Here is a 72089-nt window from a genome sequence, read left to right as displayed (position 1 = left end):
CCTGTCATGAGACTATACTTCTGGGGAATTCACAATGGATTTGACTTAGTTGCAATCCATAACACTTCCCTATTCTTTTTGATGAAATGGAATATTTGCATTTCCCAATGAAACTTCTATATATCAGAATGTTTGACAAATTTTTGAAATACCACAAATATTAAATTTGAGACTGAATCACTGTCCATAGTTTCTATCACATAGGTTTTACTACTCAGATTTCAGTTCACAAATTTCAATACTTAATAGAACTAAAGGATTAGGATATTTTAAAGATGTCTTTAAATGTTATTGAGAAAAAAATCTGAATTAAAACCTTTTAAAATGCCATTGATTTACTTGTCTTACTATTAATTTAGTGACTGATAAGGAAGAATGTGATATTCATTCTAATTCCATTTCACAAACACACATGGAACATCTGTGTTTTCAAATGTAGCAGTTAAAGGTTATAATTCATCTAAATACTTTTTCATGTTGGTTTCTGTGAATGTCACATAAAAAGATTGCTATTGGAGAGCTGAACATCCAGGAGTGCAGACATCCTGAGACCACAGACAAACTGTTACTTCTACACCCCTCTGCCCATATCCCCTGTCCAAGGGAAAACTGCAAAGTGCTTCTGAACACAGGAATATAGGAATATTCAGCTGCCTGTACCCATGGTTCTGGTCTGTGCCCAGAACCAAACTGAATGGACCAAACAGCTCCCTGCACTCAAATCCCGTTGGGGAGAGAACTGGAGCCTCAGATATGGGGACACTTCAGAGAAGTCAGAGGAGACTACCCTCTGCCCACAGTGCAGACCCAAGAGGAAATCGCCTAGTGCCAACTGTGCCCCCTGGGTGCAAGGACCTAGGAGCAGTCAGGGGCAGGACCCTTTGATTCCTGCCAGCACCTAGAGTTGGAAGACAGTCTCCAGTTGCACCAACACACCTGAAATCAGAGCACCTGTTGTCCTAAAAGACTCAAAGAAAACAGTTCTACAGGAGTACTGACACAGGGCCTACAACAGGGTCAAGTCACTCTCAGAAACAGGAAGACAAGCAAACACCCAATGGCTAGAGGCAACCTAAGCAACCGAGACCAAGACTACTTGTTATCATCAGAGCCCAGTTCTCCCACCAAAGAAAATACTGGATATTCAAACACACCAGAAAAGCAAGATTTAGATTGAAAATCACATTTCTTGATAATGATGGAGGACTTTAAGAAAGACATAAAGAACTCCCTTACAGAAATGCAGGAAAACACAAGTAAACAAGTAGAAGCCCTTAAGGAAGAAACACAAAAATTCCTGAAAAAATTACAGGAAAACACAACCAAACAGGTGAAGGAATTGAAAATGGAAATAGAAACAATAAAGAAATGCAAATCAAAACAACCCTGAGATTCCACCTCATACCAGTCAGAATGGCTAAGATCAAAAACTCAGGTGAGTACAGATGCTGGCGAGGATGTGGAGGAAGAGGTACACTCCTCCATTGTTGGAGGTATTGCAAGCTGGTACAACCGTTCTGGAAATCAGACTGGAGATTCCTTAGAAAATTGAACATTCCTCTACCTGAGGACCCAGCTATACCTCTCCTGGGTATAGCATTATTAAATGTAGTGCAAGTCTGTATTCCATTCTTCAGTGTTTCCTTATTGAAAGCAATCCCATGACAACTAGAATTATTATTATGTGATCCCAGTAATAAACTTTTCTTTTGGGATACCCTATGTTGCTTCATTCCTTAAGTGAAACCAAAGTTTAATTTAGCATAGCCATTCTAAAGAATCTATTTGAGAATAATATGCTAATTGCATTTTTATTGATGGATCATTATTAGCAAACAAGTTATTTTTGTTTATAATGTTTTTAGTAAAATTCTGTTCTGTTATTCCTCATAGAATTTACATACTTGCCAGACAGTAAATTATTTCCATTAATTTTCAACAATATTTTATCTATATATTAGCATTAAAATGAAAAATATAAAGTATTAAAAAATATGGTAATATTAATGAATCATTCTCTGGTGACATTGAGTGTACACAACTATCTGTGAAACAAAGGCTCTTGTTACACTTATATTTTACATTTCTATATGCAGCAAATGCTTTTTATTACCTATAGATATTAATAAATAATCTTCCATAATTTGGCTGTATCTGAGCATTTAATTTTGAAACAAATAAATATATTTTTTCAATTCTACAGTTGACAATTTTGAGTAAGCCTACAAGTTAATATTCAGGGAATAAAACATATGTAAAAGTCTCTCTAAATCTGAAGAAAATAAGAAATTTTTTCCTTAGAATATTTTTGTTTTTACACTTTAAACTCTGAACCCAATATGCTGTTTACTTATTCTCATTATTCTTGACAATTCTTCATCTTCAACATAGATGATCAACATAGGTAAATCAACATAGACTTGAAAAAGTAAGTGTTAACATTCTATTTGCATTGCAACTTTAATGTTCATGATCTTTATTGAGTATTTTTAAGACATTCAGTCTGTTTTCTTCAGGACTCTCTGCCAAATCCAGAGGGAACAGTAAATTGGCATTCAACTTGACCTAAGTTTCTGACAAATTTCCCTTTCTGAATTTACTGTGACATTCTCTTTAGCTTTTTAGCTTAGGTTAAAGTATACACACACACACACACACACACACACACACACACACACACACACACACACACACACACATCACAAACTCCATTCACAAAGATTTGAATCATTGTAGCTGAAGATCATTTGGGATTTTTCACTGCCAGCACAATGATGTATAGAATTTTCTTTCTTCACTGTTGGAAATAGCAAAGTCATAGTTGTGTTTCTCATTGCAAATAATTAATTCTTACAGATATGTTAACAGTCTCAGAAAGCATAATAGAAATCGGTACCATACAATTAATTATATAATACAGAAAAACATCACTTTTTTTCTTTTTTTTCTTGTTGGTTTTTGCTTCTTTTTTTTCTTTAATTGGATTTTTTTTAATTTACATTTTAAATGTTATCCCCTTTCCCGATTTCCCCTCCAGAAACCCACTATCCCATTGCCCCCAACCCCCAGCCCTGCTTCTACGAGGGTGCTCCCTCAACCATATGGCTACTACCTCCCACCTCCCAGTCCTGGCATTCCCCTACACTGGGGCATTGAGGACCTCTCCTCCCATTGATGCCCAATAAGGCCATCCTTTGCTACATATGTGGATGGAGCCATAGGTCCATCCATGTGTTCTCCTGGGATGGTGGTTTAGGCCCTGGGAGCTCTTGGAGGTCTGGTTGGTTGATATTGAACCTGATAGAGCTGTCTCCTGAGAGGCTCTGCCAGAGCTTGACAAATAGAGACAAATACTCTCAGCCAGCTGTTGAACTGAGAACAGGGTCTCCAATGGAGGAGTTGGAGAAAGGACTGAAGTAGCTGAAGGAGTTTGCAACCACATAAGAAGAACTTATCACCTTTTGACTTTGGACTCCACTGCATATTTCCTTATTCTCTCCAGCATAACATTAATTATTCACTAAGTGTAAATTAATATTAAGATATACATGTATAGCTAAGCCTATCAATTTCACTATTAATCCTATTAAATTACACTTTAGCCAGAAGTAAAAGTTCTGTATAACAAGAAACTGAAAAAAAAAAAAACGTATCCTAAGTGAAACGATCTCTCTATTTTAAAGCACATAGGTTAATGACATTCTAAAATTGAATGGAATTAACAAGATATCAAATGTTTGAATTAAGCTGTTTAGCCTTCCTTCTGAGGTCAGTGTCTGATTTAATTTTGCTTCCCTCTGGAAACGAAAAATAAAAGGCCAGTAACATTGTGAGGAATGTAATTTGATACTGATTGGTACTGCCACTTCATCAATACACTTTTCTTGCTCTTTCTTTTCTTATTAAACCATTATTTTTAGTAGTGATTTTTTTATTTCATGATTAATTATAATCACTATTTCAGAGATGCTGCTCTGGTAACTAAAACAAAACAACAAGAAAATAAGATGAAAATGAAAACAAAAAATTAATGTCTATAATGTATCGGTTAACAATTTAGTTACACAAAAGATCATGTTAGCATTTTAAAAAAGATAAAGCAATAAAGTTTCCTCTCCATAAGAGAACTAATTTATCCTTGAGCATATTCAATTCCTGTTTCTCTTTATTCTATATAAAACAAAAATATATTCATATGTTTTATCTGGTCTGAACATACATGCATGCACTTATATAAAATCTTTAAAAGTTATATTCATATAGAAAACTATATCTCCATAGAAGAACATGTATTATATATATGTATAAATAGAACTGTCGTTCTGTATACATAGAATAAAAAACAATAAAAGAAAAAGGGACAGACCAAAGTCTATGACTTTGAGAGTAACCAAGGATATTATACAAAAAAGGATGAAGGGAAGAAAGGATAGGTAAAAAATTGTAATTATATTTCAGTTTCAAAATAAAAATTGAAACAAAAAATTAAATAAAATACCCCAGATGTAATCGATAAAATCCACTATGAGAAAAACGATGTTGTTCCCAGATCACAAACATAAATTTGAATGAATAAGAAAAAAGATAATATTCAAATATAAAAATAGTTCTGTTCTGAATATGCACTTTTTCACTAACACAAACTATCTGAAAAGTTTAAAATATTAAAATTATTAACAAATAGATTAAAATTAAATCACTGATTTAACTAATAAAAAGTGTCAATCAACAAACAGTATTGTGACTACTTGATATGTTTAAATATGAGCTAATTTATACTGCTAAAAACTTTTAATTTAAGAAAGAGCTACTTAGCAACTGAGAACATATGGTATTTGTAAATTGCAATTGGAACAAATATTTTGGAAAATATGTGCCATCAACAAATACATTAAAATGTTTTAAGTCACCAATTTTCCTAAGAAAATAAATTTCTGAATTCACAAAAAATGTACAAAATATTTTTAGAATATTCTCAAATTCAAAAACAATTTATTTCTTCAAAGAATATAAAGCCTACTGAACATATTCATGAACATAACAATAGAAGATGAAATCCCAACTTTACAATCGATTAATCCGTGATTGTGAGGATGAAGGTAGACTCACTCACTCACAAGTGAGTAGGATATGCTCTGATTAGATTTGTGTTTCATTTCAGACCATACAAAATCATTTTTTTCTTTATGGCTTTGGATTTGGTTATTTTGCAAGCCAAGGTCAGAATACTACATATTCTTGAGGAAGAATATTAACTGGGAGTGACCATGAAACCAGTTTCAGAATGACTGCCCCTGTCTTGGATCTTGATTTCAATAGCGTACCTACAGTCTGCATTCCTGCTCTTGGCTGGATATTTATCTGTACACTAAAAATTTGTTCATTTGATTTGTTTTTATTGGAGCATGAGAGATTCTTCTGTATTTAAAAGCACTTACTGCTTTTGTAGAAGACCAAAGCTCAATTGTTAGTTAACTCTTGAACCCACACAATCTAACTGTGACTCCATGTCGTAGGTCTATGACATTCTTCTTTAGCCTCTGAAGGCACAGTCAATAAACAAGGTGCACAGAATAATTGCAGGTAAAGCAACCATACATATAAAATTAAATTAAATAAACCTTTTTTGCATTAAAGTACTTATGGGGTAGGGAATACACTCCATGGCACACATGTAGAGAACAGAAGAAAATTTACAAAAATGAAATTTCTCCTCCTTACCTCTAGGTTCCAGAAAATTGCCTACAGTATACAGGCTTTGCATCAAGTGGCATTATCTGCCAAGATGTCTCAGAATTGCAACAAATGCATGAATCTAAATTTGTAACTAAGACAGTTAAAACTGTGCAGTATCAAAACTAATAAAAATAATAAGGATTTGAAAAAATGATCTGACCTGATCTTTAGAGAATGACTTATTTTGACGCTGACACTGAAGACTAAGCAACTGGGAAGTTTCGGGGTCACATGGGAGTACTGATGAATACTCTCTAGTTTATATGCCTGTGCTTTTGTATATTCACAGGTACATATACATGTTCATGTACACATAGTTCTTTCTGAGATACAGTCACAAATGCAGATTGATTCAGGATAACCCAGTGCAATGAATACTGTGTACAACTTAGATAAGTGTTTACTTGCTAAGTTATTAAACTGTATGAACGTATTCTTAATTAGAAACATTTATTATTTTTAAAGGAATATAATTCAAGGTCTCTTCACCCACAACTCTTGCTTTTATAACTTTAATTCACCTTAAATGCTGCTGTTTACAGGTTAAACGTATGCTTGAAAACGTGAAGATTGTAGAGTACTGCAATGCAAAATCTAGAGTAACGAATTCCTACTAAAAATGTGAAGAAGTAATTTTTAATTGTGATTATGAAAATGGGGCCAGCTGAAAGAAAAGAAGTAGACAATCTCAGGAGGTAGGATGTTGGATAGACCCTCTAGAATGTACCAATGACCTGAAAGGGGAAAAAAATCTCAGGATTCAACGGGGAGGGGAGCTTTAGATAAAATGCCCTACAGTGGAGAGAGGGAACGTGTAGTGCCCACCTCTAGCAGAAAGACAGGGCATCAGGTGCGAGATGGGGTTGCTATCTTGCAGTCAGAATTCTGACCCAGAATTGTTCCTGTCTGAAAGTGCTGCAAGGATGGAAATGGAGAAGAGCCTGAGGAAAAGAAGGTCCAGCAGCCTGCCCAAAGGAGGATCCAGTTCAAAGGGAGGTCCCAAGGACTGATGCCATTACTGAGGCTATGGAGCACTCACAAAGAGATCTTCAGCGACTGCCCCTCAAAAATCCAACCAGCAGCTGAAAGAGTCAGGTGCAGATATTTTCACCCAAACATTGAACAGAAGCTGCTGACAGCTGTTGAATTAGGGAAAGGCTGGAAGCAGCTGAGGAGGAGGGTGACCCTGTAAGAGGACAAGCAGTCTCAATTAACCTGGACCCCTTGATCTCTTAGACACTTGGTCACCAACCAGGCAGCACACACCAGCTATATGAGGCCCTTAACACATAGCAGAAGACTACAGGGTCTGGGTTCAGTCAGAGATGATGTACCTAACCCTCAAGAGACTGGAGGCCCCAGGGAGTTTAAAGGTCTGGTGGGAAGGGTGGGGTGGAAACATCTTCATGGAGACAGGGGGGCAGGGAGGAAGTGTGGGATGTGGAATAGTCCAAGAGTGGATCAGGAGGGGATAAAATCTGGAGTGTAAAATAAATAGATTAATTAATTAACAGTTTTATATAAAACAAATACCCCAGGTTTTCTACATGTTTTCTACTGTGTGGATTTCTATGTTTTCTCACATGTACTAAGAAAGTGTATATTGCCTATGTTCTTTCTGCCAACAAGTCCTCTCCTTTAAGCAAAGAAGCCAGTGGATGGCTAATCCTTTACAATGCCTCTAAAGTAACATTTACTATGCAGAGGGGGTCTCTGAAAGCTATAAGGCTGGCAGCAAAATGATCCTAGGAAAGAGAAGAATAAAACTAGGTTCAATATGACTTTAATCATCACTGCCACAAACTTCTGAAGTCTGACAAAAGAGTTTATTTTAGTCATATTTAAGTAAAGCACAATTTTGGAAAATGTGTCCTGTTGACAATTAACTCAGCACTGAGTGTGTAACAAAGCTTAAGACATGTTTGCATTGAAATTCTTTAGGAAGTACATATGGCTTCTCAATAAAAATAGGACTGTTGACTCAGAAATGGTGATTGAAATATGGGTCAAGGAAGAATGACTGAGGTAAAATATAATGCCTGTGGAATTAAGATTGTCATGACCCTGAAATACAATAGAAGTTACTTAGGGTGTTGTAAAAGTACGTGATATCTCTCATAAGAATGGCTTTTACAAACTGAGAGGGAATGCTCAAGATTTGGGGAAGGAGATCAGTAATAAAGAAACATGATATTCTAGGGGATTTGAGTGAATCCTGGCCCTAGAGATTGAAAAACATTTACCATGCTGTAAACTACATCCTTGGTGAGCATTCAGGGTAGAATACAGGTGCTTATCCCCTTCTTTTGAAGAAAGAAGCTTGTGTATTTAACAACTGCTGTTCCTATTGATTATCTGTATGCACAAAGATCTTATACCCCCTAGAGATGAGCTGCTGTACACTGCCTGCTTGGTTCAGTGTCTGAGAAATCTCAGGAGACCAGGTTTGTTGAGACTCCTGGTCCTCCTACAGGGTTGCCCTCCTCCTCATCTTCTTCCAGCTTTCCCCTAATTCAAACAAGGGGGGTCAGCAGCTTCTGCCCATTGGTTGGGTGTAAATATCTGCATCTGCTTTCAGCTGCTTGTTGGGTCTTCTGGAGGGCAGACATGATAGGCCCCTTTTTGTAAGCACACCATAGCCTCAGTAACAGTGTCAGGCCCTGGGTCCCTCACTTGAGCTGGATCGTACTGTGGACCTGTTGCTGAACCTTCTTTTCCTCGGGCTTTTCTCTATTTTAGTCCCTGCAGTTCTTTCAGACAGACAGGAACACATTTTTGGTCAGAGATTTGGTCTGTGGGATACCAGCACAATCCGTCACTTGATGCTGTGTCTTTCTGCTGGAGGTAAGCTCTACAAGTTCCCTCTCCCCCCTTGTAGGGCATTTCATGCAAGGTCCCTCCCTTTGAGTCCTGAGGGTCTCTTACTTCCCGGGTCTCTGGTACATTCTGGAGGGACCCGCAACTCCTACCTCCCGAGATCACCTGTTTCCATTTGTTCTGTTTCTCCCAGGGCCCTATTCAGCCCACCAATGCCTGATCGTGTACCCCTATACCCTTTTTTCCCCTTTCCCACCAGGTCCCTCCATAACTACCCCCTCCTGTGATTGCTTTTGTTTCCTTCCCAAGTGGGATTGAGGCTTGGGCCCTTCTATTCTTTACCTTTTTGAGTTCTGTGGACTTTACCCTGGGTATTCTGTAATCTTTTAGTTAATATCCACTTAGTGAGTACATACCATTGCATGTCCTTTGGGGTATGAGTAATCTCCCTCAGGATGACAATTACAAGTTCCATTTGCCTACAAAACTCAGGATGTCCTAGTTCTTAATAGATAATAGTATTCCAGTGTGTAAATGAACTACATTCTCTGTATCCATTCTTCTGTTGTGAGACATATGGGGTGTTTCCAGCTTCTGACTATCACAAACAAGGCTACTATGAACATAATGGAACATGTGCCCCTGTGACATGGTGGGGCATCTTTTGGGTATATGCAAAAGAGTGGAATAGCTGGATCTTAAGGTAGATTTGTTTCCAATTTTCTGAGGAACCTCCAAGATTCCAGAGTGGTTGTACCAGTTTGCAATCCCACCAGCAAGGGAGGAGTGTTCCTCTTTTCCACATCCTCAACAACATGTGCTGTGGCCAGAGGTTTTGGTCTTAACCACTCTGATCGGGGTGATTTTTATTTTTACTTCCCTGATCACTAGGGAACTAAAAAACACAAATATCACTAAAGATCACTAAAGAACATTTCTTTAAGTGCTTCTCACTCTTTGAGATTTCTTTGTTGGAATTTCTGTTTTGTCCTATAACCAGTTTTTTCCCAATCTGTAGGTTGCTGGTTTGTCCTAATGACTATGTTCTTTACCTCACAGAAGCTTTTCAGTTTCATGAGGTCTCATCTATTAATTCTTCATCTTAGAGCATAAACTATTGGAGATCTGTTTAGGGAATTTCCCCCTGTACCCATGAGTTTAAGTCTCTTTCCCACTTTCTCTTCTATTAGATTCAGTGTATTTTATTTCAAGTCGAGGTCCTTGAACCAGTGGGACTTGTAATATGTGCAAGGTGACAAATATCGATTTTTAAAAATTTTCTCTATTTTTATTTTTTAACACACTTAAGAATAATGTGTCTCTGCACTAAACACTACCTATTACAATATGAAGTTCATCTGCCCAAGGTAGAGAACAGCACAAATCTATGCATATAAACATAAATATTTAGCAAATGTTTGACAGTATTAATATTTAGCAAAGCATCATCAACCATTCTGCAATGGGCTCTATGTCATAGCCAAGATTTTTGTTTAGTATTGTTGCGTTTACTATAGTAAACTGATTTTTTTGTAGTGAACCAGGCCTGAAGTCTATCAAGAGAATAAATGCTTCACATTTACACAGCTATAAACACTTTTGCTACTATTGAGTTCCAAAGCTCAGTACAACTGCCGGGTCCAACCTAGACACAGGATCAGAGTTCTGAAACTGGAAACAGGGATATCTGGAAGGCACATAAAAATATACACAGACTACTTTTTGGGTAAAAACTGACAGGCAATTTCAAGTGTTAAAGTTACATATTCTCTCTCTCTCTCTCTCTCTCTCTTCCTCCCTCTTTTCTCTTTTCTCTCTTGCACACTCACCTGCAGCTTGAGGCTGCACACACTCTGCATTCTCTTGTGCACACTGATTTTCTCCTTTGCGCTTTTTTCTTGAACTTCCACACTCATGTACACCTCACTGTCTCCCCACTTGTTCTTTATATGCTCACACATGCTCTCTCCTCCTTTCTCTCCATCTCCCTCCCTCCCCCTTCCCCCCCTCTCCACCTCTCCCTTTCTCCTCTCTCTCTCCCTCTCTCTCTCTCTCTCTCTCTCTCTCTCTCTCTCTTTTCCTCCCTTCCTCCCTCCCACCTCCCCTCTCTCTCCCTCATTTGCTCCTTCACTTGCTCTCACTCATTCTCACATTCACCCTCACACTGGCTCTCTAGCCTTTCTCTTGCCCCAGTCCTTTATTGATACTTCAAAAGCAGGTAGAAAAAATAAAATAATCATTGTCAAATTAAATTCAAATGAAAAACTACATCCCACCAAGAATTAAGAATTACAATTGTCTCCCAAAGTTTCAAGCTTCCCCTATTTCCAGACCTGTGGCCAAAATAATCATAATTTCAAATTTATTGTTATTTAAACTTTAACTTTTGACTTATTATACTTCAGAGCACATCTACTTTGAGGTCATCTACTTGCATTTTCCTGTGGAGCTCTAATGATAAATGACATGGGCGAAGCTGTCAGGCAGTGGCCAGAAAAGAATCAAGTTAACCCTTAACTCAGTAGTTCTGCTAGCTTTCTGTTCCTTTACATTGCACACAATGACTTGACTTTTGTTAGAGTCCCAGTATTCTGACTTAGTTTTTTACTAGTGTATAATTTTATGCATTCTATACTTGCTTATCCAGGAACCACTCTCAAATGTTATGCAAAACTTATTTCCTAACTTCAATAACTTTTTCCTTTCTTGAGTTCCCAATGTTGGCTCTAATTCCTTTTCTAATAATTTCTTCAAAGTTTCTTTACAAGTCAAGCATTAATCTGGAACTACCATTGTGCAGTTATTACATTGTTTCCAAAATGAGAACACACAGCATGCACCTGGGCTATTTGGGCTGGGCTGTGCTGTGCTGTGCTGTGCTGTGCTGTGCTGTGCTGTGCTGTGCTGGGCTGGGCTGGGCTGGGCTGGGCTGGGCTGGGCTGGGCTGGGCTGGGCTGGGCTGGGCTGGGCTGGGCTGGGCTGGGCTGGGCCCCTATGCCTCAATTTTTAATTGTTTTAGAATCACCACATCATGGAACATATAGTTAGAATTCACCAGAGCAGGAGGAGAAAGAAGTAGGAAAATCAGATATAGTAGAATAATTATGCACACCAAGGCCAACTGAAAATCAGTCACGCACAAATGAAATCCATACAGTCCTTGTCCAGGGCTAAGGTTAGGACAAATGGGAACAACCTTTTCTTTCTTTCTCTCTTTCTTTCTTCATTCCTTCCTTCCTTTCTTTCTTTTTCTTCCTTCCTTCCTTTCTTCCTTCCTTCCTTCCTTCCTTTCTTTCTTTCTTTCTTTCTTTCCTTCTTTCTTTCTTTCTTTCTCTCTCTCTTTCTTTCTTTCTTTCTTTCTTTCTTTCTTTCTTTCTTTCTTTCTTTCTTTCTTTCTTCCTTTCCTTCTTTTACAAAGAGCTGCTGCAGGTTACTGAAATGTAAGATGTCCCCATCACAGCCTACTGCAGGCAGCCTCTTATTTCAGATGGCAGGTCCCCTGGAGGGGTGTGTTTCCTGCTTCTCAGGGTCCCAGATGACACCCCTTTTCACAAGGAGCTGTCATGAGCTTCTCAGATGTCTCCATCCTGGCCTACTGCTGGCAGTCCCTGTCATTGTATGCTATCCCCAGCATAAGGCCATTAATTTCTTTCCTATTTCCTGCCTGCACAGCACCTAGCATTTTAAAAGCAAGCTAACCATTGTTTGAATGAATCTGCATCTGCCTGCTTGGTGGGTCTCTCAGAGAGCAGCCATGCTAGACTTCTGTCTGTAAGCACACTATAGCATTAGTAATAGTGCCAGACCTTGGAGCCTCCCTTTGAGCTGAATCCCAATCACTGGACTTCATTTAGCCTCACTCTCTTCTCTATTTTTGTCCCTGCAGTTGTTTAGACAGAAACAATACTGGGTCAATTTTTTGATTGTGGGATGATAACTCCATCTGTACAATTGGTGCCTTGTTTTTCTACTGGAGGTGGACTCTATAGAAGTTCCCTCTCCCACTGTTGGGCATTTCATATAAGGTCCTTCCCTCTGAGTCCTTATTGTCTCTTATCACCCAGGTATCTGGTACATTCTAGAGGGCTCCCCCACCTCCTACCTCCTGAAATTGCCTATTTCCATTCTTTCTTCTGTCCCTCAGGACTTCACTCTTGTCTCCCCACCCCTCATAATCCCTGATCATGTTTCCTTTTACCATTCCCTTCGCCCTCTCCCACCCAAATCCCTCTCTCTCTGCTCCCCACCCCATGATTGCTTTCTTCTCCCTCCCAAATGAGAATGAGGCATCCTTAAAATTCAGTCTCTTAATTGTGAACACTAATAAAATATTTTCTTACTTCAAGTAGAATAAAAGAGGGCACAGTCACAATCAAATAAAAGCAAAATGAAACACCAACAATTTAATGTCTAGGATGTACTTACAGTCTTCTGGACTCCTTCAATGAACATGGGTCACTTCTCCAACTCTTTCCACTGTAGCACTGGGATTGTCTCCTAAGCTCCAGCTGGTTCAACTCTATTGCTGCTTTTATTTTTGGGGGGTTATTTTTATTGTTGTTGTTGTTGCTGCTGCTGTTGCTGTTGCTGCTGCTGCTGTTGTTTTGGTTGGGTTTGTTTTGGTTTTGTTTGGTTTTGGTGGACATCCTATTGTACTGACATCTACAAAATGCTAGGTCTTTCCCTACAACTAGGTTGTACATTTACCAATAGCCTTTTATAGGTTGTCTTTATGGTGCCAAAACTTTGACTGCTTTGCATGACTCCTTTAGTCCTGGACCTTCAACTGCCATTGAGATGCCCCTTTTCTTGTTTCTCACAGTGCCAAGTCTCAGCTGTTCTCCATGGCACCTTCATACCTTCAAAACTAGTACGACCTGTGTGACTCTTACACAATACCAAATCCAGCAAGAGATACAACTTTGCCTACTTTTGGAACACAGATTCTTTTGGCTTTCAGAAATCAGTTCCCACAATATATGTCAATGATGCTGGTTTCTTATTAATCACGATCAATTTCTTAGCTCCAGCTAATCAACTGTGCAAGGAACACAAAGTTTAGCTTTAGTAATTCTGGTATCTTGTTAACAACAGCTGAATCTTCAGCCCCAGCTAACTACTACAGAATCTTAAACTAAATTAGCAAACAGCCTTGAAAGTAGAGTTTAATCTTCTCTCTTAAACGTCACAAACCAGGCCTCCATCTTATGCATTGTTTTCAACATTCTTAACTTCCAAGTTCCTTAGAACATCCCACTGAGCTAATACTCAATGACTCTTCTCGCTTAATGTTCCAAAATCCTTCCTCAATCCTCCCCAAAACATGGTCACAATATATCACAGAAATACCCCAATTCTGGTACCAACTTCTGTCTTAGTTTGGTTTTTTTTTTTTGCTATGAAGAGACACCATGACCAAGACAACTCTTTTTTTTTCTTTCTTTCTTTTTTTTTTTTTTTTTTTTTTTATTAACTTGAGTATTTCTTATATACATTTCGAGTGTTATTCCCTATCCCGGTTTCCGGGCAAACATCCCCCTCCCCCCTCCCCTTCCTTATGGGTGTTCCCCTCCCAACCCTCCCCCCATTGCCGCCCTCCCCCCATAGACTAGTTCACTGTGGGTTCAGTCTTAGCAGGACCCAGGGCTTCCCCTTCCACTGGTGCTCTTACTAGGATATTCATTGCTACCTATGGGGTCAGAGTCCAGGGTCAGTCCATGTATAGTCTTTAGGTAGTGGCTTAGTCCCTGGAAGCTCTGGTTGCTTGGCATTGTTGTACTTTTGGGGTCTCGAGCCCCTTCAAGCTCTTCCAGTTCTTTCTCTGATTCCTTCAATAGGGGACCTATTCTCAGTTCAGTGGTTTGCTGCTGGCATTCGCCTCTATATTTGCTGTATTCTGGCTGTGTCTCTCAGGAGCGATCTACATCCGGCTCCTGTCGGTCTGCACTTCTTTGCTTCATCCATCTTGTCTAATTGGGTGGCTGTATATGTATGGGCCACATGTGGGGCAGGCTCTGAATGGGTGTTCCTTCAGTCTCTGTTTTAATCTTTGCCTCTCCCTTCCCTGCCAAGGGTATTCTTTTTCCTCATTTAAAGAAGGAGTGAAGCATTCACATTTTGATCATCCGTCTTGAGTTTCGTTTGTTCTAGGGATCTAGGGTAATTCAAGCATTTGGGCTAATAGCCACTTATCAATGAGTGCATACCATGTATGTCTTTCTGTGATTGGGTTAGCTCACTCAGGATGATATTTTCCAGTTCCAACCATTTGCCTACGAATTTCATAAACTCGTTGTTTTTGATAGCTGAGTAATATTCCATTGTGTAGATGTACCACATTTTCTGTATCCATTCCTCTGTTGAAGGGCATCTGGGTTCTTTCCAGCTTCTGGCTATTATAAATAAGGCTGCGATGAACATAGTGGAGCACGTGTCTCTTTTATATGTTGAGGCATCTTTTGGGTATATGCCCAAGAGAGGTATAGCTGGATCATCAGGCAGTTCAATGTCCAATTTTCTGAGGAACCTCCAGACTGATTTCCAGAATGGTTTTACCAGTCTGCAATCCCACCAACAATGGAGGAGTGTTCCTCTTTCTCCACATCCTCGCCAGCATCTGCTGTCACCTGAGTTTTTGATCTTAGCCAATCGCACTGGTGTGAGGTGAAATCTCAGGGTTGTTTTGATTTGCATTTCCCTTATGACTAAAGATGTTGAACATTTCTTTAGGTGTTTCTCAGCCATTCGGCATTCCTCAGCTGTGAATTCTTTGTTTAGCTCTGAACCCCATTTTTTAATAGGGTTATTTGTTTCCCTGTGGTCTAACTTCTTGAGTTCTTTGTATATTTTGGAAATAAGGCCTCTATCTGTTGTAGGATTGGTAAAGATCTTTTCCCAATCTGTTGGTTGCCGTTTTGTCCTAACCACAGTGTCCTTTGCCTTACAGAAGCTTTGCAGTTTTATGAGATCCCATTTGTCGATTCTTGATCTTAGAGCATAAGCCATTGGTGTTTTGTTCAGGAAATTTTTTCCAGTGCCCATGTGTTCCAGATGCTTCCCTAGTTTTTCTTCTATTAGTTTGAGTGTGTCTGGTTTGATGTGGAGGTCCTTGATCCACTTGGACTTAAGCTTTGTACAGGGTGATAAGGATGGATCGATCTGCATTCTTCTACATGTTGCCCTCCAGTTGAACCAGCACCATTTGCTGAAAATACTATCTTTTTTCCATTGGATGGTTTTGGCTCCTTTGTCAAAAATCAAGTGACCATAGGTGTGTGGGTTCATTTCTGGGTCTTCAATTCTATTCCATTGGTCTATCTGTCTGTCTCTGTACCAATACCATGCAGTTTTTATCACTATTGCTCTGTAATACTGCTTGAGTTCAGGGATAGTGATTCCCCCTGAAGTCCTTTTATTGTTGAGGATAGCTTTAGCTATCCTGGGTTTTTTGTTATTCCAGATGAATTTGCAAATTGTTCTGTCTAACTCTTTGAAGAATTGGATTGGTATTTTGATGGGGATTGCATTGAATCTGTAGATTGCTTTTGGTAAAATGGCCATTTTTACCATATTAATCCTGCCAATCCATGAGCATGGGAGATCTTTCCATCTTCTGAGGTCTTCTTCAATTTCTTTCCTCAGTGTCTTGAAGTTCTTATTGTACAGATCTTTTACTTGCTTGGTTAAAGTCACACCGAGGTACTTTATATTATTTGGGTCTATTATGAAGGGTGTCGTTTCCCTAATTTCTTTCTCGGCTTGTTTCTCTTTTGTATAGAGGAAGGCAACTGATTTATTTGAGTTAATTTTATGCGGATTTTTTTTTTTCCCCGGAGCTGGGGACCGAACCCAGGGCCTCGAGCTTCCTAGGTGAGCGCTGAACCCAGGGCCTCGCGCTTCCTAGGTGAGCGCTCTACCACTGAGCTAAATCCCCAGCCCCTTGAGTTAATTTTATACCCAGCCACTTTGCTGAAGTTGTTTATCAGCTTTAGTAGTTCTCTGGTGGAACTTTTGGGATCACTTAAATATACTATCATGTCATCTGCAAATAGTGATATTTTGACCTCTTCTTTTCCGATCTGTATCCCTTTGATCTCCTTTTGTTGTCTGATTGCTCTGGCTAGAACTTCAAGAACTATATTGAATAAGTAGGGAGAGAGTGGGCAGCCTTGTCTAGTCCCTGATTTTAGTGGGATTGCTTCAAGTTTCTCTCCATTTAGTTTAATGTTAGCAACTGGTTTGCTGTATATGGCTTTTACTATGTTTAGGTATGGGCCTTGAATTCCTATTCTTTCCAGGACTTTTATCATGAAGGGGTGTTGAATTTTGTCAAATGCTTTCTCAGCATCTAATGAAATGATCATGTGGTTCTGTTCTTTCAGTTTGTTTATATAATGGATCACGTTGATGGTTTTCCGTATATTAAACCATCCCTGCATGCCTGGGATGAAGCCTACTTGATCATGGTGGATGATTGTTTTGATGTGCTCTTGAATTCGGTTTGCCAGAATTTTATTGAGTATTTTTGCGTCGATATTCATAAGGGAAATTGGTCTGAAGTTCTCTTTCTTTGTTGTGTCTTTGTGTGGTTTAGGTATAAGAGTAATTGTGGCTTCATAGAAGGAATTCGGTAGGGCTCCATCTGTTTCAGTTTTGTGGAATAGTTTGGATAATATTGGTATGAGGTCTTCTATGAAGGTTTGATAGAATTCTGCACTAAACCCGTCTGGACCTGGGCTCTTTTTGGTTGGGAGACCTTTAATGACTGCTTCTATTTCCTTAGGAGTTATGGGGTTGTTTAACTGGTTTATCTGTTCCTGATTTAACTTCGATACCTGGTATCTGTCTAGGAAATTGTCCATTTCCTGAAGATTTTCAAATTTTGTTGAATATAGGTTTTTATAGTAAGATCTGATGATTTTTTGAATTTCCTCCGAATCTGTAGTTATGTCTCCCTTTTCATTTCTGATTTTGTTAATTTGGACACACTCTCTGTGTCCTCTCGTTAGTCTGGCTAAGGGTTTATCTATCTTGTTGATTTTCTCAAAGAACCAACTTTTGGTTCTGTTGATTCTTTCTATGGTCCTTTTTGTTTCTACTTGGTTGATTTCAGCTCTGAGTTTGATTATTTCCTGCCTTCTACTCCTCCTGGGTGTATTTGCTTCTTTTTGTTCTAGAGCTTTTAGGTGTGCTGTCAAGCTGCTGACATATGCTCTTTCCTGTTTCTTTCTGCAGGCACTCAGCGCTATGAGTTTTCCTCTTAGCACAGCTTTCATTGTGTCCCATAAGTTTGAGTATGTTGTATCTTCATTTTCATTAAATTCTAAAAAGTTTTTAATTTCTTTCTTTATTTCTTCCTTGACCAGGTTATCATTGAGTAGAGCATTGTTCAATTTCCACGTATATGTGGGCATTCTTCCCTTATTGTTATTGAAGACCAGTTTTAGGCCGTGGTGGTCCGATAGCACGCATGGGATTATTTCTATCTTTCTGTACCTGTTGAGGCCCGTTTTTTGACCAATTATATGGTCAATTTTGGAGAAAGTACCATGAGGAGCTGAGAAGAAGGTATATCCTTTTGCTTTAGGATAGAATGTTCTATAAATATCCGTTAAGTCCATTTGGCTCATGACTTCTCTTAGTCTGTCGACATCACTGTTTAATTTCTGTTTCCATGATCTGTCCATTGATGAGAGTGGGGTGTTGAAATCTCCCACTATTATTGTGTGAGGTGCAATGTGTGTTTTGAGCTTTAGTAAGGTTTCTTTTACATATGTAGGTGCCCTTGTATTTGGGGCATAGATATTTAGGATTGAGAGTTCATCTTGGTTGATTTTTCCTTTGATGAATATGAAGTGTCCTTCCTTATCTTTTTTGATGACTTTTAGTTGGAAATTGATTTTATTTGATATTAGAATGGCTACTCCAGCTTGCTTCTTCTGACCATTTGCTTGGAAAGTTGTTTTCCAGCCTTTCACTCTGAGGTAGTGTCTGTCTTTGTCTCTGAGGTGTGTTTCCTGTAGGCAGCAGAATGCAGGGTCCTCGTTGCGTATCCAGTTTGTTAATCTATGTCTTTTTATTGGGGAGTTGAGGCCATTGATATTAAGAGATATTAAGGAATAGTGATTATTGCTTCCCGTTATATTCATATTTGATGTGAGGTTATGTTTGTGTGCTTTCATTCTCTTTGTTTTGTTGCCAAGACGATTAGTTTCTTGCTTCTTCTAGGGTATAGCTTGACTCCTTATGTTGGGCTTTACCATTTATTATCCTTTGTAGTGCTGGATTTGTAGAAAGATATTGTGTAAATTTGGTTTTGTCATGGAATATCTTGGTTTCTCCATCAATGTTAATTGAGAGTTTTGCTGGATACAGTAATCTGGGCTGGCATTTGTGTTCTCTTAGGGTCTGTATAACATCAGTCCAGGATCTTCTGGCCTTCATAGTTTCTGGCGAGAAGTCTGGTGTGATTCTGATAGGTCTCCCTTTATATGTTACTTGACCTTTTTCCCTTACTGCTTTTAATATTCTTTCTTTATTTTGTGCGTTTGGTGTTTTGACAATTATGTGACGGGAGGTGTTTCTTTTCTGGTCCAATCTATTTGGAGTTCTGTAGGCTTCCTGTATGTCTATGGGTATCTCTTTTTTTAGGTTAGGGAAGTTTTCTTCTATGATTTTGTTGAAGATATTTACTGGTCCTTTGAGCTGGGAGTCTTCACTCTCTTCTATACCTATTATCCTTAGGTTTGATCTTCTCATTGAGTCCTGGATTTCCTGTATGTTTTGGACCAGTAGCTTTTTCCGCTTTACATTATCTTTGACAGTTGAGTCAATGATTTCTATGGAATCTTCTGCTCCTGAGATTCTCTCTTCCATCTCTTGTATTCTGTTGGTGAAGCTTGTATCTACAGCTCCTTGTCTCTTCTTTTGGTTTTCTATATCCAGGGTTGTTTCCATGTGTTCTTTCTTGATTGCTTCTATTTCCATTTTTAATTCCTTCAACTGTTTGATTGTGTTTTCCTGGAATTCTTTCAGGGATTTTTGCGATTCCTCTCTGTAGGCTTTTACTTGTTTATTAATGTTTTCCTGTGCTTCCCTAAGTGTGTTCAGGTCTTTCCTGAAGTCCTCCAGCATCATGATCAAATATGATTTTGAAACTAGATCTTGCTTTTCTGGTGTGTTTGGATATTCCATGTTTGTTTTGGTGGGAGAATTGGGCTCCGATGATGGCATGTAGTCTTGGTTTCTGTTGCTTGGGTTCCTGCGCTTGCCTCTCGCCATCAGATTATCTCTAGTGTTACTTTGTTCTGCTATTTCTGACAGTGGCTAGACTGTCCTATAAGCCTGTGTGTCAGGAGTGCTGTAGACCTGTTTTCCTCTCTTTCAGTCAGTTATGGGGACAGAGTGTTCTGCTTTCGGGCGTGTAGTTTTTCCTCTCTACAGGTCTTCAGCTGTTCCTGTGGGCCTGTGTCTTGAGTTCACCAGGCAGCTTTCTTGCAGCAGAAAATTTGGTCTTACCTGTGGTCCCGAGGCTCAGGTTTGCTCGTGGGGTGCTGTCCAGGGGCTCTCTGCAGCGGCAGCAACCAGGAAGACCTGTGCCGCCCCTTCCGGGAGCTTCAGTGCACCAGGGTTCCAGATGGTCTTTGGCTTTTTCCTCTGGCGTCCGAGATGTGTGTGCAGGGAGCAGTCTCTTCTGGTTTCCCAGGCCTGTCTGCCTCTCTGAAGGTTTAGCTCTCCCTCCCACGGGATTTGGGTGCAGAGAACTGTTTATCCGGTCTGTTTCCTTCAGGGTCCGGCGGTGTCTCAGGCGCAGAAGTCCTGCCGCTCCTGGGCCCTCCCCCACGGGAGCCCAGAGGCCTTATACAGTTTCCTCTTGGGCCAGGGATGTGGGCAGGGGTGAGCAGTGTTGGTGGTCTCTTCCGCTCTGCAGCCTCAGGAGTGCCCACCTGACCAGGCGGTTGGGTCTCTCTCTCACCGGGTCTGGGAGCAGAGAGCTGCTGCGGGCCGGGATCCGCGGGTGTGGGACTTCCCAAGACAACTCTTATAAAGAAAATTTCAGCTGGCTTACAGATTTAGAGATTTAGTCCATTATCATCATGGCAAGATATATGCCAATGTCAAGGAAGATGCGGTGCTGGAGAAGGAACTGAGAGTTCTGTATATTGGTCTAAAGGCAACTGAAGGAGACTGCATTTCACCCTGGGTGGAACTTGAGCATATATGATACAGAAAAGTCCCACTTCCACAATAACACAGTTGCTCTAACAAGGCCAGACCTTCTCCAATAAGGCCATACATCCTAATAATGCCACTCACTATGGTAAAGCATTCAAACACATAAGTCTATGGGAGCAACACATATTCAAACCAGCACAGTGTTTTATCATATCAGATATGTTCTACATATGAATTGTAATTTTACAGATGCTTAAGTACCTACTTTTTGCAATTTCAATTCTAAGCCTTCACTGTCCCCTTATCCTCCCCTGCATCTCATTCCACTTTACCTGAACCCATCTTCCCCAGGTAAAATACTTCTCTACATTCTTTTTTCCGCTACTTTCTGAGCTGACAACTGAACCAAGGGCTCTACCACTGAGCTAAATCCCTCACCCCTACATCTCTACTTTCATTTCTTCTATTCTAGTATTCATCATCACTAGAATAATACTCTCCAAAATAGCACATTTTTAGCACTAGTATTTATATTAAATACATGATATTTGAAGCTAGGACTCTCTGTTTTATTGGGGAGGGAGGCACCTGGCCTACCTCACTCAATTTAATTTTTCCAGTTTCAAAAATTTAATATAAAAGTAGAAACAGATCTGCAATATATCATCACTCTCTGTCACATTTCTATCTTACTACAGAGATTTTTACATGACCATGTTAATTCCTGTTACTTGACTTACAGTAACTAGGAAATCAAATCACAATAAATGTCCTCCACCTGACAAGTGGATAATAAGCATGTCGAACATATACACAATGCTATACTACTAGTTTGATAGAAAAAACAACTTTGTGAAGTACAAACACTTCCTAATATATCAGAACTACCCACTGCTAATATAGTTGTATGAATATAGGACAAATATAATTGAGTCTATTGTTCGTTTTTTGAGTATTTTTTGAGGGTTTTTAAATTTATTTATTTTTATTTATGTGGGGATTTTTGTTTGTTTTTTGTTTCTCGTGTAGCGCTGTCTGTTTTGGAACTCACTTTGTAGATGAGTGTGGCCTCAAACTCACAGAAATTCACCTGGCTCTGACTCTCCAGTACTGAGATTAATCCTGTGTGCCACCACTGCCTTGCTTAAATCTATTTTTTGTTAACGTGGAAATTAAGTATTTCTTATTTACATTTCGATTGTTATTCCCCTTCCCATTTTCAAGGGAAACATCCCCTAACCCCTCCTTCCCTTCTATATGAGCTCCCCCTCCCCATCCTTCCCCCATTACCACCATCCCCCCAAAAATCACGTTCACTTAGTGTTCAGTCTTGGCAGGACCAAGGGCTTAACCTTCCACTGGTGCTCTTACTAGGCTATTCATTGCTACCTATGAGGTTGGAGCCCAGGGTCAGTCCATGTATAGTCTTTGGGTAGTGACTTAGTCCCTGGAAGCTCTGGTTGGTTGGCATTGTTCTTCATATGGGGTCTTGAGACCCTTCAATCTCTTCCAGTCCTTTCTCTGATTCCTTCAACGGGGGTCCTGTTCTCAGTTCAGTGGTTTGCTGCTGGCATTCGCCTCTGTATTTGCTGTATTCTGGCTGTGTCTCACAGGAGAGATCTACATTCAGTTCCTGTCAGCCTGCACTTCTTTGCTTCATCCATCTTACCTAGTTTGGTGGCTGTATATCTATGGGCCACATGTGGGGGAGGCTCTGAATGGGTGTTCCTTCTGCCTCTGTTCTAAACTTTGCCTCCCTATTCCCTCCCAATGGTATTCTTGTTCCCCTTTTAAAAAAGGAGTGAAGCATTCACATTTTGGTCATCCTTCTTGATTTTCATGTGTTGTGTACATCTAGAGTAATTCAAGCATTTGGGCTAATATCCACTTATCAATGAGTGCATACCATGTGTCTTTTTCTGTGATTGGGTTACCTCACTCAGGATGATATTTTCTAGTTCCATCCATTTGCCTATGAATTTCATAAAGGCATTGTTTTTTATAGCTGAGTAATATTCCATTGTGTAGATGTACCACATTTTCTGTATCCATTCCTCTCTTGAAGGGCATCTGGGTTCTTTCCAGCTTCTGTCTATTATAAATAAGGCTGCGATGAACATAGTGGAGCACGTGTCTTTTTTATATGTTGGGGCATCTTTTGGGTATAAGCCCAAGAGAGGTATAGCTTGATCCTCAGGTAGTTCAAAGTCCAATTTTCTGAGGAACCTCCAGACTGTTTTCCAGAATGGTTGTACCAGTCGGCAATCCCACCAACAGTGAAGGAGTGTTCCTCTTTCTCTACATCCATGCCAGCACCTGCTGTCACCTGAGTTTTTGATCTTAGCCATTCTCACTGGTGTGAGGTGAAATCTCAGGGTTGTTTTGATTTGCATTTCCCTTATGATTAAAGATGTTGAACATTTGTTTAGGTGTTTCTCAGCCATTCTGCATTCATCAGCTGTGAATTCTTTGTTTAGCTCTGGACCCCTTTTTTAATCGGGTTATTTGTCTTGCTGTGGTCTAACTTCTTGAGTTCTTTGGATATTTTGGCTATAAGCCCTTTGTCTGTTGTAGGATTGGTAAGGATCTTTTCCCAATCTGTGGGTTGTTGTTTTGTCCTAACAACATTGTCATTTGCCTTATAGAAGCTTTGCAGTTTTATGAGATCCCATTTGTCGATTCTTGATCTTAGAGCATAAGCCATTGGTGTTTTGTTCAGGAAATTTTCTCCAGTGCCCATGTGTTCGAGATGCTTTTCCCCTTTTTCTTCTATTAGTTTGAGTGTATCTGGTTTGATGTGGAGGTCCTTGATCCACTTGGACTTAAGCTTTGTACAGAGTGATAAGCATGGATCGATATGCATTCTTCTACATGCTGACCTCCAGTTGAACCAGAACCATTTGCTGAAAATTTTTTTCCTATTTGATGGTTTTGGCTTCTTTGTCATAAATCAAGTGACCATAGGTGTGTGGGTTCATTTCTGGGTCTTCAATTCTATTCCACTGGTCTATCTTTTGTCTCTGTACCAATACCATGCAGATTTTATTACTATTGCTCTGTAATACTGCTTGACTATTTTTTATTAAATTTTTTTATTTACATTTAAATGTTATCACCTTTCCTGGTTTCCCCTCCAGAAACCTGCTATCTCGCCCTGCTTCTATGAGTGTGCTCCTCCACTCCCTCCTACCTCCCCATTCAGAAATCTTGGGGCATCAAGTCTTCACAGAACCAAGGCTCTCATTGTTGCCTGATAAAGTCATCCTCTGATACATATGCTGACGAAGCCATAGGCCCATCTCTGTGTACTCTCATGGTGGTGGTTTAGACCCTGAGAGCCCTAGTGTTTCTGGTTGGTTAATATTGTTGTTCTTATGGGGTTGCCAACCCCTTCAGCTCCTTCAGTCCTTTCTCTAACTCCATGATTGGGGACCCTATCCTTAGTTTAATGGTTGACTGCAAGCATCTGCCTCTGTATTTGTCAGGCTCTGTTAGAGCCTCTCAGGAGGCAGCTATATCAGGCTCCCGTCAGCATCCACAATAGTGTCTAGGTTTGGTTGCTGTATATAGGATGGGTCAACTGGTGGGAAAGTATCGCAATAACCCTTTTTTCAGTCTCTGATCCACACTTTGTCTCTATATATCCTCCAGTGACTATTTTTGCTACCCCTTCTAAGAAGAACTGAAGCATCCACATTTTGGTGATCCTTCTTAAGCTTCATGTGGTCTGTGTATTATATCTTGGTTATTCCTAGCTTTGGGGGCTAATATCCATGTGTCAGTAAGTGTATATCATATGTGTTTTTATGTGATTGGGTTACCTCACTCAAGAAGATATTTTCTAGTTCTATCCATTCGTCCATGAATTTCATAAAGTCATTGTTTTTGTTTTGTTTTTTGTCTTCTTTTTTAATTTTTATTTTTTTTATTTTTTATTAGATATATTTCTTTACTTAATTTCAAATGTTATTCCCTTTCCTGGTTTCCTGTCCATAAGTCCCCATCCCCTCCCCCTCCCCTATGAGTATTCCCCCCATCCATTCCTCTTACTGACCCTGTCCCAATATTCCCCTGCACTGGGGGTCCAACCTTGGCAGGACCAAGGGCTTCCCTTTCCACTGGTGCCCCAACAAGGATATTCTCTGCTACATATGCAGTTGGACCCCTGAATCAGTCCATGTATAGTATTTCAGTAGTGGTTTAGTCCCTAGCTGCTCTGGTTGGTTGGCATTGTTCTTAGAAGTCATAGTTTTTATTTATTTATTTTTGTTTGGTTGTTTGTTTTTTTTTTCCAACTTTATTAAATTGGGTATTTCTTATTTACATTTCAAATGTTATTCCCTTTCCCGGTTTCCAGGCCAACATACCCCTAACACCTCCACCTCCCATTCTATATAGGTGTTCCCCTCCCCATCCTCCCCTGAAGAAAACCGTTCACTGGGGGGTCCAGCCTTGGCAGGACCAAAGGCTTCCTCTTTCACCAGTGCCCTAACTAGGCTATTCATTACTGCCTATGCAGTTGGAGCTCAAGGTCAGTCCAGGTATAGTCTTTGAGTAGTGGCTTAGTCCCTGGAAGCTCTGGTAGTTTGGAATTATTGTTCATTTGGGGTCTCAAGGCCCTTCAGCTCTTTCAGTCTTTTCTCTGATTCCTTCAATGGGGGTCCCATTCTCAGTTCTGTGGTTTGCTGCTGGCATTCCCCTATGTATTTGCCATATTCTGGCTGTGTTTCTCAGGAGAGATCTACATCCGGTTCCTGTCAGCCTGCCCTTCTTTGTTTCATCCATCTTATCTAGTTTGGTGGCTGAATATGTATAGGCCACATGTGGGGCAGGCTCTGAATGGGCATTCCTTCAGAAGTCATTGTTTTTAATAGCTGAGTAGTACTCCATTGTGTAAATGTTCCACATTTTCTGTATTATTCTTCTGTTGAAGAACATATGGATTGTTTCCAGTTTCTGGCTATTATAAATAAGGCTGCTATGTACAAAGTGGTGCATGTGTCCTTGTTATACATTGGAGCATCTTTTGGTATATGTCCATGAGTGGTATACCTGGGTCCTCAGGGAGTATTATGTCCAATTTTCTGAGGAAAAACAAGGTTGATTTCCAGAGTGGTTGTATCAGCTTGCAATTTTACCAAAAATGGAGGAGTGTTTCTCTTTTCCCACATCCTCGCCAGCATCTGCTGTCACCAGAATTTTTTATCTTAGTCATTCTGACTATTTTGTGGTAGTATCTCAGGGTTTTTTTGATTTGCATTTCCCTGATGATTAAGAATGTTGAATTTATGAAATTTTATGCATCCATTCATAATTATCATTGATGTCAGCACCTTTCTTTAAATATTCACAAGAAATCCCATATACATATACATACATACATATATATATTTCGCTAAAACTTAGCATAATATATATCTTTTCTTATGACACAATTATAATGTTCCAAGTATCAAAAAAGAACGAACGAGTTTTTTCCACTCTCCTTAAAACTCATGTTTGTAGCAAGTATATGTAAATACAGCAAACAACTGTGAATATCCACAGTATTTTTTCAAACATTTTGAGTTTAAATTAGAGCTCAGAAATCATCATTTACCTTTTGTGTATACAGTTAATCTTTTTTTTTCATAGCTTCTTTAGGAATATAATGATTAAAATCTGATAAAAATAATCTTAACAATAAGACAATAAAATTCATTGTAAAAGTTAATGCATTATAATAACCTTTCATAAAACATATAAGTAATCCAGGGATGATTTAAAGTATGTAGGCAAATTGTAGTCAGTTCAATAAAAATACAGCACCGTTTCTTCTAAAGGGATTGGACAGTCATACATACAGTCCTCCAGACTACCGAAAAACAGCTTTGCTTCCTTACAGACCCTTACATAGGGCTAAATATTTCATGACAAGCCCACAACTCTGCCTTATTTTCTGGAGGCCTACAAGATCCAAGGACACAAGTTAAGCCTCTTGCTCCCCAAAAACCTGAACACCAACCTCCCAGAAGGCACTCCAAACCATCATAAACTGAACTCCAAAGCCTGCACCACATTTCACAACTCTGCCTGCTTTCCCTGAGAGGCCTGACAGGCATTAGGTGAGACCCTCTCCCCAAAACCCCTACCCTCCAACTCGCTGAAAGTACATCCAACAGCAGCAGTAAACTGTACCCCGTGCTTTATTTCCTGACTCAGAAATCTGTTTGCTTTTCTTTTGCTCGAAGGTCTGAACCAACAGAAACATCAAAGACAATGACTTTTCAGTAACATGGACATCTTGTTAATGAAATAGTTATATTGATTTATTCCATTTTTCTTTCATTAAAAATAAATGTCATGAGCTGGTTTGTGGTGGCACATGTCTTTAACCCTAGCACTTGTGAGACAGAGGCAGGTTGATATCTGTGTTTCAGGGCAGCCTCGTCTACAGAGTAATGGACACACAGAGAAACCCTGCCTTGAAACAAACAAACAAAAACAAAACAAAATAGAAATAATTTTTTAGTTATATTGATTTTTATAGTTATTATAGTTTTAAAATATCATAATTTGAGACAATCATCATGCTGTGGCTACAGGATCAATTTAATTAATTGAAATTTCAATCTACCCAATCAAGAGTGGAGAACAGAATGATGATTGAGTGTGTATCTTCTCTCCATCTCTCTTTTAGGGGGTAGTACCAGAGTATTTGCAAGATAAATTATCTGCTTATTAAAACACGTTTGTGGGAAGAATGCAAATAATGGAGGTTTCCTGTAGCCCCCTTCTATATTGTTTAATAAAGCAAAAATTGTACATATTTAGTAAAATCATACCTTAAGTTTTCATGTTTTCCATACTTGGGTATATTTGGCAAAATATTCTCATGATGTTCAGGAAGAACAATGAGTTATACCTGTCTCAATTACACAATCAGCACTAGGTAATAATTAGTACTTTACAAGTAGTACAAATTTTCAGGCTAATTTTGTAGTGTCATTCACTAGTATGCCCAGTAGAACTATGCAATATAGACTAGATCTGCTCTTTGCAAATGGTGTTAGATTAAGGATAGGAAACCTAGAGAAAGAAGATAGGTAAGTAACATCTCTGCAAGAGGATACTGGACTGTCGTCATTCCTTCCTAGCTCTTGTCTCCCTGCTACCATGAGATAGGTATTTCCTGTGCCATAATGTCCTAGGGATGTTCGCTGCCACATAGGTTTAATGCCCTTGGATCAAGGGAAATTTATAAACCTAAAATAACCTTCTCTCCATTTGAATTTATTTCCCTCCTGCATTTTCCATGTTTATAAAAATCAAATAAAATTAATGAACTAAGATAAAGGTATCATCAATAAATCTTGTTATTTTTGCTAGTTTAAACAAAGTTTCAACTTTCTGCAATCTTAAAGTGTAGAGTCATGTAGATGTTACTATTGTAAAAATTTGTTACTTTTTATTTGAATATAATTTTTCATACTTATTTCATGTTCAGCAATGTTTCATGGATTAGAACATATGGCAGGATTACCATACTCCTTGTGTAATTTGAACAGTATATTATGGGTACTCCTTTTCTAAGTGGCTGAAGGTCTCTCCTTGCATATTCACATCACTGTGAGATTCCTGATATGGTATATTTTCACACAGTTGTCTTTTTTTTTTTTCTTTTTTTTTTTTTCGGGGCTGGGGATCGAACCCAGGACCTTGCACTTCCTAGGCAAGCGCTCTACCACTGAGCCAAATCCCCAACCCCCACACAGTTGTCTTGAGAATTCACTCATGGAGCCAACAAGGAAATGAGGATGACATATAAAGCTTTATTTCTTGATTTTAAAGGTTACCCAAAACAAGCTTTCATCAGTCTATAGAGAGGAAAATGAAGAGTTCTTCTTGAAGCTGTAAAAGTCTCTGCCTGTAAGTGAAAATATAATATTGGTGGTCACATACTGAATCCATGGAAGACCTGTGACAGATGCCAATATACTCACTTTTCTTTAAGATACAACATTTTGAGTTGTGTAACACTACAAGTAAAAACTATAATTATACAGTATTATTTTTAATTTTTTAACTCAGAATAATGTCATCTATATATATATGTGTTTATATTCTTTGTATATACCATTTCTTGTATTTAAAAAGTAAAGAAACTATAACCTTTTATTATAATACCATTCTAAAATAAAGCTAGATTCAATTTTGCAAAATTATAGAATGTAATATTTTCATGAAAAATTGAAAACATTGCATTATAAAAGTAAATACAAATCACTATATAGTCATACACTATGTGAAATTTTATAGATATATTTATTGGTAACAATTTCAAATATTTTACTGTTTGAAATGAGCTGATTCAATGGGAAAAACTCAACTAATTAGAAGTAAAAATAGACTAAACTTTTAAAAAGCAGAAGGTAAGTTTTAGAGACTCTATTCTATTCTTCTGAGAGATTTCTCCTTATTTGAGATTATTAGCTTGCATTCAACTAAACCTGATAGGTAAACGTGATCAGAAATATTTCTTTGCGATTCACCTATTTTATTAGTCATGTTGCTGTTTAAATCCTCCCTGTGTATTACTCCATTCTTGTGCAGTTTTCATTATAGATAAGTATTTCAATTCTTTTGATGGTGTGGATTTTGATTCCTTATTTGTATGGTATGGATCGTTAAAAAAGATACTCTTATCAAATGTTTTATTAGCTTTTAGCACACTTACAGTGTTTACCAGTAGGCAGATTACTTTTCCTTGCTTATATAGATAATTTTGTGGAAAGTTCATTAGCGACTCAACCCTGGGAAGGGCTAAATCTCTTATCTCTCAGCAGTCGTTTTTTTCCTGTAGCTCTTTAACAAGGGATGACACCCTGTCATATCTGCCCCATCTATATTAGAACAACATCTGTTGTGGGAATTTCTTAGATATTGTCTAGGCAGATGTGTTGTGGAAATTTCATGGTTATAGCTTTAATGTCAATTGAGAAGGCACAATTTTGGTCCTCTGGCTCTCATAAGTTTTCTAAGTCTACTACCACAATGTGCCCTGAACCTTGGGTACAGCACTTGTATTGTAGACAGAAGCAAACAAAGAATGATACATTTTAACAAGAATAAAATGTATATATATTATTTTATATTGCATTTAGTAATTGTACTGTATCAGTAAAATGATAGTAGTATGCCCTTCAGATTAAATGGCTTCACTAGCCACATATTGTTGTATAGGTTTTTAGCAGCAGGCTTGAGCAGAATTTGCTCAGGGCCAGTGTTAAGGGTAGACAACAGTAGAATAATAATTATTCTACAAATGTGGAAATTGTAAAGATTATAGTCACAAAACTGATGGGAAAAAGGATACTGATTGCTTAAAAGTCATTTAGATTAACAAGAAAGGAAGAAAGTGCATTGTAACATTTGGTAAAGTAAGGTGTAGCCTATTTCAGTAAATTCCAGTTTGCTGCCCATTACTTCCCTAGAAGCTGGAGAGTAGTACAGAAATCATGTTACAAGGCAGTCTCTGAGGATCTTAGTCTGTACTCCTATTGAGATGACATCAAGAAATCATGATCTGCAAAACCATGAAAACAATAACCTACCTTATGAGCAAGGTGGTTTTCTATTCTACCAATATTACATGTTCTGGCCTATATGACGATGATTTAGTCAGTCATTGGTTACTCAAGTAGTCATGCACAACAGTTATTTTATAAACAAGAAGGCTTTCTGATAAATGTACCATTATTTTATTCTGTCAATATGTAGTTACCTCAATGATTTTTTTATATAAACCTAGATGATACACAGATCCACCCTTTTCACACAAGCCAGAGACTGAATGTACCCATGTACACACAAAACTTCTTTTAATTGACCTTTTCCAATTCAAATATAAGGAGTGGAATTGTACATACTAATTAAAGAGTAAAGTGTGATTTGCATTTCAGACTCAAGATTCCTTGGTTCTGTACTGGGTCTAACTCAACACTATTTAGAAATGTAATATCCAGCTGCATTAGGAATGAGAAGTGAAGAGAGAAAGAATCAGGGAAAGAGGAAAAAAGGAAATGTGGTAAAGATAGAAATGAAGAGACATAGAGAAAGAGACAGAAGCATGGGTATTGAGGTGGATCAAATTACAACACCTATTAATAATTTGTGCTGTGAACTATGTAGAAAGATTAGCAGATTTCCCTATAATGTGGCATACAAGGAAAGTAATTTGACTCTGGGTGCAATCTTTTCACAAAACCTCAATGCACAGTGGAACTACTAATAGAAGAATCCCATGGGGAAATGAAAGAAAAGGTTAAGAATGAGGGCTGTGTTCAACAATTGACAAATGCTAACTGGTATTCTGCTTCTAACAGAGTAGTGCTATTGCCTTATTGTTTTATTTCTCCTTAATGCTGTTTTGATTATTGGGTTTTCTTGTGACAAGGACTCTATATTAATGAGAAAAGTGTATTTCATGAACAAAAATGATTTAAACATAGCTTTCAGAGTATCTCTTCCCAAAATGTGCCCCTTGGGATTCAACTTTTCCTGACTCAAGATATTTCTCTTCAGGGTTTAATACCACTTTTAGTGCGATAGTAAACACTATTATAATTTATTTGATTGAACCTACATGGATTATTATTCATTAAATGGCAAAATCTAAGTCTAAGGGAAAAAACTCTCATTAATTGTTTTCAAAAAGGTGTGCCCCAGGGCATCCACATTTAGTTTCAAGTAATGATGGGTTTCAGAAAGCTTTTCAATTCTGCCAAATTATTTCATGCATATATTGCTCATGGAAAATAGATTATATATAGAAATGACCTCTAATGATAAGCATATATTAAATGTGCTTTACTTCCAGCTAATCTCTTCTACGGTACTCTGGGTACCTTGAGGTCTTGTTTCTCCAAGAACACAGAGGCAGTGCAACCAGACTCATATTCATGTAGTATTTGCTAATTAACACGTGGCAGTCTAATGTTCTCAACTTGATCCCAAAAGAGTTGAGTCTGCTGGACTTTGTTATATCCTAAGAGCAGTAAAGAAAAACAAATGCCCTTTTCAGAAAAAAAATCTAGACTATTTAGGGACTACACACTCTAACCATAATGCATGCTTCAGATTAACACATATCCATTCAGATTAAAGAAGATTTGTGTTCATGCCTTAAGCCCCACAGAACAGAAATTCTGTATTGCTGCAATCTTAAGGAAAATCATTTGTAAATGGGCACATGCACACCCATATGCAACATGTAATTTAGTAAAAGTTTTCAAAGTAACCACTATATTTCCATGCTTTTTCTCCTGACTAACGTATCTCTTTTTGTAGAATTGCATTTTTTTCATCAACTGCTCTTATTTTCCTGTGGTCTGGGTGCTTCCTGCTGCAGAATGGATCAATCTTTCTTCAACTTACAAAATTACTCAAAATGGACTTGATTCCTTCTACCTTTCTACTTAAAATGTCAGTAAAGCTTGCATGACCAGGGCAGAATGTACTTTTCCTTGAGCACATGTTACTTGCCTACCTTACTTTGTATTTCTTAATAGAGGAAAATTACCAGTGACTGACCTGAGTGCTTTAGAAATAAAAACTCAACCTGGAGCTCAAGTGGCTTTACCTCTCTTATTAGTGCTCTTCAGAAATTAGAACAAAAATCTCTTGAAGTTTCAGAAATGGTCCAGTCATTAGTTACTTCTGTGGTTTTAGAGCCAACATAGAAGACATGTGATATTTAAATTTTATCTTACATAAAATAAGTAGGAAATTGAAATGTCGTGTTAGGGATGCTATAAACTTCTGAATGTGTTTCACTGCCATAAAATTTTTATTAAAAACATTTTATGAAACAAAATGTCATTAACATTTTCCTGATATTATTCCAATGCACGTTCTTGCGTCAATAAGCAGACTTGAAATATCCATATAACTGTCTTACATTTGGGCAGATGAAGCAAACAAGTCATTTATATACTGCATATTAAAGATAAGAGCACACCTCCATTTTGATTCAGATTTTGAGTGCTTTGAAGTTTTGAAGGAATTTTAACACGGTCCCATTATGAGACTTCGAATAAAATGACAATTTATTCCATTCTAAAACAGTAGAAAGTTCAATAAAATACCCTACTTGTTTATAATAATTAAATACTCAAGTTTAACCTTATATTAGCAGAGAATTTTGAATTTTTCACAGCATAGTTTGTATTTCAAATATGTTTGTTTGTGAAATGAAACTTTTAAGTGTTTTTCAAGCATTAATTAGAGGACTGTATCAGTGTAATTAGGAAAAAATTATGTTTCTAAGAAGCAGAGCCTGTTACAGTGGTTTATAAAAAAGGATCTCAGTATTAAAGTTTAGAATAAAATGTCCACTAAAGGCTTATGTGCCAAGGTTCCAGCCCTCATCTGGTGGTGGTGTTTTTCAATGTTTCTAGAAATTTAAAGGTTAGGAGCTATTGGGTAAAGGCAGGCCACTTGGGGTAGGTCCTTGAAAATAATGCTACATTTTTCTGTCTCTCTGCTTCTAGTCTACTATGAGGTGAGTAGCGCTACTTCCTCCTTTCAACTGTGACTTTCTGAAATTTTCCACAGTGTAAGGTAACTAGTGCCATTAGGAGTAATAGATAACAACAAAAAGCGATATACTTTCAAATTGTGGGTTTCAGTTATTAGTTAAATTTCATTAGTTATTTTCCATATACCTTCATTTCCAAAGACGAATAATGTTCTAACCTTAAGTATATGTGGCAAATTCTAAGAATAGTATACAATTAAACAATGGAAAAATGAAAATATCAGTTTAATTTCAGCTGTTCCATTGATTCCAAATATGTGTCACTTTTAACAAAATAATACAATAATCCTTCAGTTTATTGGAACAATCTGTTTTATTGAGTGAAGGATGCAGCTATCAGGAATCTTATTTAAATTTTAAACATGAGAAAATAATGAGAAAAAATGTGAAAATAACAAAAAATGTAAGTTAAATGGAAAAATATAGTCAAAATTTGACTACATGTATAACATGAACTCACTGAAGAATTTGAAGTATGAATAAACTAGGTAAAATTCACACTGACTGTCTTACTTGAAATATATTTTTAAATTAAAGCAGTCAATAGTTAGCATATTTTTTAAAAAATTGCCAATTCTTTGAAATTCCACAGAATGTATTTTCATCATAATCATTCTCAACTCCTCCTTCTACCCCTCCATCCAGAGGCACTACCTATCCCACATCCAATTTTCCTCTTTTTGTTAATTAATATAATAACCCATCAACTCTAATTTGTTCTTTTCATAAGCTCCTAGATATGAGGTCTATGCTGGTTGGTTTTATGTCAATATTACCTAAGCTAGAGTCATTTGAATAAAGGAACCTTAATTAAGAAAATGCTTCCAAACAGATTGACATGTGGCCAATTCTGAGGTATATTTTTTTGATTAGTAAAAGATGTAGTTGTGCCTACTCACAATGGTTGGAACTTAGGTGATGATCCTGGTTGGTTCAAGAAGATAGGCTGAGAAAAATGTGAGGAGTAAGACAGTAACCATCACTCCATTTTAACTTTTGCATGAGTTCCTGCCTCTAGTTTCATATCCTGAAATCCTGGCCTGCTTTCCTTCATATGTGAATTATAAAGTGTAAGTGGATATGGTGGTGGACCTCATGTGGAAGTCAAAGTGGAAAAAGTGGAAGGGAAGCAATCCTTTCCTACATTAGCTGCTTTTGGTCATAGAATTTTATCACAGCAAAAAGAAGTTAACTAAGATAAGACTCACTTACTGGAACATGGTCAACTTAAGAGCCACACCCTTAAGAAAACTGACTCCCCCTTTTTCAAAATCTGTCAACTATTTAAAACACTTTCGTAAGGGATGAGTTCATAAAATTCCACTGAAACTAAAATTTTGACTGAGTTGACCTAGCGCAACTCTTCTCCATGAAACCATATCTGAGTGCAGCAGTCCTGTCAAGGCCTGAAGATTCTGCTACACTCTTTTTTCTTGTGTCTGGATCTTAACACCATCCTTACCTCTCTACTACAGTGATTTTCGAGCCTAGGGGAACTGTAATTTTATTCATAAAATTTATTTGTGGATGAGAAGGTATACTCTGAACATTCATCAGCTACATCAGCTGTATATTTCTGTGGAAACCAATGTCCATTGCCCAAGAATTCTAGATAACCAGAACTTCCATGAACATTAAAAAAAACCCAGAGGTAATAATTTTTCCTTTCAAGTTATATTATGGAAACACAGTAATAACAACATTATTATTGCTGTCACAAACACAGAAATATTGATCAACAAAATGGAATCAAGTATTCAGACATTAAAATCTATACACCTATAGGCACTCAAGGTTTGACAAAGGCACTGAAAATATTGGAGAAATGCATCATTAGCAAATGGATATAAGTGTGTAGACAATACTACTTGCTCCCTCAGTCTTACCCCTCATACAAAGTAAGTCCAACTTGATCAATTTTTTAATGCTACATCTGAATTTTCTAGTAGAAAAATTAGAGAGTGTATTTTAGACTAGATGTGGATAAGGACATTTTGTAAACGACCCTAATGGCCCACCAGAGCAAGCTGAATTCCATGAAGTTAAGTAGATTCTGTACTGTGAAAGAAAATGTTAATTAACTAAAGAGGAGGCCTGGGGAATGGAAATAAAATCTTCATCAGTTATTCATTTTATAGTATACTGATATCTAGGAAATAAAAGAAACGCAAAAAAAATTAAACACCTGACAAAAATACGATGGAAAAAATGGGGTACAAAATAGAGAGTTTGGGGAGGAATACAAAGAACAAAGAAATATTTGTAAAAGCGACACTATTGGAATACAAAGAAGTACATGCAACAGGAGCCTGATGTAGCTTTCTCCTAAAAAGTTCTGCCAGAGCCTGACAAATACAGAGGCAGATGCTTGCAGTCAACACTTGGACTGAGAACTGGGGACTCAATGAAGGAATTGGAGAAAGGACTGAAGGAGCTGAAGGGGTTTGCAACCCCATAGAAAGAACAACACTATCAACTAACCAAATCCCCCAGCGCTTTAAGGGACCAAACTACCAACGAAAAAATACACATGGAGTGACCCACGGCTCCAGCTGCCTATATAGCAGAGGATGGCCTTGTAGGGCATCATTGGGGGGATGGGCCCTTGGTTCTGTGAAGGGTTGATGTTCCAGTTTAGGGGAATGCCAGGGCAGGGAGGGAGAAGAAGTGGGTGGGTAGGTGGAGGAGCACCCTTATACAAACCAGGGGAGGGGAGATGGGATAGAAGGATTCAGAAGGGGAAAGTGGGGAAAAAGGATAACATTTGAAATGTAAATAAAGAAAATATCCAATAAAATAATATAAAAAAGGTGATCAAAATCATTAGCTGTCAGGGAAATGCAAATGGATACCACTTTGCAAATCCATATTACTTCATTACTAGTGAGAGTTTCATGTTATTACACTCAGAATGGCTAAGATTAACAAAACAAACTAGACCAAGGCTGGCAATCATGTGGGGTATAGGAACTCTCATGTCCATCGTGAGAATGCAAGCTCATAAAGCCATTATTGTGACAGTTTCCCAGAGTACAAAATATAAGTCTTATATATGACTCAACCTTACCACCCCTGAACATATATCTCGAGGTCTCTACTTCCTACTACAGAAATATGTGTTCATCTATCTAATGTTTGTGTCTGACCTATTTACAGTATCAAGGTAATGAAATTAGCTTGAAAGTCTCTCAGTTGATAAATGCTTACTGAAAATATGGTACCTATATATAATAAAAGTCTATACTACTGTAAAAAAACAAACTATGAAATTTGCTGGTAAGTGGATGGTGCTGGCTGCAAAATATCATACTGAGTAAGTATGAGCTAGTAGCCTTCATCCAGAAATACAAGTACTCTATGTTTTTATATACGTATTTAAGCAACAAGTATTTAGATTTGTGTGCTTATTTTGGAGTGTTTGTGGAATTAAAAAAATTAAAAATGGTCCATTTTGGATGATGTGATAAAATGATCTCAATGGGAGTTGGGGATTTAGCTCAGTGGTAGAGCGCTTGCCTGGGAAGCGCAAGGCCGTGGGTTCAGTCCCCAGCTCCGAAAAAAAAGAAAAAAAAATCTCAATGAAGGTGGATCATAGATCATGGATCGTTTGTAGGAGAACTAGAAATAATGAAACAGGTAATTTAAATTGGGAAGAAAGATGGTATTGTAGGGCTAAGAAGGTGGTTTAGGATATTTAATGTTAACTATGCTTGGAAATGCCAAATGGAAATTTATTTTATAATCTTTCTACACATACTGAACTTATACTACACTCACAATTTTGTTCCTTCCATCCTCTGAGAAGCAATAAATTAGAAAAAAAAAACCTTCCCATTGTTAGGAATAGAACAACTTCAAGATTTTGGTTAAAAAGTTTCTCATAGCCTCCTATGATAATAAAGGGTAGTGGTGTTACTCTTGGTTGTGACCCAGAATTTGACAATAAATATCTATTGCTGAAGACAATACACAACTTTGTCACAGGTTGTAGGGAAATCAAATTAGTATTGACAAGAAAGCTCTTCCTTATCTGATGAGGAAAAGTCATTAGCCAACTTACCTAACAATATATCTTGAAACTGCAATGATGATTATGGTGTTACAATAGATACACAGGTACAACAGGGCAAGATTGTTATCAGGATGATTTTTGTTGGTTTTGAGGTCTCCTCTTTAAAAGAAATAAAAACATATAACTATTATTTTTCTATAAATACACAAGGTCTATTTAATAAATTAACTATAGCCACTATGAGGATTTTTGTTAAATATCTAGTACCTATAAAACAGAAACCTCGCAAAAGAGCAAAATCAGATGATCACAGTGCTGCCAAATTAGAGACACAGGAATCATTAGAGACAATCTTACCACATCCGTGAACTCCAGATTCAATAAAGTATCCTGTCTCATAAAATAAGGAGGGAGAAAAATTAAATGGGGAGAAAGTCACATATTAAGTTCTGAATTTCACATGTGCACACATTCAGGTTCATAGAGGGAGAAAACCTCACATAAACACATGAACACACACACAAGCTTGTATATATATATATATATAATATTAAATATAAACATTAAAAATGTTTATACTAAAGAAAATTAGTTATGAAAAATAAGTTGATGCTTTATATTGCATTTAAGTTTTTTCCATAGAATAATACTTTGCAATTTTACCAATTCTAATTATGCACACTGGCCTAAATAATAATGCAGTATCACAGGTAGACATTTTTATTTTGGTAGTTGTACTATGATTTTATAATAAAATTTTCTCTGACTTTATGAAATATAAACTAAAGTGAAGAGAGCTCTTGTATCTTCTAAGACTCAGAAGAATAATTGTACTTAGAAACACAAGAGATTACACAAAAGATAAAATATTGCAGAACACATTGCTCTCTGGAAGTCTACATGATACCCATGTAGAATTTTGAATATACTTGCAAAATTCCCTTATGTTCGAATTCGTTATACTGACCATTTCAAGTGTCAATTTGACTGGCATCGGGAATGTCTGTGTAGCTGCTAAACCAGTTTTTCTACTTGTAAAATTATTTGGAGAATATTACACCATTTGAAATGTGTAGAAATCTTGAAAACACAAGATTTGCCTGAATATATGTAGGCAGGCATCATCCCATCTGTTGAGATGCAGAAGAGAACAAAAAGAGAAAGGAAGAAGAGATCATTATCTTTCTAGCTGCCATTTCATTCTTTGTTCTTATGAACAAGAACTACTCTTTATAACATTTAAGGGCACGGGAGAAATTTTATTATAGAAAAATATATACACGTGTTAATACGTATATACCATAATAATGTGTTTATGGTTATATAGGCATATATTCTATGTTTTCAGTTTCTCTGGAAACCTCTTATATATCTAACAGATACATTTCTTATACAGTATTTTAAATTTTTTTTCTTGGAGCTGGGGATCGAACCCAGGGCCTTGCGTTTGCTAGGCAAACGCTCAACCACTGAGCTATATCCCCAACCCGTATTTTAAATTTTAAATCACGTTTAAGATTTCTCCTCCTGAAAGATCTATCTCAATCTTTGTAGATGTAATGTTTTCTAATTTAATAAAACTTTCAATCAAAAAATTTGGTAGAAAAACTGAAGTTTTTCCTGACAGCAAAAACTTATTCTAAAATTATATTTATGTCAAATTGAATTTAACATAATGAGATTAGTTACTCATTTTCATAATAATAATATGCATGTTTTTGCAAAATTACACATGTAAAGTATGTTTTTCTACCATTTTCTTTTTTTTTTTAATTTTTTTTTTTCGGAGCTGGGGACCGAACCCAGGGCCTTCGCTCTACCACTGAGCTAAATCGCCAACCCCATTCTACCATTTTCTTAAGTGTTTGACATTGTCCTTATATGAATGGTTTGTGTTGTTTTTATTTCTTCAAGATGTCATTGTATTGAAGTAGCTCATGTAAGGATTATCATTCTGAAAATAAATAAATGATATAAACATATTATGAACATTATTTATAAAATCAAATTGACTTGCTCATTGTGTATCTGTTTTTTCACCTACATGGTCTCCTGGGTCCTTGAGTGTGTTTGTTGTTTGCATGTGTTTCTTGCAGTCTGTTTTGGTGTTTGGAGACTTGCTTTATCAATGCTTAGAAGACAAACACATTATTTTCTCAATATTTCTCCTCAAGTTGGGTTGAGTTTATGTGAAATTACAATTGTTGACATTAATTAGTAATTTTAAAAGAAAAAAATCTACACAGCTTCTACCCCTTAAGGGGGAAATTAGACAAATGAATACATCAACCATGGCATAATTGATACACTTGTTGTATAGTCTTAAATTTGCTGGTACAGAATTAATTAAAATAATAGACAGCAAATGAATACATGCCATTGCCTAATGCTTGCTTGTTACCATATGCCTTTTTGTTTGTTTGTTTTAAATTACAGACATTCAGAGCTTCAAATTGGGTCTTTTTGGGCAGGCAATAAAATTCTTCTTATTGAGTCTTTAGGAAATAAACCATATTTCAAGTGCTTTAATGCCATTAGGACATAGCATTTCAATTGAACACACATTTATTTGTTGTTTAAAAGTGGTTATTTCCTTGCAATATGAGAAGGCCTAAGTACAGGGTACTTGGTAAGACTGAGAGTAGAGAAAAAAATCAGATAATTCCTACAATAATTTAAAATATTTTACTAATTCTTGAAAAGTTAAAAGATTATCATTTGGTTGTAATCACTACCTTTTATAACTTCTCCCAGATCCACACCTCCACTCCATTCCCACCCAACTCTGGAACACATTTCTTTTTAAGCTCATTGCATACAATCAGTGCTGTCCAAATACTTCCACTGTGTTTTGGTATCCATTGGAGTGTGGAGTGCTTTGGGGAGTGTGAGTATGATATAGATATTATTTTTAATATGGAATACTCTTATTGTTGGCACATTAAGCAGTTATGGGTCTCTGTATTTATTATCATGAATAACAAAAACAAAAACAACAACAACAAACAAACAAACAAAAGCTTCTCTAATGTGGATTTAAAGATTCACAGTGAGCCTAATGGTAAGTCATTAGCTAGTATCATGTTTACTTCTCCAAATCTAGCAGTAGTTCTCTCCTAGGGTCTATGACCTGTATGTATAGTCATAGATTCTTGCACTCAGTAATTGTGAATCTCATGAAACAGAGCTTAAGTTCTATCATAATGTTGACTGCTGCCATTATTTTTGTACTTCTATTCATCCACTGGGGAGGATCTTTTTTCAGTGACTTTGTTATTGTAGCTTACAAGGACAATAGTTGGGTATATGTATGACTATGATCCTGAGTAACAAGCTTAGCAGCTTCTAGAACGGTATAACCTAAACAGTAAAGATGAAGATTCTAGGTGAGTGCCAACATTAATTTTCATAGTCTATGATTTCTATTTATTGTGTCTTTAGCATTAAAGTCTTCTTGTTATGGTCTGTATGGTAACAAAAAACAGCAAGTTTTTAAGTTTGAAGAGAATGTCTGTAAGAACATATTAGCTAGCAAATCTAGTAGTAGTACTAACATGTTTCTGATACTGTTTTGTTTGCTTGGGTTGTCAAATAGGGGTATTGCTGCACCATTACAATTTCAAATTTTTATGTCTGTTTAAGCATTATTTATAGAAATTTTCCTTGGTAGTGATTTTCATATGCAACTTTCAGGTCTTTAGGATTAGTTTTCCATTCCATATTTCTTCTTCTACATTCTGTCTTTATCCCTGCCTCACTACATCTATATGTTCCTCTTTCCTCTTTCCTTGTATTACTATGTTCTCTCCCCTCTTCCTTGGCACCCCAACAAATGATCCCTTCTTAATTTACTACCACTTTGGGAATCAAGTTGAATATATAAATCAATATCCATTAAGCACTTACTCTATTTTGAACGATTTCTAATCTTAAGGTTATCTTTCATAATATTTTCTTTCAAAATCAAGATTTATAAGCTCCTTTAGAAGCAAGGGCTGATATCCAATGAATTGAAAAATAAAACAGAACATTCTCAAAGTCCTAGTTTAACTAATGAAGGGATATGGGAGTCAGAGCATGCTTAAATACCAGTGAAAATAAGGTGGCATAACTGAAGGGACCACACAAAACCAGACTCCTAATGTTAATTTTATTTATGTCTTTTGTGTCATTTCTGTACTAGCTTCACTTTTCTTAAGACAAACAGCATGTCTAACATTAAACAGTTTTTTTTTCTACTCGAAGACTTCTTTTCACGAATAGCAATCGAAATGTAAATTGAGATCTTTGTAAAAGGCATGCTCACTAAACCTCAATATTCTAGAATTAGGAGGATAGTGCAAAATAAGTGCTTACTGGGATCTCATTATTTATATCAACTTATTTTGTTTCAAAATCTGAAAATCGGCTACCTTTGTTCAACATCCATCATTTATGTAGTTTTTAAGATCCTAGAATTGAAAGAAACACACCTACATTCCTAATCCAGAAGCTATCTCCAGTTGATGACTACTTGCAAAATAAACAAAAGAATAGATAGATAGATAAATAAATAACTGAATGAATGAATAATAAGTCTTCAAGTGAATCTCACTGGGAATACAATCTGCTCTTAAATGTAGGACCAATGCCTTGCACTAGATGTCAAATCCAAAATAAATTATATGGTTTCTCTAGAGGTTCTTTGTATCATAACATACAGTCAGAGCTTTCTTTGTTCTTTTTTTTTTTAAGTTTACAGATTATTTGTGTATATAGTATGGATTGGATTCTATGGGACTTCTGTGTATACAAATGTATGTGCTTCTGTGTCTGTTTCTAGTTTTAGTGATTTTTCTTTGTTTCTTTGTCTTCGTTTAGTTCTATTTCGATTTGTTTCTTTTTGTTTCATTTTATATCCCTCTGTGTGTGTGTGTGTGTGTGTGTGTGTGTGTGTGCATGCGAGCATGCGCGAGTGTTATGTTGTACTGTTATTATGTTGATTTTTTGTGTGTATGGGGTATGGAGGGTGTAAAGGACATAATTCCTTTTGGATACTGATTAATTTTAGGGATTAGCTTACATGGTGGTGGGATTTACAGAGCTCAGGGAGTATACTGGGAACATAAAGACAATTTCAACTCAAATAATACTAAAGTAGAGGCAGAATTATTTTTTCAAAGACCTCTACTGGTAGTATGCAATTAAAATCATGGTTACTAGTCTAAAGAAATATTGATTATTAATGATGATCACAACTTAAAAAGTACTTTTGGAATAATGTGGAGATAGGTATTTTAAAAATGGGCATCACATCTTACAAAAGTTGGCATATTTTAACTTTAAATTGAAACTGTCCTTAATAAAAATCCTCTAAAACATGCTTTAGAAACTACGAAGATTCTTTACTCAAAGATGTTTGATATCAGTTTTCCTTGAGCACATGCTTGACTTTTTCTCAGCATTTGCCAAAGAAAGAGATGGACAGATTGTAAAATCATTTCCAGATGATCGAGATCAGGTCTTTGAACCACAATCCACATTATAACACCTGCAGATGAAAGTTAAAAGCTGTCAAATTTGCTTTTATTTGTTCAAAAAAAGTATCAATAGAAACCACTATTTTATCAATTTTGTGGGAAGTCAACCACCTAAGTAAAGTAAGTTGGCTAGGTTTAAAATACCAGGTATAAATTCCCTCCCATTGTGTTGGCCTAAAGTTTAATTAGACAGCTGTCAGATTCTCTCATGATAATAATGGCACTGTTACACACTTGGGGATATGCACCTTGTTGGTCATTATTGTAGGTCATACACTTTACAGCTAGATAAGGTTATCATTGTTTTTCTTCCTTGGTGATTATGTGTCATGTTTTTTAATCCTATGAAACTAGTCCTCAGGGAAGAAGATTCCAGGTCAGTTCCAGCTGAATTCTCCTAAATGCTGTGTTTGAAATGTGTGGTGTCTTCAACAACAGGGATTTAACTTACCTTCAAATTCTTGGAGGAAGACCAGGGAAATTGCACATAAAGTTATGAATCCTAGAGGAGAACCTATAAGTTCTAATTTTCTAAACCATTATAGTTTCATTTTTCCCACATCTTGAATGTTTTATTTCAACTGCCAACTGGCACATTTTTTGTTGGCTCTAGATGTGATCTCAAGTGTCTTCTATTTCCTCCACATTTACTTCTGAAACTGCTGTAGCTCGTTTTAAGTTTCTAACCCAGGCTTTACATTTTCTCGATCCACAGGAGGTCACATGGAATGGTTTTATATTCCAACGTTTTTTGTTTTGGCTATGGTGGGTTTTAATCTTTGCATTATTCGTCTTGTGAGAACATAAAAATATCGTTGGTCTTACTGTTCTCTTATAGTTTCTTGGGCAGGTGGGTGGCAATTGAAAGGATTTTCTTCCTGATTTCTTCCTAGGCGTCTTTTCATCTTTTACTGTTTTTTCTTTGTTATTCTTCTTGATCTTTAGGTGACTGGAGCATGTCATTTCTCTTTTTCTGTTGGTATCTGGGCCTGGCTGTTCAGATGTCTCCACTGGCTGTTGATTGTTGGCATTCTCTGGTACGCAGGCTTCTTTCTTCAGGTTTAAATCTTCCAGGGGTTTGCCCCAGTCACCTGCCCTCTGCAAAGTGCCACCCATGATTAGTTTATGACACCACCATTCACTTTGATGTAGCTGACAAGGAGCACCCACCACCACCAGCAGCAGCCAGTAACAGCATTAGAATGGACTATACATCACAAAGCTCCTCTTCTCCTCACACCTCTGCAGAGGTGGAGGGGGCAGTTATGAGGAGGCATGAAATAAAGGGGTTGGATCAATAAAGGTTGTTTCTTCAATACTACCTACACATCCATTCCAAAATGTTTTACTTCTCCTTTAGTTCTCTATGGTTATATACTTATATTCAAATGGCAGCAAGAAAGTGATTTCTTCAAGACATTACCGTAGGCACCCCCCTCCCACTTCCCTTTCATTGGTTCAGTCTCTCCCACCTTTTTTCTTCTTTCTGAGAAAGAGATTTATTCTTTCCTTTTCTTTAAAATAACTTTCTCATCCAACATCCTGAATATAGTCTCCCCTACTTCTGCTTCTCCCTGTTCTGCCCCACATCTCTGAATCTATTCCTTTCTGTCTCTCATTAGAAAAAAGATAACAACCAAACATTACAAAATTAAATATGAGATTAGGAAAAACTATCAATCCAACATTGAACAAGGCAACCTAATGAAAGAAAACGAATTCCAAAAACAACACAGATGGGGCTGGGGATTTAGCTCAGTGGTAGAGCGCTTACCTAGGAAGCGCAAGGCCCTGGGTTCGGTCCCCAGCTCCGAAAAAAAAAAAGAACCAAAAAAAAAAAAAAACAACAACACAGATAACTCATTCTCACAGTCAGGAAGCCCATAAAAATGCTAAACTAATAGCTATGATATGTACAGGTGACCTGTTGCAGACCCATGTAGGACCTGTGGTAGCCTCCATCCTCTCTGGCTCTTAACAATACCTGGGTTCCTCTTCCACAGGGTTTCCTAAGCTCTGAGAAGAATTTGATGGAAACTTCCTATTTATATCTCTGCATAATATCTGGCTGTGGGTATCTATATGTTTCCATTTGTTGCTCGATGAAGCTTCTTTAATGATGGCTAAATGAGTCACTAAAATATAAATATCACAGAATATCATTAAGAGTCATTTTATTGATACATTTTCTAGACCAGGAGTGTGTGGTTCAGTCTCTACCATCCTTTACCATAATCTGCTCTTTTTGGATGTACCAGAAATTCTTCTAAAATAATATGATATTAGAAATTTTCACTCCTAAACATAAATAATTTTCATGGAAAATGTGAATACATCATTTCTCTGCAAATAAATTATTATTTTATGGTTGAGTAAGTGTGGCTTTTAAACTAAGAATGTTTCATTTCACGATGTTTTGCATTTTTTTTATTAACTTGAGTATTTCTTATTTACATTTCGAGTGTTATTCCCATTCCCGGTTTCCAGGCAAACATCCCCCCTAATCCCTCCCCCTCCCCTTCTTTATGGGTGTTCCCCTCCCAATCCTCCAACAATTGCCGCCCTCCCCCCAACAATCTAGTTCACTGGGGGTTCAGTCTTAGCAGGACCCAGGGCTTCCCCTTCCACTGGTGCTCTTACTAGGATATTCATTGCTACCTATGAGGTCAGAGTCCAGGGTAAGTCCATGTATAGTCTTTAGGTAGTAGCTTAGTTCCTGGAAGGTCTAGTTGCTTGGCATTGTTGTTCATAAGGGGTCTCGAGCCCCTTCAAGCTCTTCCAGGTCTTTCTCTGATTCCTTCAATGGGGGTCCTATTTTCAGTTCAATGGTTTGCTGCTGGCATTTGCCTCTGTATTTGCTGTATTCTGGCTGTGTCTCTCAGGACAGATCTACATCCGGCTCCTGTCCGCCTGCACTTCTTTGCTTCATCTATCTTGTCTAATTGGGTGGCTGTATATATATGGGCCACACGTGGGGCAGGCTCTGAATGGATGTTCCTTCTGTCTCTGTTTTAATCTTTGCTTCTCTATTCCCTGCCAAGGGTATTCTTGTTTCTCCTTTTAAAGAAGGAGTGAAGCATTCACATTTTTATCATCCGTCTTGAGTTTCATGTGTTCTATGCATCTAGGGTAATTCAAGCATTGGGGCTAATGACCACTTATCAATGAGCACATACCATGTGTGTTTTTCTGTGATTGGGTTACCTCACTCAGGATGATATTTTCCAGTTCCAACCATTTGCCTATGAATTTCATAAAGGCATTGTTTTTGATAGCTGAGTAATATTCCATTGTGTAGATGTACCACATTTTCTGTATCCATTCCTCTGTTGAAGGGCATCTGGGTTCTTTCCAGCTTCTGACTATTAAAATAAGGCTGCTATGAACATAGTGAAGCACGTGTCTTTTTTATATGTTGGGGCACCTTGTGGGTATATGCCCAAGAGAGGTATAGCTGGATCCTCAGGTAGTTCAATGTCCAATTTTCTGAGGAACCTCCAGACTGATTTCCAGAATGGTTTTACCAGTCTGCAATCCCACCAACAATGGAGGAGTGTTCCTCTTTCTCCACATCCTCGCCAGCATTTGTTGTCACCTGAGTTTTTGATCTTAGCCATTCTCACTGGTGTGAGGTGAAATCTCAGGGTTGTTTTGATTTGCATTTCCCTTATGACTAAAGATGTTGAACATTTCTTTAGTTGTTTCTCAGCCATTCCGCGTTCCTCAGCTGTGAATTCTTTGTTTAGTTCTGAAACCCATTTTTAAATAGGGTTATTTGACTCACTGCAGTCTAACTTCTTGAGTTCTTTGTATATTTTGGATATGAGCCCTCTATCTGTTGTAGGATTGGTAAAGATCTTTTCCCAATGTGTTGGTTGCTATTTTGTCCTAACCACAGTGTCCTTTGCCTTGCAGAAGATTTGCAGTTTTATGAGATCCCATTTGTCGATTCTTGATCTTAGAGCATAAGCCATTGGTGTTTTGTTGAGGAAATGTTTTCCAGCGCCCATGTGTTCTAGAGGCTTCCCTAGATTTTCTTCCATTAGTTTGAGTGTATCTGGTTTGATGTGGAGGTCCTTGATCCAATTGGACTTAAGCTTTGTACAGGGTAATAAGCATGGATCGATTTGCATTTTTCTACATGTTGACCTCCAGTTGAACCAGCACCATTTGCTGAAAATGCTATCTTTTTTCCATTGAATGGTTTTGGTTTCTTTGTCAAAAATCAGGTGCCGATAGGTGTGTGGGCTCATTTCTGGGTCTTCGATTCTGTTCCATTGGTCTATCTGTCTGTCTCTGTACAAATACCATGCATGCAGTTTTTATCACTATTGCTCTGTAATATTGCTTGAATTGAGGGATAGTGATTCCTCCTGAAGTCCTTTTATTGTTGAGAATAGTTTTAGCTATCCTGGGTTTTTTGTTATTTCAGATGAATTTGCAAATTGTTCTGTCTAACCCTTTGAAGAATTGGATTGGTATTTTGATGTGGGATTGCACTGAATCTGTAATCTTTTGGTAAAATGGTCATTTTCACTATGTTGTCCTGCCAATCCATGAGCATGGGTGATCTTTCCATCTTCTGAGGTCTTCTTCAATTTCTTTCTTCAGAGTCTTGAAGTTCTTATTGTACAGATCTTTTACTTGCTTGGTTAAAGTCACACTGAGGTACTTTATATTGTTTGGGTCTATTATGAAGGGTGTTGTTTCCCTAATTTCTTTCTCATCTTGTTTCTCTTTTGTGTAGAGGATGGCTACTGATTTATTTGAGTTAATTTTATACCCAGCCACTTTGCTGAAGTTGTTTATCAGCTTTAGTAGTTCTCTGGTGGAACTTTTGGGATCACTTAAATATACTATCATATCATCTGCAAATAGTGATATTTTGACTTCTTCTTTACCAACCTGTATCCCCTTGATTTCCTTTTGTTGTCTGATTGCTCTGGCTAGAACTTCAAGAACTATATTGAATAAGTAGGGAGAGAGTGGGCAGCCTTGTTTAGTCCCTGATTTTAGTGGGATTGCTTCAAGTTTCTCTCCATTTAGTTTAATGTTAGCAACTGGTTTGCTGTATATGGCTTTTACTATGTTTAGGTATAGGCCTTGAATTCCTATTCTTTCCAGGACTTTTATCATGAAGGGGTGTTGAATTTTGTCAAATGCTTTCTCAGCATCTAATGAAATGATCATGTGGCTTTTTCTTTCAGTTTGTTTATATAATGGATCACGTTGATGGTTTTCCGTGTATTAAACCATCCCTGCATGCCTGGGATGAAGCCTACTTGATCATGGTGGATGATTGTTTTGATGTGCTCTTGGGTTCGGTTTGCCAGAATTTTATTGAGTATTTTTGCGTCAATATTCATAGGGGAAATTGGTCCGAAGTTCTCTTTCTTTGTTGGGTCTTTGTGTGTTTTAGGTATAAGAGTAATTGTGGCTTCATAGAAGGAGTTCGGTAGTGCTCCATCTCTTTCATTTTTGTGGATAGTATTGGTATGAGGTCTTCTATGAAGGTCTGATAGAATTCTGCACTAAACCCGTCTGTACCTGGGCTCTTTTTGGTTGGGAGACCTTTAATGACTGCTTCCTTAGGAGTTATGGGGTTGTTTAATTGGTTTATCTGTTCCTGATTTAACTTCGGTACCTGGTATCTGTCTAGGAAGTTGTCCATTTCCTGCAGATTTTCAAGTTTTGTTTAATATAGGATTTTATAGTAAGATCTGATGATTTTTTGAATTTCCTCTGAATCTGTAGTTATGTCTCACTTTTCATTTCTGATTTTGTTAATTTGGAAACACTCTCTGTGTCCTCTGGTTAGTCTTGCTAAGGGTTTATCTATCTTGTTGATTTTCTCAAAGAACCAACTTTTGGATCTGTTGATTCTTTCTATGGCCCTTTTTGTTTCTACCTGGCTGATTTCAGCTCTGAGTTTGATTATTTTCTGCATTCTACTACTCCTGGGTGTATTTGCTTCTTTTTGTTCTAGAGCTTTTAGGTGTGCTGTCAAGCTGCTGACATATGCTCTCTCCTGTTTCTTTCTGCAGACACTCTGAGCTATGAGTTTTCCTGTTAGCACAGCTTTCATTGTGTCCCATAAGTTTGGGTACGTTGTACCTTCATTTTCGTTAAATTGTAAGAAGTCTTTAATTTCTTTCTTTATTTCTTCCTTGACCAGGTTATCGTTGAGTAGAACATTATTCAACTTCCATGTATATGTGGGCGTTCTTCCCTTATTTTTATCGAAGACCAGGTTTATGCCGTGGTGGTCTGATAGCACGCATGGGATTATTTCTGTCTTTCTGTACCTGTTGAGGCCTGTTTTTGACCAATTATATGGTCAATTTTGGAGAAAGTACCATGAGGAGCTGAGAAGAATGTATATTCTTTTGCTTTAGTATAAAATATTCTATAATCCCCAGGACAATATTTTATAAGGTAAAAATTACATGAAATTTCAATGTCAATAAATACAGTAAGTTTAGAGTCTAGATTTTAAATTTTTGAAGATTTATTTTTAATTATGGAAGAGAGTTGAGGAATATCTGCACAGGAGTGCAGGTACCCAAACATAAAATGTATTAGATCCATTGGAGGTAGAATTGCACATAGGTATATGCTGTCTGGTCAGTGTGCTCTGGAAGTAAGTTCAGAACCTTTAAAGAACAGTGTATGGTTAATCACTAAGCCATTTCTTGCTTTGCTTTGTTTGTTTTGGGTTTGTTTGTTTTATTTACTTTATGTCTAAAAATCCCCCACATCCTCCCAGTACCTACCCAATCCTTACCCTTTTCTGGAGAGTTCTCCACTAGGTAACACTTCCACAGTACATCCCTATTTTCCTTACCTCTCCAAACACCTCAGGTCACTGCAGGACTAGGCAGTGCCTTTCCCACTGAAGTGAGAGAGGGCAGTCCATATAGGGGAAGGCATTCACTGGTGGCAGGAAGAGATTGAGGAACAACCTCTTCTTGTGTTGTTAGAGACCAAGTTGCTCATCAGCCTCAAATGTGTGCAGAGCCGAGGTCCAGGCATGCTTCCTTTTTGGTTGGTGTTCCAGTCTCTGGAAGTCCCCGAGTGTCCAAGTAAGTTGACTTTGTTGGTCTTCATGTAGAGTCCCTGCCTTTTTGGGTTCTAATAATTTTCCAAACATTTTTCATAAGACTCCCAAAACTCAGTCCAATGTTTTGTTATGGGTCACTACATCTCTTTCCACTGGCTGGCTGGAGCCTCTCAAAGGACAGTTATACTAGGTTGCTGACTACAGGCATAACAATATCATTTATAGTGTCAAGGATTTCCCACGGGGCGGGTCTTATTTTGGGGCACTCATTGGTTAGCCATTCTGTGCTCTGTCTTTGTGTTAGGATCTTGTAGGCAGGAAACATTTTGGGTAGAAGACTTTTTGTGTGGGTTGCTGTCCATATACCTCCACTGGGAATCCTGTGTGCCTACAGAAAGTGGCCACGTTGGCATCCACATCCCCATTGCTAAGAGACACAACTAGAATCTCTCCAAAGAAACCAAGGTGCCTTGCTCCATCCCAGGTCTCTGATAGATCCTAGAGATTGCCCTACTCACCAACCACAAATCTCCCTTCTCTTTCTTCTGCTCTTTTTACACAATATTCCCCATCACTCTACTTTCCTTCTTCTAACCTCTCAGGCCTTCCCTGCCACAGTTCCCTCCTTCTATCAATCTTTAATATCTTATTTTCCCTGTCTGAGAAAGATTCAACTATCCTCCTTGGTCTTCCATATCATTTAAGTTCTTTAGATCAGCTGATTATAGTGTGGTTATCTTGTATTTTATGTATTTCATGCATATATCATGCATGTCCTTTTGGGTCTAGGTTGCCTCACTCAGGATGATATTTTTAGTTCCATTTACTTGTGAAATTTTGATATCTTTGGTTTTAATGACTAAGTAGTATTCGATTATGTAAATGTATCACATTTTCTGTATCCATTCTTCCATTGTGGGGCATCTGGGTTATTTATAACCCATGTGGGGCATAATAGCTTCTGGCTATTATGAATAAAACTTCTATGAACATAGATGAGCAAGTTTGCTTGTAGGATAATAGAGCATGTTTTGAGTAAATGGCCAGAGGTATTATAGCTAGGTATTTTGGTAGAACTATTTCCAAATTTCTGAAAAACCACCAAATTGTTTTCCAAAGTGGTTATACAAGTTTGCATGCCACCATCAATAAAGGATTGTTCCTCTTGCTCCACAACCATGCCCACATATATGGGTATAAAGTGGAATATCAGAGTCCTTTTGATTTGCTTTTCACTGATGACAAACATATTGAGCGTCTATTTAGATCCTTCTTGGACATTCTCAATTCTATTTACGTTTTTTCTATTTATGAGTTTTCTATTTTACCACATTCTTAATGTTTTTTTTAAATTGGCTTGTAATTTCTAACTGCATTCTAAATACTTATTCTTAGTAAAAATACAAAAGCCTCACTCTCAATTTTCACTTAAGAAGTCTAATTTTTTCCAACAGTTAGAGATTATGCAGTATTTCCACTCCTTCTCAAAATGCAAAGAAGTAGCCTTGGTATGCCTTTGTTAGTTATACATTCCAACCTTATAATACATCATGAGGAAAAGAAACTTGAGAAGGAAAGGGTTTATTTCATCTTACAATTTGTCTAAAACACAGGAAAGTCTAGGCAAGAGCTCAAACCTGGCAGGGACATGGAGGAAGGAATACTGATTGTTCTCCATGACTTTCTGTGCCTCTTTTTTATCCGTCAATGGTAACCTTGTTAAGCATTGTAATAATCCTAATGAGCTATGCTCATCCATATCAATCATTTATCAATACAAAATATAGATTTAGATCTGGAAAAAGTTTATGGAGCCCTCAATATAGAGCCATTTTCCCTTTGTCAATGAATGATAATAATAATAATAATAATAATAATAATAATAATAATAATAAACAATTTCCATGACCAGTTGAAGCATCTACAACTTCTACCTTATATAACTACGGTTCAGGGAACACTACTGACCATGGAGCAAAAAGATAGCTAGGGTCAAAGGAACAGAAGAAACTCTGAAATAACACTTTCTATATATGACAGTAAAGGCTACAGACAAAAACAAAACTTTCACAGTGGCTACACCAGCAGATAATTCATTGTGGATGAGAAAAATCTCACAAGACCCTATGCCAATATCAAGAGCTGCAGAGTAATGCAAACACACACACACACACACACACACACACACACACACAAACACACACACTCACACTGAGAGAGAGAGAGACAGAGACAGAGAGAGAGAGACAGAGACAGAGACAGGGAGAGACAGAGTCAACTGATCCTTTCGAGTGAAAGAGCTCCTAATGGGGTATATGTTACTAAATGGTTAACTAAATGGTTACTAAACATTAAACAGGCTGGCGGAAAGAAACCAGATACATTCAAAGTAGTAGAAGAAAAATTGGAGAAGTGTCTCGAACACATGGGCAGTGGGGAAAATTTTCTGAACAGAACACCAATGGCTTATGTTCTAAGATCAAAAATTGACAAATGGGACCTCATAAAATTGCAAACCTTCTGTAAGGCAAAGGACACTGTCATTAGGACAATACAACAAACAACTGATTGATAAAAGATCTCCAATAATCCTACATCCCATAGAAGTCTAATATCGAATATATACAAAGAACTCAGGAAGTTCCTTCAGAGAGTCAAAAACCCTATCAAAAAAAAAAATGGGGCACAGAGCTAAACAAATAATTCACAGCTGAGAAATATCGAATGGCTGAGAAGCACCTAAAGAAATGCTCAACATTCTTAGTCATCAGGGAAATTCAAATCAAAACAACACTGAGATTCCACCTCCCACCAATAAGAATGGCTAACATCAAAAACATAGGTGACAGCAGATCCTGGTGAGGGTGTGGAGAAAGAGGAACACTCCTCAGTTGTTGGTGGGATTTGAAGCTGGTACAACCATTCTGAAAATCAGTCTGGAGACTCCTCATAAAATTAGACATCCTACTATCTGAGGAACCAGCTATACCACTCCTGGACATACACAACAAAAATGGTCCAACATATTACAAGGACACATGTTCCACTATGTTCATAGCAGCCTTATTTATAATATCCAGAAGGTGGAATGAACACAGATGCCCTTCAGTAGAGGAATGGATACAGAGAATGTGGTACATCTACACAATGGAGTACTAATCAGTTATTAAAAAGAATGACTCCATGAAATTCATAGACAAAAGGAAGGGACTAGAAAATATCATCCTGAGTGAGGTAACCCAATCACAAAAAAGCACACATGGTATGCACTCGCTGATAAGTGGGTATTAGCCCAAAAGCTTGGATTACCCAAGATACAATCTACAGACCACATTAAGCTCAAGAAAAGGACATCCAAAATGCAGATGCTTCAGTTCTTCTTAAAAGGGGAAATAAAACTATTCATAGGATGAGATATGGAGACAAATTTTGGAGCAAAGACTGAAGGAATGGCCATTCAGAGCCTGCCCTACTTAGGGATCCAGACAGTCACCAAACCTAGACAATATTGATGAAGACAAGAAGTGCATGATGAGAGGAGACTGATGGAGTTGTCTCCTGAGAGGCTCAGCCAGAGCATGACAAATATAGAGGCAAATACTAGCAGCAAACCATGGAATTGAGAACAAGATCCTCATTGGAAGAGTTAGAAAAAGAATTGAAGGAGCTGAAAAGGCTTACATCCACATAAGAACAACAATATTAGTCAACCAGACTCCCCAGGGACTAAACTGCTAAAATTCTCTTATGTTCTAAGATCAAAAATTGACAAATGGGCCCTCATAAAATTGCAAACCTTCTGTAAGGCAAAGGACACTGTCATTAGGACAATACAACAAATAACTGATATATATATATATATATATATATCAGAGAATATATATATATCAGATATATATATATATATCAGAGAATTGACTTGTTGGGTGCCAATGGGAGAGGAGGAGCCCTTGGTCCTGTCAAGCCTGGATCCCCCAGCCTAGGGGAATGTCAGGATGTCAGGGAGGAGAGGTGGGAAGGGTGAGTGGTTGGGGAGGGGGCACAACCTCACAGAAGAAGGAGGAAGGGGGATGGGATAGAGGGGCTTATGGACAGGAAACCGGAAAAGGAATAATATTTGAATTTCTTTTTTTTTCTTTTTTTCAGAGCTGGGGACCGAACCCAGGGCCTTGCACTTGCTAGGCAAGTGCTCTACCACTGAGCTAAATCCCCAACCCCAGGAATAATATTTGAAATGTAAATAAAAAGTATCCAATTTAAAAAGGGTGTGTGTGGGGGTAGGGAAGTTCAGAGTTCAAAATAGTAAAATACAGTTCCTTTATACAAAGATTTCAAAAATGAAATAAAATTATGAATTACACATTAGGAGACCATGATTGGTTGCTTGACCTTATCATGATATCCTCCTGCCACATACTATTCATCTGGCATAGCCCCTTCTTTTTCCCCATCTTCCATGTTGCTTTAAAATATTCAGTTTTGTGTCTATTTTCTCAGTTCACTCCTCCTTCGATAAAGATTGATATCTGCCTTTCCACTTTGTATAACCTAGGCTTTTATCCTCTTGAAAGCAGTCTGCTATTCTAAAAATTAACAGTGAGAAAATAAGAATGACTTTAAAAATTAATAATGCAACATTTTAGTTTCTGATTTCATAGTGAAGCCAGAGAAAATCTGATGTTAGAAAACAGAAAACTAAGTGTGGTAGTGTTACTAAATCACTACTAAAGAGAAAAGCTAATATCTAACTTTTCTAAAATTTTTCTTTTTTAGCCTAATTCCATAGTAAAAGAATGTGTGGTCATCTCAGGTGAGGGCTCAAAGTTCTTGCCACTTACTTCAAGACTGTCTCACTTCACTCAAGATATTTCCTCTCCACAATGGCATCTGTGCTTTCTACTTCCATACCAAAGTTAATAATGCACTTTCATTATCACAGTCCCTTTTTGTTTGCCCTCTGTGTGGAATCTGGGGTGAACTAAAGTATGATAGGTCCTGCATATTCTCTCCAAAAAAAAAAAACCCTGTTTGACTGCTTGTTTGTGTATTTATTTATTTATTTATTTATTTATTTATTTATTTATTTATTTATTACACTCCAGATTTATTTTTACTTGCCATCCTAATCCACCCGCCCCCCAGGGTTTCACATCCCATACCTCCTCCCTGCTACCTGAATTCCCCACTACCACCCCCATCTCAACAAATATGTCCCTAGCCCACCTACTCCACCAGACCTCTAAACTTCCTGGGACCTCCAGTGCCTTGAGGATTAGATGCATTTTCTTTGACTGAACCCAGACCTGGCAGTCTTCTACTGTACATATCACTTGGTGTATGCCGCCTGGTTGGTGATCCAGTGTCTAAGAGATCTCAGGGGTTCAGGTTAATTGAGACTGCTGATCCTCCTACAGGGTTGCCCTTGTCCTTAGCTTCCTCCAGCTTTTCCCTAATTCAACCAGCAGGGTTAGCAGCTTCTATTCATAGGTCCAGTACGCATATCTGCCTCTGATCCTTTTAGCTGCTTGTTGGGTCTTAAGGAGAGCAGTCATGATAGTTCCCTAACTGTGAACATACCATAGCTTCAGAAATTGTGTCAGGTCTTGGGGCCTCCCCTTGAGTTGGATCCACCTTTGGGCCTGTTGCTGTACCTTCTTTTCCTCAGGTTCTTCTCCATTTCTATCCCTGCATTTCTTTTCAAACAGGAAGAATTATGGGTCAGAGCTTTGGCTGTGGGATAGTAACCCCATCTCTCATTTGATGCTCTGTCTTTCTGCTGAAGATAGATTCAATAAATTCCCTCTCCTCAATGTGCAGCCTTTCATCCACCCCACCCCACCACTTCAAATCCTGAGAGTCTCTCACTTCCTAGGTCTCTGGTACATTCTAGAGGGTCTTCACAACCTCCTTCCTACTGAGATTGCCTGTTTCCATTCTTTCTGCTGACCCTCATGGCTCAGTCCTTTTCCCCCACCCATCACCAGTTCATGTTACCCTCTTCCCCCCACCCTCTTCCCCTCTCTTGTTGCTTGCTCTGTCCCTCACCACCTTGTGGTTTTTTTCTTCTCCCTCCCACACAGAACTGAGGCATCCTCACTTGGGCCCTTCTGCTTGTTGATATTTTTGAGTTCTGTTGACTTTATCTTGTGTATTCTGTACTTTTATATCTTTTTTGGCTAACATCCACTTATTAGTGAGAACATACCAAGCATGTCTTTTGGGTCTGAGTTACCTCACACAGGATGACATTTTCTGAATTTTGCCTGCAAAATTCAGGATGCCGTCATTTTCAGTAGCTTAGTAGTATTTCATTGTGTAAATGAACTACATTTTCTGTATCCATTTTTCTGTTGTGGGACATCTGTTTTTTTTTCCAGTTCCTGTCCATCACAAATAAGTCTGCTATAAACATAGTGAAACATGTGCCCTTGAGGCATGGTGAGGCATCTTTTGGGTATATGCCCAAGAGTGGTATTTCTGGATCTTTGAGTAGGTCTATTTCCAGTTTTCTGAGGAACCTCCAAATTGATTTCCAGAATAGTTGAACCAGTTGGCAATCCCACCAGCAACGGAGGAGGGTTCCTCTTTCTCCACATCCTCTCCAACGTAAGTTGTCACCTGAGGAGGTTTTGATCTTAGCCATTTTGACTGGTGTAAGGTGAAATCTTAGAGTCATTTTGATTTGCATTTCTCTATCACTAAGTACTTTGAACATTTTTTAGGTGCTTCTCAGTCATTTAAGATTCTTCTATTGTGAATTCTCAGTTTAGTTCTATACCCCATTTTTTTAGGTTGTTTGGTTTTTTGGTAGTAAGCTTCTTGAGTTCTTTACATATATTAGATATTAACCCTCTATCAGATGTGGGGTTAGTGAAGTTTTTCCCCCCAATCTATAGGATGCTGATTTGTCTTATTGACTATGTCCTTTGCTTTACAAAAGCTTTCCATTTTCATGAAAACGCATTTATCAATTCTTGATCATAAAGCATGAGCCATTGGAGTTCTGTTTAGGAAATTTCTGCCTGTGCCAATGAGTTCAAGGATCTTTCCCAATTCGTCTTCTATTAGTTTCAGTGTATCTGATTTTATATTAAGGTTCTTAATTCACTTGGACTTGAGCTTTGTGCATGATGACAAATATGGGTCTATTTTCATTTTTCTACATACAGACATCCAGTTAGACAAGCACTATTTAGTGAAGATGCTTTCTTTTTTCCATTGATTAATTTTGGCTTCTTTGTCAAAGATCAAGTGTGTGTAACAGTGTGGTTTTATTTCTGGTTCTTCAACTCATTGACCAACCTGTCTGTCTCTGTACCAACACCATTCAGTTTCTATCACTAATGCTCTGTAATAGAGCTTGAGGTCAGGTATGTGATTCCCCCGGCTGTTCTTTTATTGTTAAGAATTGTTTTCACTATTCTCGGTGTTTTGTCTTCTCAGATGAACTTGAGAATTGCTCTTTCCAGGTCTTTGAAGAATTGTGTTGGAATTTTGATGGGGATTCCATTGAATCTGTAGATTGCCTTTGGTAGGATGGCCATTTTTACTATGTTAATTCTGCTAATCCATGATCATGGGAGATTTTCCATTTTCTGAGATCTTCTTCAATTTCTTTCTTGAGAGCCTTGAAACTCTTATCATAAAGGTCTTTCACATGTTTGGTTAGAGTTACCCCAAGATATTTTATATTACCTGTGGCCATTTTGAAGGGAAGTGTTTCCTTAATTTCTTTCTCAGCCTGTTTATCATTTGTTTAAAGGAAGACTACCGATTAATTTGACTTAATTTTATATTGAGCCACTTTGCTGAAGTTGGTTGTTAGACTGAGAAGTTCTCTGGTAGAATTTATGGGGTCACATATGTGTACTATCATGGCATCTGCAAATAGTGATATCTTTCATTCTTTTTTACCAATTTCTATGCCCTTGATGTATTTTTATTGTCTTACTGTTTCAGCTAGTACTTCGAGTGCTATATTGAATAGATATGGGGAGAGTGGACATCCTTGTCTTGTCCCAGATTTTAGTGGGATTGCTTCAAGTATCTCTCCATTTAATTTGATATTGACTATTGGTTTGCAGTAAATTGCTTTTATTATGTTTAGGTATGGGACTTGAATTCCTGATCTCTCCAATACTTTTAACATGTAGGGGTATTGTATTTTGTCAAATGTTCTTCTGCATATAAGGAGATTTTCATGTGATTTTTTTTTGAGTTTGTTTATATGGTGGATTACATCAATGGATTTCCTATATTGAACCAACCTTGTATGTCTGCGATAAAGCCTACTTGATAGTGGTGAATGATGGTTTTGATGTGTTCTTGAATTCGTTTTGAGAGAATTTTATCAAGTATTTTGGCATTAATATTTGTAAGCAAGATTGGTCTGAATTTCTCTTTTTTGGTTGGTTCCTTGTGTGTTTTAGGTATGAGAATGATTGTGGCTTCATAGAATGAATTGAGCAGTGTTCCTTCTGTTTCTATTTTATGGAATCTTTTGAGTATTGGTATCAGTGCTTCTCGAAGATATGGTAGAATTCTGAACTAAAGCTATCTGGCCCTGGGCTTTCTTTTGTTGGGAGGTTTTTAATGACTTCTATTTCCTTATGAGATACGGGTCTGTTTAGAAAGTTTACCTGCTCATGTAGTAGGATCTAATGATTTTGTTTAATTTCCTTGGTTTCTGTTGTTATGTCTCTCTTTTCATTCCTGATTTTGTTAGTTTGGATTCTGCATCTGGGCCCTTTATTTAGTTTGGCTAGGGGCTTATTTATCTTGTTCTCTCAATGAACCAGCTTTTGGTTTTGCTGATTCTTTGGATTGTTCTTTTTTTTTCTTTCTCTCTCTCTTTGGTTGTTTTCAGCCCTGAGTTTGACTACTTCCTGTTTTCTACCCTTTTAGATGAGTTTGCTTCTTTTTATTCTAGAACTTTTAGGTGTGCTGTTAAGTTGCTAGTGTAATATCTCTCCTATTCCTTTACCAGTGTACTTAGTGCTATGAATTTTCCTTTTAGCACTGCTTTCATTGCATCCCAAAAGTATGGGTATGATGTGTAGACATTTCATTAAATTCCAGGAAGTCTTTAATTTCTTTCTTTATTTCATCTGTGACTAAATTATCATTGAGTAGAGACTTGTTCATTTTCCACGTGCATATGGGTTTTCTGTTGCTTTTGCTGTTATTAAAAACCAGTTTTTAGCCATGGTTTTCTGATGGGTGCATGGGATTATTTCAATCTTCTTGTATCAGTTAAGGTTTGTTTTGTAATCAATTATATGGTCAATTTTGGAGAAGGTAGCATGAGTAGCTGAAAAGAAGATGTATTCTCTTGTTTTAGGGTGAAATGTTCTGTAGATATCTGTCAAATACATTTTTTTCATAACCTCTATTAGTTTCACTATGTCTCTGTTTCCATATCAATGTCTTGCCATTGGTCAGAGTGTAATGTTAAAGTCTCCCATTATTATTGTGTGGGATTTAATGTATGTTTTGAGCTGTACTAAAGTAAAGTAAAATGTGGGTGCCTTGCATTTGGGGCATAGATGTTCAGAATTGAGACTTTCTCTTAGTGGATTTTCACTTTGATGAATTAGGAAGTGTCCTTCCTCACCATACTTGATGACTTTTGGTTGAAAGTCTATTTTATTGGATATTAGGATGGCAACTCCAGCTTGTTTCTTGGGACCATTTGCTTGGTAGTCCTTTCCCCATCCTTTTACTCTGAGATGGTGTCTGGTTTTGTTAATGAAGTGTGAATTTCTTGTCATACAGGTCTTTACTTGCTTGGTTAGAGTCACACATAAAACAAAACACACTTTGAACCCCACACAATAATAGTGGGAGACTACAAGACCCCATTTTCACCAATTAACAAGACATTGAGACAGAAATTAAACAGAGACACAGTGAAACTAATAGAGGTTATGAAAAACATGAATTTAACAAATGTCTACAGAACATTTCACTCCAAAACAAAAGAATACACTTTCTTTGGAGTACCTCATGGTACCTGCTCAAAAATCGACCATATAATTGGTTACAAAACAAACCTCAACTGATACAAGAAGATTGAAATAATCCCATGTACCCTATCAGACCACCATGGCTTAAAGCTGGTCTTCAATAACAGTGAAAGCAACAGAAAACCCATATACATGATCTAATGATCTAAAATGATCTACTCTCCACTCAATGATAATTTGGTCAAGGATGAAATAAAGGAATTAAGGACTCTTCCATCTCATTCAATGCAAATACAAACACACTACCCAGAATACTGCTTTGTTTACAACTCCTCCAAAACATAAATATTTCCATGTTTATCCTTATGATAGTTTTACTGTAGATTTATTAATTTCAAAAATTCACACAACACTTTAATGGAACTATTAAAAATAATCACATCTATTTCTTTATGATGTCTCTCATTCAGTACACTATTTCCATGTAGAATATTTATATTATGTAACATGTTATATATGTATATATTAAAATATATGTGTCTGTTTTACAAATTCAAATTTCACTTTCTTTTATCTAGACTGAAAACTAACTCTGAGTAATTACATGTATTTCAAAGCATTGAGGGTCACTAAGAATATTTTAAGTGAACATATATAAAGGATTAATTGAAGCAAAATATTACTGATGTAAATTATATTTATTTGAGGAGTTCAAATTTCAATTCTACTTGTTGCCATTCATCTTCCTTTCATCAATAGATTAGGAAGTTCGAACTAATAACAAATGCTATCACCTTAAAAAACAAAAGAATCACTTTGAACTATGTGAAATGTAGTCAACATACTTTATCGCTATTTCAAAACTCTTAAATTAAATCCATATTCTACATATATCCTTCATTCCCATAGTCTATCCCTATCCATCTTATCTCTGCAAAGTAATTCATTTTAAAATACTTTCAAAAATTAAAACATCTTTATTATCAGTGAAATTCATTTTGCTGGATGCATTGAAGAGCTTACATATTCAAATAAAAGAATTCTACATCATTTCATTGTGATATTGTATGATGTCGACAATTAAATTCTGTTCAGAAACATTTTTGCTTTTGTTCAGTTAAATTTGGTTTTCCTTTTAATAGTAAAAGTCTATTGTTCTTAATGAAAAGATATGGGCAAAGCATCAGAAAAACTTTTATACTGTTAAATAATCAAAAAATTCAAAAACCACCACCAGACATTGTAATGTTTCTATATAATTAAGTGTATATGTGTGTATGTGTGTGTGTGTGAAATACCATAGTTTTAGAAAAGTTTCTTTCAATGTCTGTAATTATCACTTTAAAGGTTCTTAATCAGTTATTGTCATGAAAACTGAATTTCTTATTTCAAAGAGAAGAAAGGACAATGTAACTTAATTGCTGTTAAGTGATTCATTCAAGAACTGCCATTTTGAAGTATGTTTAAGAAAGACTGAACTGGAGATGTCAAGACTTTACTTTCCAAGATGAATGTTGGCTATGACTGGGGAGACTATCAGCTTATCAAATCCCATACCCCATATCTGAAATAGAAGATGTGCTAGCGATGAAAACCCAAAAAAATCTAACAACAGAAAGTTCTGAATTTTAAGCACTTGTCAGTAAAGGATTAAGAGCTGAAAATATGGATTGGGGATTTAGCTCAGTAGTAGATAATGATGAATACTACTAGAGCAAGTGCAAGACCCTGGGCTTGGTCCTCAACTCCAAAAACAAAAAAAAAGCTGAAAATATTTCCTGAATGTAGAATTGGAAAAAAATGTTAATTAAAATTGAAAGGTTTATCTATGATAATTACCTTTTCCTCATTAATATCTAACTGATAAATTTTGGTATTTTGTTGTTACTATCTTGAAAAAAAAAGACAGGTTCCATCAATACAACCACTAAAATATAGGTAAATAATTTCTTGAAATTATAGAAAATTTTAAACAAATTTTGAGATATTAAGGACAAATAAATGAAATGATAGCATAATTTTTTAAAAAAAATACGTGAAAGTAATAATTAAAGAAAAACCAAGACATTATAATTTCAGGTATTTGGATAACATTTTTTATAAACTACATTGAGTCTTCAGAAAATAATGAAAATAGCTAAATCTCCTGAGGGACATTAGTAAACAGAACAGCGAATGTATTCAATACTTTTGCTAGAACCTACATATATTAACAAAGAAGTCCATATAATTTCTATTGCTGGTCCTTTTATATTGTTTCTATCATTTGATATATGTGGTCATTTTAAAATGGAAAAATGTCATAATATTAAGAAATAACTGTAAATAATGATCTAGTTGAGAATTTTTGGATGAAGAGTATTGAATGTAAAAGAGTCTCAGACCAAGTCAGAGGCATTTTAGCAGTCTCCTCCTGAGTCTGATTCCTGTGCTATAAATCAGAAAGATGGAATTTCATGGACCCCAATGCATCTAAGAGGCTTCCTTTTGCCTTCTTGTTCTGTTCTGAGTACTGCCCAAAAATCAAAGGCGAGCATCCTGGCTTATCCATTGGTGATGTTGCAAAGAAACTAGGAGAGACTTGGAACAACACGGCCGCGGATGACATGCAGCCCTATGAGGAGGACGCCAAGCTGAAGGAGAAGTAGGAGAAGGATACTGCTGTCTACAGAGCTAAAGGAGAACCCGATGCAGCGAAAAAGTGCGGGGAGGGTGGTCAAGACTGAAAAGAGCAAGAAAAAGAAGGAAGAGGAAGTCGATGAGGAAGATGAAGAGGATGAGGAAGAGGATGAAGAGGAAGATGAAGATGATGATAATGATGAATAAATTGGTTCTAGAATAGGTTTTTTTCCTTGTCTCTAAAGTACTTAATATCCCTGTACACAATTCACCTCTTTTAAAGAAAAAATTGAAATGTAAGGCTGTATAAGATTTGTTTTTAAACTGTACAGTGTCTTTTTTTTTGTATAGTTAACACACTACCAAATGTTTCCATAGATACCCCTGTCCTGGTTGTATTTTCAATAGCCACTAACCTTACTGGTACAATCTGGGGATTGTAAATTGGCATGGAAATTTAAAGCACAATTATTGCAACAATTGTTGGTGAACAGCACAAATTAGTTATATATGGGGATAGTAATTTGTATTTTGGTTTTGGTTTTGGTTTTTGGTTGTTATTTTCGTTTTTTTTTTCATCTTCAGTTGTCTCTGATGCAGCATATACAAAGATAGTTGTTTTTCTGTTAACTGAATACCATTCTGTAATTGCAAAAAATTATTGCAGCTGTTTTGTTGACATTGTCAATGATTCTAAGCAAATACATTTTTATATTAAAAAAAGAAAAATGGAAAATACAACTGCATATATACCTGGTGGATCTGAACAGATGCCTGTGTAATTCAGATTTTATTTCTCTGAACTATGCTATCTAAAATTAAAAATATTTTTGTCTTATGTTTAAACAAAATTATCCTGTAAAACATAGTGGCCTGTGACAAATCTCCTGTCATGAAAATCCATTTCACATAAGGATTCTTAACCTTGTTTCCCTTGCTATGAAAACATTGGCAATACCAGTATATTTATGTTTTTGCATTTACTGCAACAATTCAATGCCCACCCTTCTGAAATTGCATGAATCGAATATCAGAAATAGGGTGATCAACTTTTTCAGGAGTCTCAGGTATCCTTAACAAGTGCCTTTTGGTTGATACTGATGAGAAATAGAGAAGCAGACTCTATAAATGAAGTCTGTTCTCAGGAGACTTACATAGTTACAAAGCATGACAGTTGCAGAGTAAAGAGGACAAAGCAATTTTTGTATTCTTGAGGAACTTGGCATTTTAAATTGGAAACTAAGAATTTGCTGATGACAGGCAATTACAAGAAATAAGTAAGCAATGGGCAAATGAGAAACAATACATATAATGATCAAAATTACAGTAGAATGTCAGCACAGAGAAAAAAGATGAATATGTGCTCAATGAAAAAGACAATAGTCTAGAAAAAATGGAAAATAAGAAATAGTAGAATATAACTACTATTTTTAACTTCACCAAAAGAGAGAGGGCATGAGGGATGTTTTCATCTTCAAGGTGAAATATCTCAGCAAAATAACAGAAGGCAAAACAGCCAGCCTTGGAATAAGTTGTTTTATGTTTCATCAGATCATGCATGACCTTTGCTCATGCTTATTTAAATGCATGACTATTTCACAGAGACAAGGACCAGATAGTTAGTTCTCTAATACTCAAGAGCAAATTTAGTGATTGGAGGTTATTAAGCAACAAATAGTATGCAATCTATTTTCTAGAAACATTTTCTTTTATTATGATTCATCATCTTTTAAAATTATAGTTATTCTTAAAGGAAAATAATCTGGGAAATTTATATTACATCTTTATATTGGTTCTGTAGCATGACATGGTGCTGAATAGCATTAATACAAAAAAACCCCACTCTTTTAGCTTTGTGGTGTTTATCTTATCATTAACATGAAGGTAGCGAGGCAACAAAAATAAAGACACAGATATGTGCTGGTATCTCAGCTTGAAACGATGTGTTTCACACGAACAAGGCTCTGGATTTAATCCTCAATACTGGGACCAGAGGCATAGAACTGGGGATATATGCAAGCTGTTTTTGTAAAATAATAAAATTTATTAGAATTTATGAAAACATAAATTTAACATCTAAAAAGATATTTTGATGTAATAATGTAATCTTCGATTAAAAACAAAGAACTTTGTCCTAGCAAACAGTATAACTTATTTTAAGTACTGGTTATAAATTATGGGATGGTTACTAGTATGATCACCATATGTTATTCTACAGATGGTCAGGAAATATAAAAACACTTTTTATATGCACTATATAAATAATCCTCCATATCTGCCTATTATATTGTCTATATTAATTCCATAAATTAAAAATGCTTGCAAAATAAGCCTTTTTTTCTTTGGAATTTTCTTAATTATTTTACTAGCTATAAAAAGGTACTTCAACTAATGAAACATACAAACATAGACATTTAATTGGTTCCCGTTTGCAGTTTCCAGAGGGGAGTCCAGGATGGGATCGTCATGTGAAGAATCATGATCCAGGAAGGCAGACATGGTGCTAGAACAGTAGCTGCGACAGAGACTGAGCCTGGCATGAATTTTGGAAACCTGAACACCCGCCCTTAGTGACCTAGCACTTTAATTGGGTTGCCACCTCACAATTCTTCCTAAATGATGCAATAACAGGGACAAACAAACATTTAAATAAATCCATGACTCTTATGTGGGCCCCTCTCAATCAAATCACTACAAACATGCTTTGGAGTAAACATAGCTAAATTAAGAGCATTAGGGAAAGAAAACAGTTATAATTGTATGATAGAAAGAACCACTAGTCAATAAAAATAAGTGTAATATCAAAATTCAGAAGAAAGACTAAAATAATACAGCTAATGATATCATTTTGTATTCCTCCACTTTCAAAAAAATTACCCAACAAGCACAACATATAGTAGGATAAACAATGGATCTTGATGGTCATATTACTTTTAAATAAAAAAAGACAAAATAGGAATAATGGTATTTTTTTTCTTTAGGACATATGATCCAAGAAAATGCTGAGCTAAAATAAAAAAAATTGATACAGTATACAATAGCAATTAAATCAGGTAAGCAAACTACTTGTTTTTACATACATTACCCAAAAGAAGGTTTTATGCAAACTAGACAAGAGAAAAGGTAGATAACATTGACTAGAATTGTAAGGTAAACTCTAGATCAATAAAGAATATTTATGGTTTCATAAACAGTAGCTAAGAAATGTTTCAAACTGTATTATTAAGCAAAGCACTTGAACTAAGGGACTGGGGTAGAAAGGAAAGATTTCCTAAGAATTGGATAGATTATGTAGTTATGGATAGGCAGGGATGGGGAAGCTGGGATAGGAGGATAAAATGGAAAGGTGGAGAGAATAAAGAGATAAAGGAAATAATAAAAGTAAGGAAAGCTAAGCTAAAGATGATATGGGAGTTTGTAAAGAAATCCACTACGGTAAAAATAGCCATAACATACACAGAGGACCTGGTGCAGAGACATCCAGATGCTATGCATGCTGCTACAGTTTCTGTCAGTTCATGAGAACCCCACTTAATTAATTCAGTGAACTGTGTTCTGCTGTCTTTGATTCCTTCTAATCCTAAAGTCCCCCTCCCCCCACTCTTACCCATGTTTCCAAATCCTGATGAAGTCCTCCAATTAAGATGCTGTCTCTGCATAGTATCTCATGTGACTCTCTGTATCTGTTCCAATTTGCTGTCTGAGGAAGCTTATTTGATGACTACTGGACAAGACATCCATCACCTATCTATGACTAAAGCAGAATATCATTAGAAATCATTTCACTGATTTTATCATCATCATCATCATCATCATCATCATCATCATCATCATCATCATCATCATCATTTCACTGTATATCCTGCTCACTACCCCCCTCCTACTCACACACCCCCACAATCCTTCTCCCATCTCCTTCTCCTCCTCTGAGCAGATGGGGACCACACTTGGTATCACACTTATTGTAGACAGTATAAATTTTGGGTTGAAAGTTTTTTTTTTTAATTAACTTGAGTATTTCTTATATACATTTCGAGTGTTATTCCCTTTCCCGGTTTCTGGGCAAACATTCCCCTAATCCCTCCCCCTCCCCTTCTTTATGGGTGTTCCCCTCCCCATCCTTCCCCCATTGCCGCCCTCCCCCCAACAATCTTGTTCACTGGGGGTTCAGTCTTAGCAGGACCCAGGGCTTCCCCTTCCACTGGTGCTCTTACTAGGATATTCATTGCTGCCTATGAGGTCAGAGTCCAGGGTCAGTCCATGGATAGTCTTTAGGTAGTGGCTTAGTCCCTGGAAGCTCTGGTTGCTTGGCATTGTTGTATATATGGGGTCTCGAGCCCCTTCAAGCTCTTCCAGTTCTTTCTCTGGGTTGAAAGTTTTATATGTTGATCAGTTTGCAGAGAAAGACCTTTTGTCCTATCATCTATAGGAGTTTAGGGGTTGTGATGGTTTGTTTATGATCAGCCCAGAGAGTGGTACTATTAGAAGGTGTGGCCTTGTTGGAGTAGGTGTGTCACTGTGGGTATGGGCTTGAAGAACCTTATCCTAGCTGTCTGGAAGCCAGTATCTGTTGGCAGCCTTCAGATGAAGATGTCAAACTCTCAGCCTGCATGGATGCTCTCAGGTTCCCTCCTTGATGACAATATACTGAAACATGAAAACTGTAAACCAGCCCCAATTAAATGTTGTCCTCATAAGTGTTGCATTGGTCATGGTGTTTGTTTACAACAATAAACAGGGATCTCCATGGAAACCTGTTGGCCAAAAACTCAACTGAATACAATCTAGTCCCAAAACCGGAAGGCATACCTGGCTGCAAAAAGGACCTATATAGACTCTGTACCCTGCGTTATCAGCAGTCCTCACTAGGGTCACCCTCTTGGATTCTAAGAAATTTCCATGGCACTAGGTTCCACCTCCTCCAAAGTTCTCCAATTCCAGCTGTCTCTCCTATCCTCTCCCCCTCCCCCCTCCCATCTGATCTCTCCTTTTCCAGCACCAGTGCCCATCTACAACCCGTCCCCCACTGCAAAATTTATTTCTCACCCAGGAAGATCCATACATCCCCTTTCAGCCCTCCTCTTCATCTAACATCTTTGGTCTGTGTATTGTAGCTTGTTTGCCATTTACTTACAAAACTAATATCTACTAATAAGTCAATGTATACTATATTTCTCTTTCAGGGATTAGGTAAACTTACTTTAGTTTTTCTCTATTTCTACTATTTGCCTGTAAAATTTATAATGCTTTATTTTAATAGCTGAGTAATACTTCATTGTGTAAATTACCACATTTTCTTTATCCATTCTGTAGTTGAAGAACATTTAAGTAGTTTACAGTTTCTGGCTATTATGAATAATGTTGATAACAACATGGTTAAGTAAGTGTCCTGGTGGTAGGATGGAGTTTGCTTTGGGCACATACACAACAGTGAAATATCTGGGTCTTGAGCTGCATCAATTCCCAATTTTCTGAGGAACCATAGCATTGGCTTCCAGAGTGTCTGTACAATTTTTTTACTCCCACTAGCAATGGAAGAGTGTTCCCTTTACTCATATCCTTGCCAGCACTATATGTCACTTGTTGGTTTTAGCTATTCTGTCAGGTATAAGATATAATTTCAAATGGATTTTGATTTTGATTTCCCTTTTGACTACATATGTTAGAATATTTTAAGTGTTTCTCTATCATTATATTGAAAATTTTCTGTATATGTCAATATCCTATTTTTTAATTTTATTATTTGAACTCTTCATATACTTTAGATTTTAATCTTCTAGTAAATGTGCAGTTGGTAAAAACCATTTTCCTAAGCTATAGACTATTGCTTTGTCAATTGATAGTGTCCATTTTTTTATAGTTTTCATAGTTTTTTTTTCTGTCCATTTTCTTATAGAAGTTTTTCAGTTTCATGAAGTCTCATTTACTGTTAATCTTAGTGCTTAGATGGAGCAAAAAGATGGTTATAGTTTTTACATATATTCTATTAATATTTGTCTTTGTATTGGAGAATTGAGGTCATTAATATTGAGAGATACCAATGGCCAATGATTGTTCAATCCAGGTTTTTTTGTTGTGGTATGTGTGTATTTGTGTGTGTGTGTGTGTGTGTGTGTGTGCACCTTTACATGTGTGTGCTTTTTACCTCTTTATGTTTTGTGAGCATGAGTAATTTTTTTCCTGTGTGTTAACTCCCTTAGTTTGTATTTTTTCATCTCCTGCCATCTGTGAGAATGGATTTGTAGATAGGTGTTGTTTAAGTTTGACATTTTATGGAACACATTTTCTCCATCAATGGTGACTGAAATTCTGCCTGTACAGTATTCTGTATGGACATCTGCCATCTCTTAATATCTGCAGGACATCTGGCTTCAAGGGACTCTGGTGAGAAGTCAGAAGAACTTTCAGTAGGTCTGCCTCTCCTTTTTACTTGGTCCTTTGCCTTTGCAGGTTTTTGTATTCTTTCTTTGTTCTGTAACTATAGTATTTTGATTATTAAATCAAGGGGACTTTCTTCTCTGGTATAAGCCATTAGATGTTCTCTATACTTGTTGAACTTTTCTAGGCATCTCCTTCATTAGGAAATATTTTTTTCAATAATTTTGATGAAAATATTTTCTGGGCCTTCGCACTAGGATTATTCTCATTATTATTATTAATCATAGGTTTGGTCTCTTCATAGAGTTTCAGTACTCTGTCAGGATTATTTTTAGATTTAACATTTTGCTGAGATTCTCTCTTCCATCCTTCATCATCCATTAGTGAAGCTTGCCTCCTTAATTTTATTTGCATTTCTAAATTTTTCATCTGCAGAATTCCTTGGAGTGTTTTCTTTATTGCTTTCATTTCCATTTTCATGTTTTGAACTGTTTTATTTGTTTCCTTTAACTACTTGTTTGATTTTTCTTGGCATTTTAAATATTATTTATTCATTTCACATAATTGTTTGTGTTTACCTGAGTTTCTTTGAAGGACTCAGTCATTTCCTCAAATCATTTGTTTGTACTTTCCTGGATTGCTTCATGAGATTTATTTATTTCTTCTTTAAAGACTTCTACTGTCTTCATATAACTGGTTTTAATGTTTTTTTTTCTTTTTAGTTATATTTCAATATCTGGAGTCTGTTAAGACAGGGCAGATCAGTACTAATGGAGACATTTTGACTTGGTTATAATTGTGTTCTTAAGCTAAGCTCTTGGCATTTGGGTTTGGGTTGATTATAGGTCTAAGTGCTGATCTTGGTCTATCTGTGTTGGGTAGATGCCCCCGTCTTGGTTTTCCATTCCTTTCTGGATATTTCAGAGAGTGTGTTGGTTTTGTTTTGCCATTTTAATGGCCTGTTTGTTTGGTGTGTTCATGGGAATGCTTGTTGTAGGCCTAGGGAAGGGATAACCTATAAGTGATGGTTGGTTGCACTACAAATACAACCCTGATAATTGGGTCTGAGGAACTGGAGAGAATGGAGAAAGTTCATAGGCGGCATGCCTGGTCTTCTGACAGACATGGACTATGGTTGAGTCGCATGCATAAACCATTTGGGGACTGGTACACAATGTAAAAGTGGTGCAATAGTTCATAGGTCAGGGGGGATAGTCTGTGGAATCCACAGGAGGTGTGGACAGGGAGGATGGGAGTTTGCAGCTGTAGTTCTGTTGCAATGATGATATAACCCTGAGAATTGTGTCCAGAGGAACAGAGAGAATGCAGAAGAACCATACACTGGTCTTTTAATACAATTTTAAAGAAGATTATATTATCTTTATACAGTATATAACAAAGTAGTTTTGAAAACAAAATAGAATACTTTTTTTTCTTTATAGCTTCCCTAGTCTTTATCTCCAGATCTCCTTCCTTGAATGTTTGACTATTAGGAATGTAGGCATTAACTCTTATTCCTTGCTAAATAATTATTGGCAATGTAGTATCATTGTAATTTCCTGGATGGTACATTGAATTCTATATCCATCTTTCATGCCAGTGTAGAAACAATTTTCACTAGGGGATTGAGCATGTATCTAAGTGAATAAAGTATTGGCAGTTATAGCTGGAGATCAGAGATTGGAATTCACAGAATCCACATGAAAGCCTGTTAGGCTTGGCAGCAAGCCTGCCTTCCCAGAACGTGGGAGGAAGACACAGAGAGTATCAAGGTCAGCTAGACTAGATAGATCAGTAAGTTTTAAGTTCAGAGATAAATCCCTCAGGAAATAACTTTATTGTTAAAAGTGTAGTACATTTGTGGAAGGTACGCAATGTCAACCGCTGGATTCCACATGCACATGCAAACAACTGCTTGCCTCACAAACATATATGCCTCCACATTTATACACAGGCACATGCACCACATAGAGGGACATGGGCAAAAAAATCAGATTTTTAAATCTTAACTATATTGTTAACTTAATTTCAAAATTAATCATAGAGATAAAACCAGATCTGCAAAATTACTTTAATGTTATGTTCCACACCTGTAACTGAGGTGCTTCTTTAATGTGTCAAAATGAGCACTGGTCAGTAGGTTCTCCTTGTAGTCTCTTGGTTCCTACCTGGTCCAAGGCCCTCCTGGTCTGTCCTGCATTCAAAACTTTTCCAGTTGTGGTGCTGCCCTTTCCTTACATGTCATTCAACTACTTTGGTCATGTAGCCTTTCATCTACACTTTTGGGCCTCCAGACTGCTATACCTGTTTTCTCTCCCTCCTCTCTTGCTCCTTTCTCCTTTCTACTCCTGCTCTACCCACATGGTCCAGTTCAGTCTGGTCCTGTCCACTCTGTAATCTCAAAGGCATCTGTGCATCTTGGCTATGCTCTTCCACATATCTATAATAAACTTTCTCCTCCACTATACCTAAGGAACTATTCTCTCTCTCTCTCTCCTTCCCTCCCTCCCTCCCTCTCTCCCTTTATCTGACAAAATCACATTCCTTAAAATTTTCAGAGTTCCCAGAACTTTGTTCTGTCTTTGAACCTTTGATGACAATCTTTGTTACCAGAACATAACTTCTCTTATCCTATTATGTCCTAATTAGTCATTTAGCTAATTCTAGGGAATAAATGTTACTATATTCTATAATCTAGAATAAGCTAAGCTTCACAATAATTTATTCAATAACTCTACAAATTCCTACTTCATGTAAACTAGTGCTAACACTGATTCTCAAGCCTGAGATATGGACATTGGGAGACAACTATGCTATATACCTTGTAGTTCCTAAAATCTTATTCTCTAGGCATATAAAAACATCCCAGGGGTTGGGGATTTAGCTCAGTGGTAGAGCGCTTGCCTAGCAAGCGCAAGGCCCTGGGTTCGGGCCCCAGCTCCGAAAAAAAGAAAAAAAAATCCCAATGAACTAAGATTTCTTATTCCATGTTTATACTTGAACAGCTTTCTTGTTCTACTTTACATGCCCGCATTGCTGTTTTTACCCGAAATTTCTCTGTGCTTTACTCATCCCTACTGGAAATTGAGACATGCAGTGCATCAAACCTCTAAGCAGTGTTTCAAGGTTGTGTGTTAGGGTAACTGCATTTAAAGGCTGGGGTACAGACCAAATGACCACTTCTTTCCTTTCTTAGATTGTAGTGTCTCAGATCTTAGTGAACCTGCTGGTT

The 72089-nt window shown here is 37.1% G+C and overlaps 1 long non-coding RNA gene across 2 annotated transcripts; it reads right to left on the bottom strand.

Annotated features, from left to right (window-relative positions):
* Positions 1–28518: 28518 nt before the first annotated feature.
* Positions 28519–44034, bottom strand: LOC148001353 (uncharacterized). Of its 2 annotated transcripts, XR_015637032.1 has the most exons (4): positions 43287–44034; positions 37365–37475; positions 31614–31753; positions 28519–28633 (listed from the first exon to the last, which is right to left on the bottom strand). It is a non-coding gene; the product is annotated as an uncharacterized LOC148001353 (long non-coding RNA). The 2 variants fall into 2 exon arrangements; XR_015637031.1 differs by lacking the exon at positions 31614–31753.
* Positions 44035–72089: the final 28055 nt, after the last annotated feature.

The sequence above is a fragment of the Rattus norvegicus genome, chromosome 14 (assembly GCF_021556685.1).
Source record: "Rattus norvegicus strain SHRSP/BbbUtx chromosome 14, alternate assembly SHRSP_T2T, whole genome shotgun sequence".
Lineage (NCBI taxonomy): Eukaryota > Metazoa > Chordata > Mammalia > Rodentia > Muridae > Rattus > Rattus norvegicus.
The sequence above is the reverse complement of the archived record's forward strand: the minus strand, read 5'-3'. Positions and strand labels throughout refer to the sequence as shown.